This window comes from Haemaphysalis longicornis, unplaced genomic scaffold, assembly GCF_048455015.1.
Source record: "Haemaphysalis longicornis isolate Haplotype H1 unplaced genomic scaffold, Haemaphysalis longicornis Haplotype H1 scaffold_5, whole genome shotgun sequence".
Classification (NCBI taxonomy): Eukaryota; Metazoa; Arthropoda; class Arachnida; order Ixodida; family Ixodidae; genus Haemaphysalis; species Haemaphysalis longicornis.
This window is the reverse complement of record NW_027526385.1, coordinates 205669827-205741915: the sequence shown is the minus strand read 5'-3', so window position 1 is coordinate 205741915 and position 72089 is coordinate 205669827.

Genomic DNA, 72089 nt, shown 5'->3' with positions numbered 1-72089 from the left:
GAAGTAATTATTGCTCTGCAATTGTGTAGTCTGGCATGTTTATTCTAGCTTATACAGGACACTAGCATATACAATTCCTTGTTTTAAATTCTTTCAGACCGAATATTTAAGCAGAAGCGTGTCTGTAATTCTACTAGATTTAGACTTTAAAGAAAAGAGCTCACATAAGCAGGGCCTTACTTTGTGTTCATCAGTTTCACGCAGAGCAACGTTCAATGTCCCACCACCACAACGCACTCGAGTTTCGCCGGGTTGGGAGAAATCCATGAGAGCATGATCCGGCGGAGTAGACGATGCATCACTTTGAAACTGCCTGGGCTATACGAAATCGACGCGGCTCGAAATGGCGTTGGTGGTTTTGTCAGAACGCCAGCACCTTGGACGCTCAAGTCCCAAGATTTCAGGGAAAGAAACCGAAGCCAAGGGCCTATATTGAGTCGAATTGGCATTTTCCGTCGGCCAAATTTAACCTGGTGGCTAAGTGAGATTTGTGGAAAACGGTTTGTGCAGCTCAATTTATTGAACGTGTCAGAAAACACCTAAATACTAAGCAGGGCCACTCTACTTTCCCACCAAGTCTCTACTACATGCAATTTTTGTGCGCTTTTTTCTGCGCGCACCTACCCTAACCCGGCACAGTAGCACAGAATGTAACCCGGAAAATACGTGATGAACAAGCGTAAAGATTGCCGAAATGAGATAGCCACCTTAAACCGCATGCTAAAGGGATTGTACCAAAGTTCCGCTAGGTGCTAATGTCGGAACCGTCCGGCGGTGGCTGTCAGCTGTGCTGTTCAGCCCCAGCCTTGTTGGTCAATACTCGTTCATCCAGGAGGCCTTTGGGGCAGTCAAGATGGAGGACGCCGACATCCCCATGCGGGTGACTGGGGCTCTGTCAGAGCCAATTATTATTTGCCGGAGGTGTTTTGGGTGCTGTGACAAGGAGCAATGAATACTCCAAAACAGGTTCCGTTAACTAAGCAACTATGCCGGTAACTCAAACAAATAATTGAAACGTAAGAAAACTTTGTGGCATGAAGGTTCAAGACATCGGGCACCGCCTAACCAGTGTATACACCCCGCAGCCCATGTCTGCAGCCGCGTTTCCGCTAGCCCTCCGGCGGCTGTGGACAGTAGGCGCGTCCGCAAAAATGTGGCATTGAAAGCGCTAGAAAACGTGACGATTTTGGTTCTAGCCTTGTCTCTAACCATCGTGAAGTGAAGCAATGAGGTGTTAGCGCGAAAAATTGAGCCCGAAACCTTGTGCGCCTGCTTCCGCCCAACGGTATGTAATAAATGTATGATCCCTCTTCCACTTGTGTACCTTTTTTTTCGTGAGTGTACCGTGTGAGTATTTATTGCCGTTTTGACGGGATGCCCTACTGTGGATGCTTTTGATTAACTGTGATGCGAGTTCTAGACATTCCAGCAGCAAAATTATTTTTAGAGTAATCACCACTTAGGTTGAAATAAACATACATATACCAATTCATCTAAATTTTCAAGAACTGAAGAAAGCTCGAGGCCCATAAAAGGAGGCAGCAATTTACAGTTAGCAATTTGAATCATAGGCAAGAGTTTTTATTCCGAACTTATCTCTTCCGTTCACCCCCAAAAGCAAATACAGCCGGAAAAAAAATGATAGGAAAGTATTTTTGCCCAAAGAAATATTTCGGTTTACCCAAAGTATGTCTAGTCCGGACTAAAATGGGGCATTTGGATGCTTTGTGTCTGTAAATGTCGTCACTTGTATTTTATCAAACAAGTATAATAACATTTCACTAAGGAATAATACGATAAACTATGATATTCCTAAAATTGTGTATTGTTGAAATATTTTACTTTGTTCGCGGTATGAAAATGCGACTTTGGTATGCGGATTGAAAACCCTAAAGTTTTGAACAAGTTGCTGCTACTGCAAAACAATACTTTGTTATTATATTCGGATCAGTAATGTGCCAACTAAGGGCTAAAGCTTCTTTCTGAAAAAGTATTTTTTGCAAAGAATTTTATAAAACATTGTAATGCCCTCTTCAATATTCTCACGAAGTCACCGTTGACTGACGTTTCTTCAAGGACGATAGATTTTTTGACAGAACTTGTGCTACGCTAGTAACTAAGAAAATGCACAAGCAGCGAGGCAGGAGCCAACAAATTGGCGTGCACAGGGGAGGGCCACCGAACTGAATACAGTGGAGTGTTCCGTGCGGGAATTGGTATTTCCTAGCGGTAATTTTTGTAGCCGTAGAATTGGGTGCAAACAAGTGCGATCAAAGATAAACATTCTAGATTATGGACAACCAGCAAAAGAATATTTGTATCAAATAGGATTTGGCGCGCGGCGTACGAAACTTAAAAATGACCAATGAGAAATGAAATTTAAAGTCGACCAAAAATTAGAGGTTATCATGTAAGCGCGTGGCCTTCAGTTCAGTGCGCAAAAGAAAATGATGCATGCTTCGAAGCATGCTTACGTTTTCGAATCTTTATGTTTCTGGTGGGTGCACGTCCTACTAATATGAATTTGAGCATGCCTCAAAACATGCATCGTTCGCCTTTGCGCACTGAACTGAAGGCAATTCGCTCGCATACTCCCCTTTCGTTTTTGGGCCAGGATACTTCGCATCGAGAGCAGAGAAGGCATCTGGGTGAGGCAATCGATTTGGAGGCTTAGACGACAAAAAGAAAATCGAATTCGTCGTTAGAAAAATGGCGACGCGCTGCGCGTCGTACGGTTCTTATGATCCATTGGGAAGTTTAAGGCGCCACACCTAAAGTTATATGGAGGTTACGCAACCACTAAAAAAACTCGTCACTGAACGCCATGCATCATGTACAGATTCTCGCCGTACATCCCTAATCAAAACATTATACATGGTGCCGCCCCCCCCGGAGTTGCTGTGGGTATTCTTGAAAAGTGGTGCGTACCTCTCGCACACACTCGCAGTGTGGGATTGGCCATCCGAAGAGACCTTCCCCAGAAAGCTTCACATTCAACCACGTGTCCTTACGTGGAGTGTGCATGATTTATTCTAAGGCTGATTTGTTGCAGTAAAGGCTGTTGAGCAGCGAACCAAAGATGGTCCCACGGGCCTCCTTGACCAATGTAACAACCGTGCGAGGTGACGAATAAATGCAGTGCAAGCTCTACCTTCTGACTCCTGGAGTGTGTCCAGCGGAGTAGGCGTTCTCATGGGTTGTAGCACTTCTCTGGTCACGTCGGTTAGAGAAGCGACTTTGCCCTGTGGTGTTTTTGGAGAGGGCCTAAACAGTTCTTTAAGGACGACGGCATCGACTGTTTCCCGTAGGCCTTCCGTTGTCACTCTAGGGGTATGGAATATCTTCGCTGTAAATCTGTTTACTTGCGGTGTAATTGTCTTGATCACTTGTTTAGAACTTATTCACTCATGATGGCCTCAGACGCGAAATCTGCAATAATGTTTCGCCATCGCCGATTAGACCAGCGACCGTTCTTCTGTGATGCCATGTTCTGAAAACAACCGCTTTTTCTCCTCCGTACTTTTTCTGTCCAGTCATGGCTAGAGGGTGTTGATTACTCAAATATTTATCCCAACCCTTTCATTGAGGTTTAGCGTGCGAGGATGCAGCACAAACTGAGCCGTCCAAGGGGAACCACTAGAGTAATCGTTTTGGTTTGTTTGGAAACCTTTACAAAAGATGTAACGAAACGCCTGTGTTTTAAACTGAGGCTCAACTCCTCATGGTTGTTTTTGTCGTTACACTGCGTGAATATCCGCCCCAGCTCAAGGGCAAAGAGGGCCAAACACAGATGGTTACCTACCAGAGATTAAAAGTGAATACTAAAATTAACTGATAAAGATAAAAGCAAAGACAATGGAGATGGCTAGTGAAGAGAGCGAGGTTGTGATCATGCATGATACGATGTGAGATTGAGAAATTTAACTTCTGACAAATTCTAAAAACTTGTTTGACAGAAAACATTGGTTCATCACCTAAGAAGTTCGATGGGTGGAGTGGGATTTATCGTCTGTATATTCCTAAAAATTATTTTCGTCATGTGGTGTGGAGTGCCTTGCCTGTGATTAGTATGCGAACGACGTATAGGCTCTCTCCGTACCTGCCGCACAGGGGTCTCGAAGACTCAGTGAGCAATTGTGAATGTGTTACATAGGAGTGGCCTATCCGTAGCATGGCTAAGGCTACTTCCGTGTGTCTGTCTTGTTTTCTGTTATCTATCGACTATGTGTGACTTTATAGTGTAGAGTTTGCTCACTGTGTGTCCCATGTTTCCTGCCAAGATGTGCGCAAAGCTGTCCTTATCAACGGCTTAAGGGCGAGGTAGGGAACACACGGTACATCTTTGCTACTGTGGAGAGCAGCAAAAGCAGCACTCTGGTCCGCAGTTTTGTTCCTCAGAATGCCACTGTGAACCGCAGTCCAGCAAACAATTACTTTTTGTTTTGAGTGAGCAGCAGAGTTTAGAGCTTTGATTATATGCGTGTGGAGAATGTTTTCTTTAGGTTTGAGGCAATGTAAGGCAGTCACGACACTTAGTGAGTCTGTCAAGATATTGAGTGTTCTGTTCTCGTTTGTGTATTGTGTTGTACTTCTAATAGGATAGCATTTTCTTCAGTCGTAAACATGGTACCCTTTCTGTGTAATGTCTTCGTACTAGAGCAGTTCGTGCCATGTCCAGCACATGCGACGGCTGAAGAAGTCTTGGAAGTATCGGTATAGTCGGCGGTGTGCGGGTATTTGTGTTTTAACAGTAGGAAGTGCTGTAGTATAATTTCTCTGGGCGCATTTTGTTAGTCGATATGTTTAAAAGAAATATCACACAAAATTTCTGACCTCTCCCAAGGCGAAATCACGTGAGCACTAGAAGACTTCATGCTCTCCTCAAATAAAATCCCTAGTTCCTCAGCGAGGGTTCTCAATCAGAGAGAGAAAGGAGCGGCTATCGATACCTGGGCTGCGAACAGCGGATAGGGCGAGATGTTTATGATCAAATTACATGGGTGAGTTTTTTTTATAAAAGTAACTTAATACAAAACAGCAATGCAGTCTAAGAACGCTGGCGTTCAAGGCTCCACCTATCACATTCTGCATATAGGCTTTCAATGGGACTCGTCCCGAACGCTCCAGACGCAATATTGAGCCCTAAATGCAGCACTGGTTCTAATATTTCCAGAGCAGATTCAGAGGCGGACCCATAGACGACAATTCCACAGTCCAACCGTTAGCCAAGAAGCCTGGTAAAAACGCGGAGGAGTATTTGTTTTCCTGCTGTGTAGGAGCACTGCGAGGCGACCTTCAGGATATTTATGGTTTTCAGGCATTCTTATTCAGGTGTTTTATATGGGGAATAAAAGTCAGTTTTTCTTCAAGTACAACGCCTAAAAATATGTGTACCGTTTTGGGAGGGATTGAGATACAATTAATCTTGATATGAAGATGCGCATGGATTCCGCGCCTCCTTGGAAATACAACACAAGTACACTTTTCTGGATTTGGCTTACCAACAATCCTGTCTCCCAGTCAGCGAGTTTGTTGACACCATGCCCGACTTGAGTCTCGCAAACGGACAGATTACAGGATTTGAAGGAGATTTTAACATCGTATACGTATAGAGAGTAAGAAATGGTTGTGGCAATCCTTTCCCAAGATACTTCATTTTTAATATAAACATCGTGCAGCTCAAAACACACCCTAGAGGCACACGGTTTTTCTGTAGGTGAACACGGGAATGTGTATTGCCCACTCTCCCACGAAGAGGTCTTTCTGACATGTACCTTGCAAGCGTATTAAACACAATGACCGACAAAGCAAAAGACTTAAGGTCGCTAATGATTCTATAGCACCATGCCGTATCATACGCCTTTTTATTATCAAGAAATACTGTCATAAAATACTGTTTTTGATTAAATGCATCTTTGATGTAGGATTCTAAGGCAACCATTTCATAATATGATTTCATAAGTGCGTTTTACTCTGGAAAGTACACAAGTCCTGTGTAATGACCTTCTCGAGGAGATTGTCAGGGCGATAGGGTGACAACTGATGGTACAAAATGGGTCTTTCCCCTCCTTCAGAAAAGTAATGACTATACCCTCCCTCCAAAACTTCAGAATTGCCCCCCAAAGCCATATCTTGTTTTAAATGTTAGAAAGTGTTACAAGAGTGTGTGTGTAGGTGTTGTATCATTGTATATTCTATTTTTTCTGGGCCCGGAGCTGAAGGTTTACAGCACCTCAGAGCAGCGCTAAACTTATGAAGCATGAACTCACAGTTATAAGAAGTGGCTGGCCTGTTGTTATCACATAATATTTTTTACGCGGCGGTTTCATGTTTCAGGAAAGGGTTTGTGTAATGTGCGGAACTGGACACGTGTTGGAAGTGTTGTCCGAGTGTGTTAGCCTGGTCTTCGAGTGTGTCCCCTGTTGTGCTACCCAGAGGCAGACTGTGTGTGAGCTACTCTTTGTGTTTTCGTATTCGTGTGCACACTTTGTGTGTGTGAGTGCACGAGTTGATGGGTGTGAGGAAGGCCCGCCAACTCTCACTCTTTGCCTAACGGCGCACGCGCTTCCCCCGGGCTTTCGCTCGTTTGAAAGCTATCAGGTTATCTGAAGTACGGTATCGATGAAGGATACCCCACGCCTTTTTCTGTGCCTCTCCTGCTTGAGTACATTCCTGGTTCCACTAGTACTGTAGGCCTTTGGTTGTGCGGGGACAGAAGACCTGGCGATTGGACTTTTCGCAGGTGTCAAGGATGTGCGCCGTGACCAGTTGGTTGGCCGTCTCTACGTGTAGATGTGTAGTAAATGTGTGGTGTAGTTTATAATGTTTCTGTGAACGTGCTCAAGTTAGCTCTCGCTTCATTCAACTTTTTGTAGGAAAGGGACCTGGTTCGGCTTATATATAGTAGGGAGGTAGGGAATTTGTCACTACTGTACGGGTTGGCGGAAACCTCAATTTGCAAAAATAGGAAGACAACTGCTGAGTCAACAGCAAAGTCTAGGTGTGAGTAAGTGTTGTGTGCTATGTTATGGTATGTAGGTTGTTTCTTGTTAAATAAGCATGGTCCTAATGATCTTAAGAACCTTTTGATGGGGCGACCCTTCGCTTCTGTGCAAGAAGAGCTTCAGAGTGAGTTGTGTGCATTCAAGTCACCTAACAATATATATGGTTCAGGTAACTGATGTATCAGTGTTTCAAAATCAGTTCTTGTCAGCCGATACTCAGGAGGGATATATATAAGGAAGCGTGTTGTTACCAGCCTGTTAAAGATTATCGTTCGGATAGCAACAACCTAATGGGCAGTGCTCAGTGTGACTGGATGACGTGCTAATTATTTTTTAGAGATTATGGCAACACCACCACACGAAGTTAGCGCCACCCGTGTCCTTTCTTTAGACCAGGTAATTGTTGACGAAAATGGTATGTTTTCTGTTTATATGCGTTTCTTGTAAGCAGATGACACTTGTTTGGCTGGCATGCAGTATTTCGTACACATCATCACGATTTTTAAGGAGGCATCTGCATTTACATTGGATGATATTTGTTCTTTTTATTATAGCCATTTAGAGCTACTGGAATTTGTGTGCGAGTGTGTATTTATGTTTTGTCTCTCGGGGCTTCTACTCTTGAAAGGGGCTTTTTGGGCCTGTGTGCTGGCTCGGACGTCCGAGGTTATTCCTTGCGCTGCGATGCAGGCAGGAACGGCGTGACGTCCATCTCATCTCCAGATGGCCTGGGTGTGCCCGACATACTGGGCCCTTGATGTAGCACCCTTTACAGCGCTCTTCTCTTCAGCCACCATTTCCGCGGGCGCCATGGGTGCAACGGGCAGGACATATGGTGGGGCGAGGTTTAAATAGGGCGCGGTTCCCTCCGTGTCCATTAGTAGGTTCGCGGGTGTGCTCGAGACCCGTAAGGTACGAACAGTAGTGACTCCGCTCCCATAAGCGTGGGTGGTCACCTCAACCACTGCGGGTAAGAAAGTGGCGTGGTAACCGGTGAGGGGGCGGTAGCCGAACAGCTTTGCTGTATTGCGTCGCCGCTGACACCAGGGGCCACTCCGCCCACCGGCGAGCAGTTTCGGCGTACCTTCCGGAGCTGAAGAGTGCAAACCTCTTCTGATATGATGTTTTCTTTGACCTTCACAGTGATGTGTTAAGTTTTTGTTGCTTGAATGTTTCCCGAGATCGTAATTATGCTGCGTGAGGTCCGTGGCATACAGGTCAGGTGAAGTTGTTCGCATCGCAGTTGTCTGTGATAAGGTCAGAATAACCACACTCTTCACATTACGGTCTCCCCAGGCAAGAGTTCGTGCCGTGCTCATACCAGTGGCATTTGCAACAGCGGCGTGGGTTTGGCACGTAAGGGGCGTGGAATATCGCCGTAAACATGCCTTCATGAACTCTGGTAGTGGGGATCTTTCACAGGTCAAGAATAAGTGCTTTGATTTGATATCTTTGCCGTCTCGTCCTATTGTGATGCACGAAACTGCGGTGACGCCTTGTGCACGAAGTCTTTCGAAAATGTCGGCTTAGGAGTAGTTGATTAGATCAACTTCAAAGATGACGCCTTGAGAAGAGTTTAGGGTTGTGTGAGCAGTGATTGCATTTTCTAGACCTAGGTTCTTAGTTTGCTGGAGGAGATTATTTGCCTGCTCTTTGCGGTTGCCTTTAATTAGCACATCTGCAGAGGTAAGTGTTTTGCTTTGTAGTTTTTTCTCAGCAATATTTTCAATGACCTTTACAACAAGTAAAACTGATTTTCCACTTACAGGGGTTTCATTGTTAAGAGATTACAAAATGTGGAAGTGAGGGAAGTTGTCATTGCTTTGGAGGTCACTGTTCAGAAGAGGTTTGGAAGTTACTTGGGTGCGAGCCCTTTAGGAATCCCATAAATTGGATGGGGGGGTTAAAGAATACCACAACCTATTGTATATTTCCGAGGAACGGGGATACTTTCTTTGTCAGCCTTACCCTGATAGCTAAACAGGTCCCGGAGCTTCCTGTCTAGTAAACAGACAAGGAGCCCATCCGCCGGAGCTTGACCTGTGCTCCGACAGCCACGGTTTGTGGTTTCGACCCTTAAGCTGAAATCTCATTAGCACGGTTGGTTACAGCGTGAGTATGGGGGCTCGGGGTCCGCGGTGTCGCCAATACACTAAACATGATTAATCAATGTGCCCCAGGAGTGGTGAGAGAACATTTTCACGGCTCTGCAGCTAACCCTTTACCAAGGGGCTTTCGTGGCTCCGGCTGGACGACTAGTGATGTACTGACAGCGTTAGGTATACAGTCGAATCCACTTATAACGATACCGCTTATAACAATATATCGGATATAACGATGGACAATGATTGCAACGTCCAATTTTGTATGCTTTCTATGGTAAAATAACCCGCTTATTACGATGCTCCCGAGCCGCGATATCGGATATAGCGATTGAATCCGCTTACCGCGTGCGCCAAAAATGCGAGCTGCCGCCGGCGCTGGCGCCGGCACTCGGCGCCGACAGCACGCGAACGTGGACAACGCCGCACGGGGAAGCCAGGAACCTGACCTGAAGGTAACACTGCTCATGGCCACGCAGTTTATCTTCGGAGCGTGGTGTGGAGTTCGCGCCTCCACGGTGCGAAACTGCTTTCGGCAGGCTGGCTTCGTTCGGCGACGTCACGAGGAGGAAGCATGCGAGGAGGAAGCGATCCCAGGGGAGGCCACGGAAGCACCCGACGATGAAGGGGTGCCACAGTTATGGTCGGCGCTTCACGAAGACGTGTTGGGTCTCGACGATTTTCTCCATGCCGACGATGGTGTGGAAACGTCCGAGTGCCTCAGTGACGAGGTGATCGTTGCGAGTGTGCGTGGTGCAGCGGACAGCGGTGAGAGCGACGACGACGACGACGCGGCTGAGCAGCCTACCCAGGTACCGTCATTGCACGAGGCCCAACGAATGATACAGTCCCTACGGGACTTCATTTTCGCGAAGGACCTCCCGCTCAGCTATGTGGAGCAATTAGATGCTCTTGAAAAAGATGTGCGTCAGCTTCGCGTGAAGCAGTCAAAGATGACTTACTATGGCTTTTCTGCAAACGAGTAGTTGCACTACCTAACTTGCATGCTAATAAAATGTTTTGATCTCTCTTGTGGCTTTTTTTTCTCGACCCGCTTATAACGATTATCGGTTATAACGATGGGATTTTCTTGGCACTTGGATATGGTTATAAGTGGACTAGACTGTAATTACCACCTCTACGTTCATTTGGTGATTTATGCCAATACTGAACCCAGTCAGAAGGACATCCAGTCGGGTTCAAGCAAGGGTTGGGCTTGGATGGTGACCAAAAAGTTCATTTATGGAATGTTCTAGCGGGAGCATCTATACAAATTGATGAACTCAGCCCGCAGGTGCGACCGTGTACTGTGGCGAGCAATGTGCGATTTCAACTTGGCGTTACGATATTGCCTCCTGCTGAAATACGCGCGGACCATCCCCTCTATTATTAACTTTCTTTAGGTTAGATGCGAATTATCTACTTCATATTGGGTAGTCGGCTTACGTGTCTGAGCTCGACTACACAGAAGCCGTCGATAGAAAACTGAGTTCAAACGCCATCTTCCTCGAGTTACGGGTGTTTCGGGATGTCGTATCATGGCTTCTGCGTGTTCGCGGCCGGGGCTCTGTCTCGTCGCGCTGTCGTCTTCTCACCTGCTGGCCCGGTGGTGTCGGGTAAGCTGGAGCGGCTGCTCGGCGATCGGTATGGGTAGGGCAAAAGCGAACTGTTGAACTTCCCGACCCCATGAGTTGGATGTGCGGACCCGCTGGAGATAGTAAGGCCATTTTTTACCACCAAGGTGAGCCGTGAAAATTTGCAGCTTTCCGGTGTTGCTGCACGGCGATTGGCGAGTTTGGTTCTGCCTACGACGTGGTGGTCGCAACGGTCATTCTCGTGCGTCATTCTTACAGGAGAATGAATCTGGCTTTAAGTATAGAAGTCGCAGGCTCGCTTCAGTTGTACGTGCTTGGCGGAATCAAGAGGGCGTATATAGCCTGACAGGTGCGCAGCCAGAACCTCACAAGAGAGCACGTATCCAAAGGCAACGCGTGTTTTCTTCGAGGAACAAACATTTGTCGGAGTGAGCTAGTGCTCCTCAAAACCTCAAAGAAAACACGTCTTGTACAAGCAGTTAACGAAGTTACGTGTGCAGTTCGGCGTAGGCGATTTCAATGCCGGGGTGTTTCCCTTGCGGCTACGTATCCTTCGGTGTTACCTTCGAGAACGATGGAATAAGATCTTAATCTCTGGCGACAAGAAAAAAACATTCCGTTTTTGTAACGGCAGGCAATACTCTCTTCCCAAGAACTAAAATAGTCAGCGAAGCAAGCAAAAAAAGGGGGCATTCCACGCGAAACGTCCCTGCTTGGGATGATGATGATGTTTGAATTTTATTGGCGCAACGAAAACAAAGGACTAAGAGCGCCAACAAAAGTGATTACATGAGAGCGACTTGAAAGAAAAAGTAGAACATTTCCGTAAAAATAAACAAAGTAAAGCACAACGTAATGAAGACGTCTTGTGTAAAGGGCCAGGTTGTCAAAATGAATGGCAAGCAATGGGTTGTAAAAATTTTGCTTCCCTAAGAAACTCAAAAACACGTGAAGACATGATTGAAGACATAGGGTCGTCTCCTAACAGGTATGGCGGGTGTGGTGGAGTATGTCATGTGTATAGTGGTGGGAAGGTTTTGCATCGTGTTGTGTCAAGTGCTTTGCATTCTATGAGGATGGGATTCTCGGATAGGGCTTCTCCGCACCTGCTGCACAGAGGTTTTGAAGATCCACTGAGAAGGTTCGTGTGTGTTGTATGTGTGGGCCCTATCCGTAATATAGCCAATGCGACTTCCGTGTATCTATTGCATATGTCGGTGGTGTAAGTGTACTTTTATTACGTGTATATTTTCTGTTTGTTCACTATAGTGTGTATGCCATGTTTTAGGAAGTTGTTGTCACATGTGTTTTGCTTCACGTCGGTGTAGGGTAATGAGGTTATGTCTCCTGTATTCAAGAGTAGCAGCAGCAGCCATTCGAACCGCAGCTTCGTTCCCGGCTATACCACAGCGGCCAGGGACCCACAAAGGACAGTTCAAGTTTCTGGATATGCACAGATATGATGCCCTTGAGTATCCCTTTGACAAAGTGGGTTTTAGAATGCTTTGTTGGCGACAATGCATGTACAACACTGAGGTAATCTGTATAGATAATGGATTTTGAGATGTGGCTTTAAAATAAATGATTAACAAGAAGGAGTACACCATGAGCCTCTGCAATAAAAATGCTAGTATTACTATTAGGACTTTTAGTGACATTAAGGTCGGGTCCATTCGCAGCGCAGGATACAGCTGTGGCTGTCTTAGAGGCGTCCGTCTAAAGAAGTGCTGGAGAATTTAAAAACTTGGAGCTTGGTTTTTATGTTAAAGATGTGTCGCATAATACAGGGCGAATATGTCACGGTGCTATAAAATCGGTTACAGGAGTTTAGAGGGTATCAAAAAATGAGACAACAAGCTCTGACGCTTCCTCTCTAACTCAGTAAGAGAAGGTCGCAGAGCACGATGGTCAATGTAGCAGGAGTTCAGTCATGGATGCATCAAAAACCTATTTAAAAAGACAGTGAGGCAAGGATGAAATTTTAAAAGCATAAAGAAGATGTGCTACCTTGCTAACGTTCTAGGCTCCATTTGTTGCACAGGCTTTCGATGGAACTAGTCCGGAAGGCACCACACGCCTGGCGAAGCACACGATGTAGCACAGGGTCCAGCATTCTAATGAATGTCTTACTAGCTGATTCATAGACAACTCTATCATATCCCAATCGGGAACCTTTCAGGTTCCTAAAAAAACACGTAAAAGAAGTTGTTTGTCAGCACCACATGAAAAAGTGGGAGAGATCCTTGAGTATATTCATAGCCTTTATGCATTTATGTTAAAGTTGTTTTACATGTGAAATGAATGTGAGCTTTTCGTGAAGGACTGCACCTAAAACTTGTGTTCCTTTCTGACGGGAATTGAGACACCATTCAGTTCGATATCTGGATCTGGCCGAATGCCACGCCTTTTCGAAAACAAAACAAAAGTACGCTTTCCCGAAATAAATTAAAAACCGTTGCAATCTGCCCAAACATCAAGCTTGTTAACAGCAAGCTGGCCTTGTTGCTCGCAGATTCACAGGTTACATAAATTCAGCAGCAAATTGATGGTGGCAGTGCGTTTCTGAGTAAATTCATTGTTACAATAAACAATGGAACTGAAACGTCCGCCTTGCGGCACGCCATTTTCTTGTACATGAACCCTTGAGAGCGCATTTCCAACTCTAACGCAAAAGGTTCTTTCAGAGAAGTAGCTCGCAAGTGTGTTTAGCATACTACCAGACATGCCGAAGGTTCTCAGGTAACTTAGGATGCCGAACCGAATCTTACACTTTTTCTAGATCAAAGAATACCGTCATACAATATTGTTTGTGGAGGAAAGCATCTTTTATATGCGACTCTAATGCAACGAGCTGATAGTTGGTAGATCGTCCCGCCCTAAAGCCTGCCTGGAGTATCTCAAGAAGACCGTTTTACTTTAAGAATTACACGAGTCTTCTGTTTATTATCTTCTCGAGAAGGTTGCACAGGCAGCTTGTCAAAGCAATGGGCCGGTAACTGGCAGGAGAGGAAGGTCCTTCCCTTCTTTTAGGAAAGCTACTACTATGGACTTCCTCCAAGAGTGTGGAATGCACCCCAAAAGACATTTTATTGTATAGATGTAGAAGTGTTTCGAGGGTGTCTAAGTGTAGCGGTTCTATTCTGATGTATGTGATTTCATCTCCACCTGGGACCGAAGCCTTACATGTGGTCAGGGCTGGCTTCAGCTCATGAACATAAAAAAGGAGATTTTTAGGAAATCTCCGGCTTCTTGCTATCACGGAGGGATTTCATTTCTGCATATGTTTTGTGTTTCACGAAAGTGTTTGTGGAGTGTGCTGAACTGGTCACTTTTTCCAAGTGTTATGCAAGTGTGTAAGCCTGATCTTCCAGTGTGTTTCCTGTTCTGTTAACAAGGGCACGGTGTGTCTGTTGTCCTTTGAGCTTACGTATATGTGCCCAGACTTTGCGTGTGTCCGTGTTGAAACTAATAGATGTCAAAAAGGTGTGCCAACTCTCTCGTTTTGCCTAACGGCGGACACGTTTTCCAAACGCCTTGACCAGTTTGAACAAAATAAGGTTACTCGATATGGAATACCGACGAAGAATACCCAACCTCTTGCTGTGGCCCTGTAACACCCGCCTACACTCCTCATTCCAGCACGCCCTCCTGTTGTTACGCGGGGCATCAGAGGCGTGGGGAATGGACTTCCTGGCGGCATCGAGGATGTGCGCCGTGAGGAGTTCGGTAGCTTCTTCAATGTGTAGGTGTCTCATGGTTGTGTAGTGTGATTTGGATGTCTATGTAAATGTATTTCTGTTAGCACTTGCTTCTTTGAACATGCTGTCGCAAGATGGACTGCATGAACATTTACCTATATATGTAAGTGAGATGGAGAATTGGTCACTACCATATCAGTCAGTGCCCACACCCCCTCCAGCAGAGGAAAGAGATTTGCGGACCCAATAGCCAGGTCAACACATCAGTGTGTGTTGTGTCCCATTTTAACATATGTTTGCCTATTTTTGTTGAAAAAGCATGCTCTTAGAAATGTAAGGAATTTCTTGATCAGACGACCTCAGGCATCCGTGCGAGAAGAGCACCAAAGAGAATTGTGTGCATTAGAGTCGCTTGTTAGGATGTACGGTTCGGACAGCTGGTCGACCATCGCCTCGATGTGAAAGCTCGAAAGTGCAAGCTTGGGAGGAATGTATTTTGGGCATAGCGTTATCAACCTATTCAATAATTTTGTGCGAATTCCTGCAGCCTCAAGCACAGTGTTCACAATGACAGCGTGGCAAGCTAAGAATTTCCTTGCGAATATGGTCACACCCCACGAAGAGCGTGTGCAGCCATCCCTGTCCTTTCTGTATACCAGGTAACTATTAAAAAAAATTGTGTGTTTGGAATTCAAATGGGTTTCCTGAACACACATTACACTTGGGTGATTAGCATGCAGTATTTTGTATACATCGTCAAGATTTTTAGGAAGGCCTCTGCAGTTCTATTGTAATATGTTTTCTCTTCCCATTAGGATGTGTTCGAAGCTACTGAAGTGTGAGTATTTACGGAAAGTCTTTCGGTGCTTGCACTCTCGGGCGGGCTTTTTTAACCTTCTCTGGAGGTTTCCATGGAGGGACTAGAACCTTCCACTGCGAAGCAGACAGGAAAAGTCCCGGACAGGGAACACTATCAGGTGCCCTTCTTTAAGCACCGATGCCCTTCGACGGGCATCGGCTCCCCTACGATGCCCCTCGCCGATGGCGTCAGGAGCGCCCCGGGTGGCGCAAGCAATAAAGCAGAGGTGAGAACTACTGCAGATTCGTCCATCTCCTCCGTGCGATCGCATGTGTTTCGGGCCGGTGGAGAGGAGCATCCTAAACACACGTGGATGCTACCACAGCTGCTGGCTCAGAGAATGGTGCAAAAGCGAGTCGGGCTGCCCGAGGCAACCCAGGTGGGGGGGTGGAAGTGGATGGCAGGACCAAGTCAGACTGTCAGTATTGGGTCCTCATCGAAACCAGAAGCCACTCCGCCCTCCGGTGAGCTTCGTCGTCGTACCTCCCAAGGAGGAAGAAGGCGAACCTCTTTCGCAATGATTTTTTCTCTTGTTGAAGCTTTTCGCAGCTCCTGGAATACGCATCGTGCGATCAGTGGCAGATTTGACAGGTGAAGTTTTCCGACTCGAAATTGTCGGTTGGATAATCTTGTGCTGCATATTTTGCGCACGTCCCTTTACTGCGACAAGAGGCTCTGCCGTGCACAAACCGGTGACATTTAAAGCATCGACGTGGGTTTGGCGCGTACGGTCGGAACTGTCATCTCATGAAGGCTGCGTTGACAGACTCAGGAAGTTTTGAGCTGCCAAACGTCGTGAATATGCGTTTGGTTGGTAGTATCTGATCATTCCGGCGTATGGTTATTCGCCTCACGGCCCTTACACCCTGATCACGAAGGCCCTCCATCAGATCTGCTTGAGTTTCACTTACAAGATCCCAATCAGAGATCACGCCCTGGCAGCTATATGGCAGATTGGGCGTGATCTTGATGTCAACATCAACCATGTGCGTTTGTGCGAGGAGGTTAGCAGACTGATATTTGTTGTCTATCTCACTCAGGAGCTCTCCCGTTTTCTGCTTCTTAGCCTTGTACGACTTAACGACAAGGCTTTCAAGATTCCTGGAGATCAGGAACGCGGACTGGAAGTGATTGGCTTTGTCTAATCAAGAGATTCTATTATTAAAAGGCGCGAGAAATTATCAGGCTTTGGAAGAGGGATGGAAGGCGAAGAAAGAAAAGTAACTGCAATGAGGCCCCTTTTCAGAAAACGATAACGTTTGGTGGGATTCCAAATACCATATGGTACAGTATCAATGCAGGGGACGGGGGCTACTTCCTTCGCTCGGGTTACCCTGATACCGAGAGAGGTCCTCGAGCTCCCTGCCTGGTACACAGACAGGGAGCCCATCCACCGGAGCTTGAACTGGGATCCGACGCCACCGTTTGTGGGTTCTCACCCTCCACCTATAAACATCTCTACAGTTGGATTCTGCTTGTTTGGGGGCTCGGGGTCCGCTGTATCACCAATACTGTCACCCAGATTACTCAAGGTACCCGTGCGAGGAACGTCCCTGCCGTAAAAACCACCAGCGCCAATTTCATTGAAAAATTTTGCTCTAGTAGCTGCCTAAGTGTAGGAGGTCTCCACGGAGTATTTTCGTTGAAAAAGGTTTTTCAGATGGCTAAGCGGTTCTTCTCAGCCTGACCGCTCCTAACACGCAAATTGTGGTTGGAGATAATATATTTAAAATATAGAGGGCAGCTATCTGGAATGACAAAAATTATTTTTGAACTTTCTGCATGCATTGTTCTTTGATGTGGTACCATGATTGAATCCCTGTGAAGAATGTCGGTGTTGTATGCTCCATGTCAAAATGCTACAAATGACACGTTCTCAAATATTTTTCAAAGACACCACGAAAGCGTCTGCATAATATTTTCATTGTGTGTTGATGTGGTCCTTGAATGTCCACTCAAAATTATTTAAGTCGTTTAAAGAGCGTACGTTTAAGCAAATTACCTACTAATATGCAAAAAAAACGTTTTCACCAAAATACAGTCCCCCCAAACAAGCACCAAGCCCCTTGATTAAAAAACACGAACCGGCTCACTATACGCATCAGTACTTAAGCTTCAAATATAGAAAAACCTTTCAAGTCAATTTTGTTTCAGACGAGAAACAAATTTTTAAATTTCACAATCAGCTGGACATGTGCCCACTATATATGGAACTGTGTCCCCAAGTGGGATAGCCTTCGTACAGCCGGATTTTTTTAAGCCGGCATGGGCACACCTGGCTGTCTGCTCAACGGATATTATTTATGTCGCTTGACATCAGAAAAACTTAACCGTTAACGGCCTCCTCTTGTCCGCCGCGTTTTATTTTTGGGTCTTCGCCCACTCACTTTGCAAAGTTGCTGTTCAAATATTTCTAAGACCAGTGCTCGGGATACACAAAGAAGTCCTGATCCAAATAAAAGAAATTTATTATTATTCTTACGGAACTGCATCGAAAAAACCAAATGGACGCCATCCCGCCCTGCCAAAGTGGATGTCCACTGCAGCTGTTGTAAACCACTGCGGATGCTGATGGAAAGAGTATGAAATGTTCGGCGTTTTCTCTGCGCGCTTGCCGCTTGCACTCGGCTTGTCTGGGGGCAAACGCTGTGTCCGTTCACATGCGATCGGCGTCTTGGGCGAGAACAGCTGAATACCGTCTAGCCTGTCGCATGCCCTAGCTTTCCATTGATATCTACCCCTCCCTTTCGTGAACACTTGAAACATAACCTTTATTACAACACATGGGGGAAGGCGGTGGCACCATTGTTCACCGGCGCCTTAACATCCGCCAAGCTGTTTCGATGGTTGATTTGGGGTGGTTTTTTTGCACGAATACTAAGCTCCACAATGCGCGCCTGATAACCTGACGCATGTGCTCGGCAATCTGTGCGAGAACTTCTGTGCCCTGCTTGGGTTGTTTGTTTACGACGCGGAATTTTCCGACTAACCAGAGGCTAACAGCTTTAACGTAAAAACAACTTCGTGAATCTCCCCTACAACAGAGAGGACTGTAAGCTGTCGGCAGGCTTGATTTTCTTTGCCACTTGACACGGCAAAAGCATATGTCACGGGGCCGAGAGAACACCTAACGTTTGGTGGAAGCACAAGTTCAGAAACCTTTTCAAGATAAAATTCAGAACCAAAGGAACCTGTATGCCTCGGTTGAAGAGAACATAAACGTAACAACACTCAACTTGGTTCCATTTTCCAAAATACAAGAAACAGAGGCACAACGTGGTTGAACATTTCCCGTCGGAATCGCTGTCAAAAGAGTACGACAATTCCATCACTTCAGACCAGCTACAGTTTCAACACTTCGTACGATAATTGTATCCTACTCGAGCTCCCCAGAAATTCAGGAAACAAAACAAAAATAAACAATTAGGTGTCATTCTCTGCTTATAATTATTCAACTGGTCAAGCATTGAACATCTGTGGGTAGAAAACACAGGGCAAACGAAACCGTTTCAAGAGATTTTATGTTTGAAGTAAAATGTATCATGCAGTGAAGTTCTCGGGCAAGGTAAATTACGGTGCCCAGGGAATAATGACTCTGTGATTTTGCTTTCTCCACATCAGACAGAATAAGCTTAAGGACACGGATAACGGCTGCTATAAAACACCCACTTGCTGTGTTGCCCTGAGTCACTTTGCTAAGACCCAGAAATAAAAACGTGGTTGACTGGAGTATGCCGTTTTCTGTGTGTTATTTCTGATGTTAAGATACACAAACAATGTTCGTTTAGCAGAGAGCATGGTGTGCACATGGCGGCTGGAAAAAGAAGCCGGTGGAATGTATGGATTTTTATTTGGGAACACAACTCTATCATTGACACAAGGGCGGCTGATTGTGAAATTTAATTTTTTTTCTGTTGTCGAACTAAAATTACTCGAAAAAAATTTCCTAAAGTAAACGCTGAAATGCCGATGCCTATAACAAGCCGTCTCATGTGAATTTATCTAGTGGTCTTATAACACCAATGACGCTCAAAAATACAACAAAATGTGATAAAAATTATTCGGGTAAATATGTTGGTCTCCTGTTGCCTGTAATATCAACCGTGGGCCACTAGGTGGTCATGTCACTAGGTGGCCATTTTATGACAAATAGGTGGTCATGTCAAGCCCCGTATCCCAGCATATTAGCCGCTAAGGCCCAACGTGGAAGCCACTGCATGGCCAAATGTTAGGTGAATATTCACTCACGCCACTTCGTCCGCCAACTGCTCCCCGATTCTACAATAGCCTAGAGGTGCTCTTTGTGGCATCAGCGATCACGGGTTTTCCGAAGCCTATAGTTAATGAACTTCTCACCGTCATCGACGCAGCCATAGGTTTTTTTTTTATTGAGAAAGATCCGCAATGTCTCCACCAACCTGCATTTGCGGTGGATGACACCTAAATGTTTGGCTATCAAAGGGCAAGAAGGCAAGAGAACCAGGCAAACCGGGCAATCGTGTGAGCCGCTTTGTTTCAACAAGGCAGAAAAAGACCCCATCTAAGGATGCGTAGGAGCGGTCATCAACTAATTTTGTGTACTCAGCCTCCTCTTCAAGCATGGGTCGCTCTCTTACGTTGGTAATTCTTCGTCATTGTGCGTCAAGATGGAGTAGTGTTTTGACATGATCTGCAAAAAAACGCGTCAAGGGGCACTTGAAAGGCCATACACCAACATCAACGTGCTCGCTTTAGCCGAGGGCATTAGGCGTCACTCCAGCGAAAAGCTGTTGTTTTTCCACATGACGAGAGCGCTAACGGGTGAACCACTGCGCAAGCGCTGATACATGAACTACACTAAGAAGACAAACGAAGCGCTTACTTATAGCTGAACTTCATTTTCTCCAGAAAAGAACAATAAAAAAGAAAGCGAGGAAAACAAAGCATAAAAAACCGGCCTGAAAAACAATCCACACCCCATAAACATTTGTTTTTGGCAGGTGCAACCTTGCTGCAAATAAACCACGTTATGACTGTTTAAAAGATCTTTAGGCTATATACCGTATGTTCAGAATGAACTATTATGATTTATGAAACCATTCATTATACATTTACGTTGAACACACTGCTCACCATTCCAGGTAAACACAAGCCGGCGAAAGTGGTCAACGAGCTGTACCAGTCCAGATTATTTCGACTGGCGCTGACGGCATGACTGCTCCCGCTCCAGTAACTCACGCTCCTCTGACAGCCCACACCACCCTCCTACACCTGATGCTCAGTGCACCACTGCATACACACTGTACTCAACAGCAAGCTACAGTAGGCGGAGACTGCTGCGGCCTTTTTATTGCATCTATAGCGATGGTTAAGCAACACGTGGAAGCACAGAGTGAAGCGATCTTGTTTACTGATGCATGGCACTGTTTCTCTAGTCTGCCACCACCACGGCAACACTTATGCAATTCACTCTTAAAGCAGCCCCGTTTTACCTCCTAATGGCCACTTTAACCACTGTGCCACCTGCTTTCAAAGTCGCGTTAATGAACCACAATGACAATTGCCGTCACAAAGCTGAAATATTTGCCCTGTAAGCAGCCATCAAAATCTCTCGCCCTGTGAGACATCGCCGAAGCGGTGATACACAAGATGTTTGAAGATGACAGCGCCCATCATATAGCGAGAATCTCGTGTAGGAAAAAAATTAGCGCGATTCTACAAGCGAGAATGATGGGCTGGACCCACTTAGTCATTATTGTTTTTGGAGGCAAGAAAATACCGGAGTACTTGTGTTTCCCCGCTGCAATTATACCGGGTTCTGTCACAAGAAGAGGCTTGAGATAGGCGATGCGACACACGAGGCAGATGACATCATCCTGCCATATCCCCCACAACAGATAGCAAGATGTACAAAAACTGTTGCCTTAAAATTTTTGGACGAAGCCATCAGTGGACGCCAAATTGTGCTATATGAAGACATCACCGCACAGGAGAAAAAAAACATGCCGGCAATGGTGCCGCATCCTGTACCTAAATAAAACAAGAGTGAAAAAAGCAACAAACACATAGGAATAACGGCAGACACACGGTGGCTGACACACGGCCACAATGTACACACACGAGCATGGCGCGAAGGGCAACTATAAAAGCAAGTGGCTGGATCCAGCACCTTCACTCTTTTCCCACTTTGTTAATGACAGAGTGGAGAAGACCTAAGCAGAACAGCTGGAGTTCAAGACCGATCCGCCGGGTGACAAAACCTGCTTACGTTGAGGGTCGCCAACACTTCCTATCATAATCAATCGCACAGCGGTAAGAATCCACCACGAGGAAGCCTAAATACGAAAGAAATTTTAGCAAACTAGGCGTTCGAAAGCATAATTTGGAAGAACAATCCGGAAGAATAAAAAAAATAGCAAAGAAAGGTAGAGCAATAAAAAATAATAAAACGAGGATAATACGAAGATGGCGGTAAAAAAATATGGTGTACAGTCAGAAACTGCGAAGCTAATGGGAGAAAACGGTAATATAGTGTCAGCGGCACGAAATATAAGCGCAATCCAAAGCAAGATTGAAGGAGCTGCAAATACACGAAAGCTATCTCAAGCATGGCCTAGATACTCATTATATATCTGAGGAACATCCGACCATCAATGACCTAACAAAAAATGATCCATAATTCTTGGAAACAGTGCTGCAGAGGCACTAAGAGAAAACTTTACGTCTCACTTGCAGAATCACTCAGAGCATCCGCGACATAATGGCACCCCATAGTGCCAAAGTGACCATACCAGAGCTCGCCAGACCGCCCATTAGCTTGGGAGGATCAGGGGGAGCCGACATAATAAAAACTACAAAACCGTGCTGCAGACCCACTTTTGTGGACAGAGAAAGGACCATCCTAAAAAACACTAATCTAAAGAACTGTTGCGCAAAAACAGCAAGCGTTTATTTTGCACAGGAGCTTTGTGTGCTTTCCGCGCAAAAATGTGATATTGCCGCGAACCATACATTGGGTTTGTTTATTTGTGTTTTGCTTTTACCGCCGGCTGCGCCGGTCTGTGTTATCTCTGCGCCAAGGGAAGCGCGTGTTCCATTCTTTCTTTCTGTGCCGCATGTGTTATCTGTTGTGATAGGGAGAGCATTCCGATCTAACGGGAACAGCCCAGAATAATCTTCTTGGATCTACTATGTTCTCGATGCGAATCGACGTTTCGAGAACCACGCGCGCCAAAAGATAAAAAGCCTGCAGTGCGGACGCCGGGGCATTCGATTCTGCGACGCTCTCCGACGCACGTAACGTCACTTTGTTGACCACTGCTTCGCCGCCTCTGTATTCTTTTCAGTTGTTAGGGGAGCACAAGTTCGCTCCAATAAACTTGTTTCTTTTCCAAACAACTGCTTCGTCCTTGGCTACGTGACATCTGGTGGAGGTGCTGGGTACGCACCCTTCATGCCCACTACAACCTCTGGAAGCCGCCAAGCCAGTCCAACAAGAGCAAGCCTCCGCGTGCAAGATTTACCACCCGAGTTCGGTCTACTGCCGGAGAAGACGAAGAAGAAAAACGTCGCAACCAGCACCATGCTCAACCAAGCCAATCCTCCTGTCGTTCTGCAGCAGCCACGGGAACCGCCATCATTCCGAGGAGCCCCCGCAGAAGACCCAGAAGAATGGTTGGAGAAACTGGAGCGCGTCCGGAAATTCAACAGGTGGGACGACGCAGAAACGTTCCGGCACGTTTTCTTTTACTTGGAAGATTCGGCTCGCACTTGGTTCGAGAACCACGAGAGCTCCTTGACAAACTGGACTCAGTTCAAAAGCGAGTTCACTAAGACCTTCACTACCGTCGTGCGGAAAGAAAGAGCCGCCCTTTTGTTGGAAACGCGCACGCAACACCCCAATGAAGGCGTCTTGATCTTCGTTGAGGAGATGAAGCAGCTATTTCGCCGCGCGGATCCCGAAATGACGGAAGAAAAGAAGTTGCGCTTCTTAATGCGCGGAGTGAAGGAGGAACTGTTTGCTGGACTTGTCCGAAATCCGCCCAAAACCGTCGCCGAATTCGTGACCGAAGCCAGCACCATTGAGAAAGCCCTCGAAATGCGTGCTAAGCAGTATGACCGCAACTTTGTTGGCGCGGCCAATGCGAACGACTTTGGCAGCACGCGGATCCCGGCCGACAGCCTACGCGAGACTATCCGCGCAATAGTGAGAGAGGAGCTGCGGAAACTTCTCCCAACGCCGCCGCAGGCCCAAGTCGCTTCTCTCACCGACGTCATTAGAGAAGAAGTGCAACAAGCGTTGGGAACCTCTACGCCATCCGAGGTACCCCAAGAGCAACAAGCTATGACATACTCCGCGGCTGTTCGTCGACCCCGCCCTGCTCCAACACGCTGTCAAGAGGCACCGCCGTACCGCCGCCCACTGTCACCCGCCCGACCCCCGGTAGCCCGAAACCAGACGCCGAGGAAGACGGACGTATGGCGAACTCCCGATAACCGTCCTCTGTGCTACCACTGCGGAGAGGCCGACCACATTTACCGTCGCTGCCCATACAAGAGGCTCGGTTTGCGAGGGTTCTCCGTCGACGCCCCACGCCCCCGATACGGCCAGCGCCCTGCTGAGATCGAAGAATACCTCTCCAACACCAACCGAGGACCAGCCCGCTTCAACCGTTCACCGTCGCCCTACCCGTATCAGTCACCGAACCGCCGCAGCACTGCTGACTTCTCACGTGGAAGGTCCCCCAGCCCACGCGGGGCAAACTAAAAGCAGCAACTTCGGGAGGTAAAGTTGCACAACGGCGGAAAAATGAAAACCCTCCAACGACGCAAGGACTCGCCGAAGACAGTGATTCACGACATGCCTTCATCCCGACGACCCGACCTAACCCTGACGAGACTCCCGAACACGACGACAGCTATACGCCGCGACGCTTACCCGACCTGACCGAGACGTCCGCTGAGAAGACGTGGACAACGACGACGCACAGTGCCCGACCGTCAACACGCACAAGCCGAGATGCGACGCCCCGACGCACCCGGAACTCGAGGAAGGCGGCCTCCGACGTCAAGGTGTCCATCGACGGTTTTGATGTAGTCGCCCTCGTAGACACGGGAGCCGACTACTCCGTAATGAGCGGACCATTTGCGTCTAATCTGAAGAAAGTTATGACCAGATGGGACGGTCCGCACATACGCACAGCAGGAGGCCACCTCGTGACGCCAAGTGGAACGTGCACATCGCGCGTCACCATAGACGGCACAACGTACCCTGCGGCGTTCGTCGTTCTGCCTAACTGCTCCCGCGACGTGATTCTCGAAATGGACTTTTTGACGGACAACGGCGCAATAATTGACCTGCAGACCAAGTCGATAACATTTTCCTCCGATCACTCCACGACGCCGCAGCCGAACCCCGATCACCGTGCTGCTGTCAGGATCGCCGACGATCACATCACCCTGCCACCCCGCGCAAGCTTGATGATCGCCGTCTACTGTGAGGATGCTGCTTCTGACATCGACGCTATCGTAGAGAGTGATCGAAAGTTGCTTCTCGACCGCGGTGTCTCCGTCGCAAGAGGCATTGCGCACTTTAAGCAACGCCAATCTCACGTTTTGGTCACTAATTTCACCGAATAGTACCAGCATTTAAACAAGGGAGCTGCAGTTGCGTTCCTCGAAGAAACGCAAGAAGCAAGTGATGTGATCGCGGTCGCCGACTTTGAACGCACACCCGTAGAAACCTTCAAGCTCCCGCCGCTATTCGACGTGAATCCGGCGCTACCGCAAGAACAACGGAAAAAATTATTGACTTTGCTGCGTCGCTATAGCGAATGTTTTTCGTCGAGCGCAAAACTACGTCAGACCCCTCTAGCGAAGCACCGAATAATAATCGAAGACGGAGCCCGACCTACCCGACAGTCACCGTACCGCGTCTCTTCACACGAACGGGAAGCCATCCGGACTCAAGTCGACGACATGCTCAGCGACGACATTATACAGCCATCGAAAAGCCCCTGGGCTGCGCCCGTCGTACTCGTAAAAGAAAAAAGACGGCACATTAAGGTTTTGCGTTGACTACCGGCGACTGAACAAAATCACGAAAAAGGACGTGTACCCCCTCCCCCGAATCGACGACGCCCTCGACCACCTCTGCCACGCGAAGTACTTCTCATCGATGGACCTGAAGACCGGATACTGGCAAATTGAAGTGGACGAGAGAGACCGAGAGAAGACTGCATTTATAACCCCAGACGGCCTATACGAGTTCAAGGTGATGCCGTTTGGGCTGTGCACAGCACCAGCGACGTTTCAAAGAGTCATGGACACTGTGCTAGCTGGCCTTAAATGGCACACCTGCCTCGTATACCTCGACGACGTAGTGGTATTCGCCCGGACTTTCGACGAACACCTTGCAAGGTTGGAGTCTGTACTCGAGGCCATTCGTACGTCGGGGTTGACGCTGAAGCCTGAAAAGTGCCGTTTCGCATACGGGGAACTCAAGTTCTTGGGCCACGTCGTCAACGCCGCGGGAGTCCTACATGACCCGGCAAAAACATCAGCCATTGCGAACTTCCCAAGACCGAAAGACAAGAAGGGCGTGCGAAGATTTCTCGGGCTGTGCGCATACTACCGGCGCTTCGTCGCAAACTTCGCACGAATTGCAGAGCCACTCACGCGCTTGACGAAAGATAGCACCCCTTTCAGCTGGGAAAACGACCAAGAAAAAGCATTCGGCGAGCTGCAAAAACTCCTGCAAAGCCCACCCGTGCTCGCTCATTTCGACGAAAATGCCGAAACGGAAATGCACACGGACGCCAGTGATATAGGCTTGGGTGCCGTCCTTGTCCAAAAGCAAAGCGGCTGCGAAAGGGTAATCGCCTATGCCAGCCGTGGTCTGTCGAAGGAGGAGAAAAACTATTCTGCCTCTGAGAAAGAGTGCCTGGCTATTATATGGGCGATTTCAAAATTTCGCCCATACGTGTATGGAAGGCCATTCAAGGTTGTAACAGACCACCATGCGCTGTGTTGGCTCGCCAATTTGGAGGACCCCTCTGGCCGTCTTGGGCGGTGGAGCTTGCGCCTGCAGGAGTTCGACGTTACAGTCGTTTATAAATCCGGCAGGAAACACTCCGACGCCGACTGCCTGTCCCGCGCCCCCGTCGACCCACCACCACAAGACTCTGATGAAGACAGCGCGTTCTTCGGGATTGTGACGGAGAGCGACCTAGCCGCCCAGCAGCGTGCTGACCCCGACTTACGCGTCATAATCGAGTACCTCGAGGGATGCAACGTTGCCGTTCCTAGGACCTTCAAACGCAGCTTACCAGCATTCAGCCTGAGAAACTCCGTCCTTGTGAAGAAGAATTTCAGCCCCGGAACAAGAGCGAATTACCTTCTCGTCATCCCCGCGGACCTTCGTGACGAAATTTTGGAAGCGTGCCACGACGACCCGTCTTCCGGACATCTGGGCACAGCCCGCACTATTGGAAAAATCAAGGCGAGGTACTACTGGCCCGGCCTTACCTCTGACGTCACCCACTACGTCCGGAGCTGCCGTGACTGCCAGCGACGAAAAACGCCGCCGACAAGACCCGCCGGACTTCTGCAACCGATCGCCGTCCCATCGAGACCATTTCAACAGATTGGAATGGACCTTTTAGGCCCGTTCCCTACGTCACGATCACAGAACAAGTGGATTGTCGTAGCGACAGACTACATGACGCGCTACGCAGAGACCGCCGCTCTTCCGAGGGGGACTGCACAAGAAGTGGCGAAGTTCTTTGTAAGCCAAGTTGTGCTGCGGCATGGAGCCCCGGAAGTCCTAATCACAGACCGTGGAACGGCATTTACTGCGGAGCTGATGCAAGGAGTATTACGCTACAGCAACACGGATCACCGAAGAACGACGGCGTACCACCCCCAAACGAACGGACTAACAGAACGTCTGAACAAGACAATCGCAGATATGCCGTCAATGTACGTGGACGTTGAACATAAGACTTGGGACGAAGTGCTCCCGTATGTCACGTTTGCGTACAACACGGCTATCCAGGAGACGACGCAGCTGACGCCGTTCGAGCTTGTCTACGGTAGAAGGCCGACTACGATGCTCGACGCCATGCTTCCGCATGTAGAAGACGACGACCTCAACGCCGACGTCCACGGATATCTTCAACGTGCGGAGGAGGCCCGCCAGCTCGCTCGAGTTCGTATAACGAACCAGCAGCTGGTGGATGCCGGCCGCTACAACCTCCGACGCCGAGACGCCGAGTACCAACCAGGGGATCGTGTGTGGGTTTGGACTCCCATCCGACGACGCGGACTCAGTGAGAAGCTCCTGCGACGGTATTTCGGACCCTACCAGATTCTACGACGTGTTGGCCAACTTTCCTACGAAGTGATCCCCGATGGTGACTCCGGCACATCACGACAACGCACGCGGCCTGAAGTCGTCCACGTGGTTCGCTTAAAACCTTTCTACGGACGATGACGAACTTTTATTTTCATTTGTTCGGACTGTCGCTTATGTTAGCATCGGGTCGATGCACTCTTAGAGGGGGGGTAATGCCGCGAACCATACATTGGGTTTGTTTATTTGTGTTTTGCTTTTACCGCCGGCTGCGCCGGTCTGTGTTATCTCTGCGCCAAGGGAAGCGCGTGTTCCATTCTTTCTTTCTGTGCCGCATGTGTTATCTGTTGTGATAGGGAGAGCATTCCGATCTAACGGGAACAGCCCAGAATAATCTTCTTGGATCTACTATGTTCTCGATGCGAATCGACGTTTCGAGAACCACGCGCGCCAAAAGATAAAAAGCCTGCAGTGCGGACGCCGGGGCATTCGATTCTGCGACGCTCTCCGACGCACGTAACGTCACTTTGTTGACCACTGCTTCGCCGCCTCTGTATTCTTTTCAGTTGTTAGGGGAGCACAAGTTCGCTCCAATAAACTTGTTTCTTTTCCAAACAACTGCTTCGTCCTTGGCTACGTGACAATACACAGCAATTTGATCAGATCAAAAACCCAGCTTATACATTGCGCTTCAGTTCTCTCCAGGATACTATTGGCACCGCGAAACTATCTCGCTATAAGTCATTCTGTCAGGAAAAGAATGGCTACTCGGCTGATAAAGTAAAGATGAAATGGCTAGGGAGACCCTCGTTAAGCGCTATAGCTGGCCTTACGTCGCGGCATTGACGACAGCGAAATTTCCGCAAATCGCTTTCTCGTAGGACTATTACCAGAGAGGATATACAAGGTGGGCGGTATACGTATGACAATAGTACACAGCTGCCTCGGTAAAAGCCAAAAATTTGCATAGCTGTTCTGCAAACAAGGCGTAAAAGCCAAAGGAAACGCTTACACAGGAGTAACCGGTTCTAAAGCCCATACCACTTAGGGGTATACAATTGCAAAAACTTAAGGCAAATGAAGCCTTGATTGATAGTAGCAGGAGGAGATTACACGACAAATCGATTCCGCGCAACCTACATGCAAATAAAATAGGGTTGGTGGAAACACATCCCTAGACCACGCTTTTAGAAAAAAAGCTGGCAAACAGAGTACACGTTATTTATTGCACACAGAAAACTTCGGCAGCGACAACATTTTAATTGCGAACACATCCCAAGCAGATGCCGCAAATACAAACGGAGAAGACCACTACTCAAAAAGCAGACTTCAATAGTTTTCCTAAATCAGAATAGTGACCTAGGCAAGAGTGACCACGCAGCAACGAACCGAAGAATATTCAAGATATTAAAAACGGCCAGTACAGACCGGGCAAAGACATACTGGATGAAGCCAACATCAGACAAGTTGATACTAGGAAATATCCCACACGGAAGTTCAAGCAAAGATTACAAAGGAGACTGAAAAGAGAGCAGTTGCACAGTAATCTATGCATACAAGTGGCATCTATCAACCAGGAGACGGAAAACCATAAAAATGTGCATCATTGGCACATTTGGCATGACTTATGAGAAAGCATGAAGTCCCAGACTGACTCAGAAAAAGCTTGAAGCCTTCTCTGTTGCCTCGTCACATCAGAAACTAGCAGAATTCTTCAAAAACACAACCCGATCCTTCTACTGAAGCAATTCCAAAAGTCGATTGAATAATTTTTGGAATAAATGTGCTACAGATTTAGAGGAAGGAACAAGAAAAAAAGTTTAAATTAAACACGGACAAAGAGAATGAAATGACGTTCTGTCCTATCAAACTAGGGAAGTTTAAAGCAGCATTTATTTCCTGCAGACGTGATCATTGCCGGGCCAAGAAGGCGTAACAAAAAAAGGTACTTCGCAACCTGAACTAGAGCTCTGTCGGAATACCTACCGGTACATTACTTTGTCCTGGAAACGGGGCCCAATATTGCGTTAGTGTGAAGCAGGAAATCCAAAAAAGCCTTCGCATTACATGTCCCGCCAAGTTTATTTGTTGTTCCTAATTTTTACTAATATGTACTTAAAACGCGTTTGTTTCCTGACCCACTCCGCTCTCTCCTTGTCCCCATTGTTACGCCTATCAATTTTTGCTGCATTGCCGGCTGAGTCGTTCTCGTTTGAAGTTTAAAGGACTCTTAGTGAGCCTACAAGTTTCTGCCCCGTAGGTGAATACCGGTAAGATGCAGCTGTCATGCACAATCTTCTTCAGTTACAATAGTAGGCTGATATTCCTTATCTGAGAATGTCTGCCGTATGACCTCCACCCCATTATCCCATGAATATGCACGCAAACAAAATTACTCAAATTTGACACAAAATCTGACTATTTAAACGCCATGCTCCCGTTATCGCGTTGCTGTTCCAATAGTTTCGGAAGCTAAATCAGCTCGCTAGGCGCATTATTAGTATAGTTACAGCTAACGTCGAAATGTAAACTAAGCGGCAGTGTAACTTCAACAACCGTCCGTTCTAGGTGTATAGACAGAGCTGCGCGATCGGAGCTTCAAATTAGCCAGCTGATCGGAAGCTAAGAAGCTCAGCTTCTTTGGGCCAGTTTCTCCTTAAACAACTTGGCTTCGAAATAGCCACATTTCAGCTATACGTATGAGCATTTCAGTAGCTTACCTTTTCAATGGCCAGAGAACTGTGAATCTTATCAGTAAGCCGGTGTGTCAGCTTATACCTTGAGAACCTAAATTATGAGCTTGCGGCTACACGTAAAAGTTGTACTTGGCACAGACGACGTTGACCAACAAACAATTGCGCTAGTTCGTTCACTGAGCTCAAAAACCTCTCAAGGCTTCAATAAATTACGTAATCTAGGGTTTCATAGGTTCATTTTTTGTAGCGGTATTGAATCATTACACGTATAAAAATTTAAAATATACTAGGAGCTGATGTGAAGAAGTCGCCCATTACTGTAACACTATCAAGTTTTGCTATTCACTGTGTTATCTGCGAAAAACATATCGCACACCTCAAAATTTATTGCCTATTCGAAAATCAATTTAAGGGATGCGATCACAGTTTCTACGCGAACGATTAGTGATAAGGCTGTGTCGCTGAATTTGTTGACTCTTTCTGCTGTCCGGGACCCCACCTTTACAGAGCACCGGATGTTTCAAAAATTGTTTCTGACAGTTTTCTATTTCGGTGTGCCTATATCCTGCTTCCCCCGATTAAAAATTAACATTATGAGGAATATAAAACAATATTGTGTAGATTTATATTCAGCGCAATGCGGAATAACCATGTGTCCGGTTTTACTGCCTACCTACTATGCAATGTAACATATTTAGTTTCTTCCTTAGTAGAACATCTTTTTGGCCACGTTGTTATACGCTTATGATTAGAACAGCGATATTAAAAAAGAAAGATCAATAAGAAAGAATGGAACACAACATGATTGTAAATGCTCCGTGTAGTGTTTATAGCTTATTGTTCCTTTTGAATAGCCCTTTTTTGATCTTGACTTCCGTCCGCATCTCTCTTTTAAGATAAGCTATAGACTGTCAATGCATGTACTTTGTGTAAAGCAGGCTGTAATGAATGTTACAGCAATCACCATCCGATATGAATTCTCCGACTGTTTTCAAAAATTTTAAAAATAAAAATTTCAAAAAGGCAAATAAAGGCAAAAATAATAGAGGTGCAATTTTATACAACCACCTTCCCACTTTGCAAATCGTCTTGATTTCAGGAATACGTGTTGTTATCTTAAGTACTAGGTAGGTTTAGCAAAATTACCCACTTTTGGCATTCTAGGTATCTCGAACGAGGAGCTGTAAAAGTACTCAGCGGACTGCATTTTTTGTTTTGTTGCTATTGAAAATTTTAAAATACATTTTCTTCGGTGTAACAAAAAGAATTATTGTACGTCCAATTGTATTTATCATTTATGTTATTTATATAACCGCTACTGTGGGTAAACAAGACACTGTTCTATACGCCGATGACCCTACTGTAGTATTTTGAGTACACCGCATACAATCTACAGTGTGACAGATAGCACATTTTTTAAAAACGTGTCAAATTAGCTTCATGTGAAGCAGCTTAAGCTGAAAAAAACACTACAAAATATACATACCTATTTCATTATTAAACCAAAAGTTGAAATTAACGACAACGTGACTTTTCAAACACACCTACTCGAATGCGTTTCCGAGCACAAATTGTGTGTGTGCAATTCTATGAAAATCTGAAGTAGAAATCTTAGGTATATAATCTAAAGCTGTGCACCGGCCAAAACTACGGGCCCAAGCCCAGCCAGGGCCCAGTGCTTACCGTAGTAGCCCCGGCCCGACCCGACGAAGAAGGCCGAGCAGCCGGCTCGGCCAGGCTGGAGACATTAACCTTATGACCTGGGCCCTGCCGGGCCCGGCTGCGTGTTTCCAACCCAAATATCGTTGGGGCCTTCGCCTGATTGCGGCACGTTTGGAAGCGAAAACTACCAAAGTAGGTACAAAGTATCGTAAGGGAAATAATCACCGGCAAAACCAACATTACAAGAGCAACACAACTCAAAATAAACAAAACAATCATGCACATCTCCCTACCGCAGCTGTCCTTCGCTCAGCTACATACGAAAGAATTGAAACCGACATAAAGGTGACCGCTCAACCTAAAAAAATGAACCGAGAACCACCAACCATAGACAAATTCAAGCTAATATTGAAAAATATTCAAGAAGTGTAGCCGAAACCAAAATGGCCCAAACAACTCAAAAGTAAAAAAAAACTGATGCTCACCTAAAATAAAAACCACCCGGAATTTTGTGTAGGATTTCTTCATGTGCCTTACATGAATTAAAACAAGCCATTGAAATAGTTGCACCTTGGGCATTTAAACCTAATTCTAGCGATTGCTATCCAGAAGTGGAACCTGTATACCAGAAAACGAGCTGGCCCGTGTTTGTTTAAACTGGGTGTGTACTTGCTTTGTTATTTTGTCCGTATACGTTTCCTATTCACAAGAGTATATAGTGCAGTCCGACTCGGTCCCTTCATTTTATCCTAACGCGAAGTACACGCGTGCATTTATGCAGATTTTATTGTTGCCGCTTCACTACGTTTTATACCAATTCTTATCCCTTACCTATAACGTTTCATCCATAATAACTGTTACTGTTTAGGCGGCTGTTGGCGCAATTACACTACCGTACTGCTCTGTTGCGCTTTTCCTTTCGTCTTCTTCTGCCCGCCACGACTCCCGAGGGCACAGGCCACCTCCTACCACCTCCTACGTCCCCCACAGTGTTTTCCCGCCGAAACAAAGAGCAAAACTAAAGTTGAGTTGTCACCTCAGTCTTTGACAGCTTCACTGTTGTTGGCTGTGAGAAGGAAACACAACTCTGAAGAGGGCACGGCTGCAGAAAACAGATGGAGACGCAGGTTTCTCTAGCAGTGTTTGCAGTTCAAAGTGTTCCATCTTGAAAATTTGTTTTTGCCCGTACTTAGAGGTGGAAACCTGTCACGCTGAACTGTCATTCGTTGTACTTCCGTATACGGTGTGTCGCTGAGCCACATGTTTGGCTCAGTTCATCCAAAGGCATGCAGTTGCAGATCTTTCACACTTACCGGCTTGCAATACGCGCCCACAAGTGCCTCAGGGCCTAAAGATAAGTCCCTGTAATGTGAAAAGAAATCTGACACTTGCTTTTACGGCGTCAGCATTGAGTAATTTCGGTGATATCATAGAAAACCTAAGTATTGCTTCAGCCTGCTGGGCCAGCCCGCTGCGCCAGGACGGCCCGGCTCGTCCGAAGCATGGGAGTAAAATAAGTCGGGTGGCCCGAGCCTGGACCGCGGGCCGGGCGGGCTCCGGCGTTTGGGTAAGCCCGAGCCCTTGCAAACCTGTAATATAATCAATGACACAAGAGCACATATTTTATAGGTCCGGTGAAAAAAATTCGTACTCTGTTACCAACATATCTTAAACGCAAAAATTTATTGTACTACGGTGTGGTTGCTAGTCGACCTCTGTGCACCAAAATGGGGCAACTGATTAAATACATTAACAGTTTTTACATCATGACCGAAACTTCCGCTTCACCTTCAACATAAAAAAATACGAACACACGTCTCTTTTTTATACATTTTTGTTTAACAAGCCAAGAATCTTTCTTTAGCAACTCGTTCATTAGGCATTGGCGCTCAATCAACAAAATTATGCACAGGTATAGCAGGAACTTGATAGCAGGAATACATCACGATGGCCACATCTTCACCCTTCCAGATAAAAAAGTCAATGTTTTAAGCATCCTTTTTCTGCCCCATCATGCTCATCTGACTCTCCTAATCCAGATAATCTATCACAACTGGCATAGTGCTATTCCTATTACTTACTACTCCCAGATAAGTTAAGTTTACTATTCGTATCCTTAAAAATGCGAGTTATGCCCACGATAATAGGAATGCAAGCTACCTGAAAGACGTTCTTAATATAACCTTCGATATGTTTGAGCACATTGTTAAATTATAAAGGAAACAGGCGGTTTTCCGAAAGAAGGAAGAAAATACAAACTATTTTCCAATTTAAAAGTCCTCATGTGACTAAGTTGCTCAAACATTTTCGCAACAGCGACTTTTTTACCTTCAACAATAGAACAAAACACTAAAAAGCAAATCGGCTTGTCTCGTGAGATTACAACCAACGTTTCTTTAAAAGCCTTAACAGATAAACGTAAAAGTGAGACTATGGGAAAATTGTTGGTTCTGCCTTCATCGACATTACCAAAGCATGGCAGTATTTCCCGAAACAGTTTTTTTCATAAGCTGTGTTCTGAATATATAAATTCGATTTATGAAGTGGATTTATAGTATAAAGTTACTTTGCAATATGTTGCTTTTATATATGTTTTAGGTACTTTATTGAAGCCATAAAAAACCAGTCAATCTTCTCTTGCCGCGACTAACCTCTTTGTCTTCTATATTATTAAATTGGTTATCTACAGTCGGGATTAATTTGAAGGTGATCACGGCAGCATCGATTAGCGGGCCTTCTAACCTACACAGCGGCTACTTTTAGAACTTTGCAGATAGAGGAAGCAGTGCCTTTTTTATTTCGATGTCTTTTGCCTGATACAACCCTAATACAACCCGCAACAACGCGCTGCTGCCTGTTAATTTGACACCCCAGCGAGCGATCACATTCAAATTGATCCTGACTGTACAGTGACGGTTCTTGTTTTGCTAGAAACCACAAGGAATGTTTGACTGAATCTGATCAACGATTATCCTCCCAGTGTGTTCAGTATTCCCATGAGCAAATGATTTTTGAGTGTCTCTATTGCATTTCCGCCTATATTTTCTGACTCATCATTTTTTACATGTTCATATTTAGTTTATAATAAGAGGTTCCTACACAGTTGTAAACTATGTGAGCTATTTCTGTGCTACTTATAACCTTTTTCGATGTAGTATTTGGAATTTTTCTAATCAACTTGAGACTGCAAACTTCAGATACCTCCTAGTTTTGTATTGTGTAAACTGCCAGTGTTGAAAGTTGTTTTCTTATGAAATAACCGACCGTGATGCATTCTTAATGAATGCCGATCATCAATGTCAGCAGAATTTAATACACAATATTTCTAAAACGTCGAAAACTGAATATAAATGTGGCGAACTTTCTTATAAAATTTTGTGTCCTATTAACGAACGTCTGACTGTAATAGACCGTATAGATAAGTACAGATTCATGCGTGTGCCTTGCAAACAATTAGATTTTTTGTTTTTGGGTGGTACGTATTACTTCCCCTCTTTTTTCAACTGTTTTTTTGTCTGACTCTCTACACAATGTTGGAATATACGAGTATGGTAACACTTTTTGTAGGCTACTTCGGTTGGCTATTACGGGTTGGTTATTGTGCTTTATCTTCATTGTTTTGGCAAATCCTTTACTGCCAATAAGACAGGTCCTGTTTTTTTGTTGTTTGCTAGCAAGGCTTCTTTCATTGCATTGGATGGTAGCAGTTTATTGTGGTGTCTGTGCTGGCTAATTTGTAATGTGGGTACAGTGTTTCTGTTTGCGATGTTGAACGTATCTTGCCAAACGGCCCTACGGTTCCTTTCAGTGGATTGTGTGTCTCTTTCCCTTCTTTGCCGGTACATTCTGCTGTGCTATTGTAGTTTCTGAATAAATAAACAAAACATCACTAAAATATCAATTCTATCAGAGCGCCCTAAACTGCTTTACAAGCCGAGGTTTAGTCCTCACAACCAGCCCATGCTTAGGGCGTTCAGTACACTCCAGCGGAACCAAATTGTCAATAAATTGTGCTCCATCTCCGTCTCTTACTAACAGAACATCAGTTCGCCAGTTTCATTATAAACCCAGGTGTACGAAATAGAAACGCGCTTAAACTCTAATCACCATCCTTCCTAGTATTCACCAGAAAATGTCTCTGTTCTCTTAGAAACGGAGGGGCTACGGACAGTGGTTTTGTTGACCATGGTGTGTTGGTTGCCTTGTCGTTTTCTCGTTTTTCCCAGTAAACGCAGTGTTTATGTGAAACCTTCTGCAGTCAGCGAGTATACCGTGAGCTTTTTAGGGGATTCTGGAAAGATTAGAGCGCAAAAAGATTGCAACCCTTAAGCTTCAAATATTTTCCCCAATTAAAAGAAAGCCAAATCTATTTATAATACCATTTGTGAAGCACGATTCTGCTCCGCAATAAGCATCTCAAGAACACAACAGTCTAATAAGGAGTCAACTAACTGCTGCGCTCTGTTCAGCGCACGCAATAAAAAGGTATTAGCAGAGTGCATATTTGTGTCTAAATGCTTGTTTACCTCCACTATCACACTTGTCCTAAAAGACTCTTGTTACCACACAATGAGTCCTGCTTTGTGATAAGGTAGCTTTATTTCATAGAATATTACCCTTCGCAAAAAAAAATTCAGAGCCCTTCCACCCCGTGAAGAGGGATGGCAAGCAAAGCTGCGGTGCCGTCGTAGTCTAAGGGGTGCATGAAGCAAAATACGTTTGCTTGTAATTTGCGATGGAGCATTGTTCTTGGTTATTAACTGTAAGTCCAGTCCTGTCCAGTCACTGGTCCTTGCGCATGCTCAGCACGGCTCTTCACGAGCCACGTGAAATGGCTATCAAGCGGCTCCGACGCAGCGTCAGACTTAGCTACTGCGCAATTGAGGCGCACCTGGGCACGCGCCGGTGTCAGTGCTTCTGCCGCGGAAGTGACGCAACACAATCCAACCTAATTTTAATCCTATTCAATCTAAATCCAATCCAATCCAATCCAATTCAATCCAAGCCAATCCAAGCCAAGCCAAGCCAATCGAATCGAATTCAATCCAATAACCCTCGCGCTTGCGCAGAACGGCCTCTCACGGCACACGCGAAACTGCTAAACCTCGGCCAGTGTACCCTACGCTACAAAAATACAGAAATTGTGGGTAGGAATACATTATAGAGCGGGTATGCTAATCGCGGCGCCTCTCTATGAAGGCCCTCGGACCTGTTTATTTTGTATGATTTTTCCTATGCCCCGGGGGTGTGGGGCACAGTTTTACGATTCTGGGGATTTGATTCCTGTCTACATCGCTCTTGGACCGGAGACGATATGCTGGATCCTAGCCATTTACAGCTTTGCTTTAATATCATAAAATTTGTTGGGTGCGTTTGAAGCATAGACAAAGATACCCTGTCACATCCACACATTGCGAACTAAGCGAACAATGCTATATAAAAAGCGCCGTGAGCAGTAGCTTACTGAAAATACCACAAAATGGCCTCCTTCGCCTTCAGAAATAATACAACAGGCAAAGATCATAAGTTAAAAAATTTGAGCGAGTTATTTTTTGTTTTTTAACTATCTTTTAATGTCGCGTATGTCGTGTAATAGTTTCTATGCATAAACACTTACTACCGATTGGTTATCAAAAACGATAAAGGGGGTTCTGATTTGGATTTATTGCTAAGGAAAAGAAGTCTGTTTTTATAATATGAATGGCATAGTGATAATTCACACAAACACGAAAGCGGCTTGTGATCACTCTAGAGAAGTGATGTTTAGTTGTGCTTTATTATTCTAGTTATACTCTGATCATCCTGTTGCTGTGCACCACGCGACGCTTCATTCGAGGCACGTGTGAAACGAGTGTTATTCTACGCTACGATAAACATAACACCGGTTGTCGCTATAACTTTCGTCGGTAATTTTACCGCTCAATCAAAGTAGCTTTGCACACCTTGGATCTACCACTCTGCATCCTTTATTCCAGATGCATGCTTCGCCTATCCCTTCCATTCTGAGAACTTCTGCCGTGGCATCTGCAGTTTGAGTTTATTTGTAATTTATAGTCCTTATCTTTTTCGAACTCATATTACCAGTGTTTTTGTAAAAAAATACATCGCTAAAAAGTTATAGTGTAGTTTGAAATAAGGCATCGAAAGAATTTTGTTCTATCCTTGTACAGCCAAGAAATTGCACACGAAATAAACTTCTGTTTATTCAACGTAATGCTCTGTTGGAAGAAATGAGTGCCACTACCCTTATAAAGAAAGGTGACAAGCGAAGCTTGGTTCCTTTGAAGAACGACAAAACTAAAGAAGAAATTCTAAAGCTTCTTATTGAACATTATTGCTAGACAACTATCTCAATGATACCTGGGAAGTGGTATATATAAAACTTATCAAAGCGTGAACGCACCATAGTCGCCGAAGAGGCAAAGGCCTCTCCCATTATTCTCCAATTACCTCGGTCCTGTGCCAACTGTGACCAATTTATTCCCTCAAACTTCTTGATCTCATCTGCCCATCTAACTTTCTGCCGCCCCCTGCAACGCTTTCCTTCTCTAGGTATCCACTCTGTTACCCCTAAGGACGAGCGGTTATCTTGCCTTCGCATTACATGCCCTGCCCACGTCCATTTCTTCTTAATCTCTACTAATATGTCCTTAACACGTGTTTGTTCCCTGACCCACTTCGCTCTCTTCTTGTCCCTTAATGTTACACCTATCATTTTCTGCTCCATTACCCGCTGAGTCGTTCTCAATTTAAGTTGAACCCTCTTAGTGAGCCTCCAAGTTTCTACCCCGTAGGTGAGTACCGGTAAGATGCAGCTGTCATACACTTTCTTCTTCAGCGACAATGGTAGTCTGCTATTCATTATCTGAGAATGTCTGCCATATGCACCCCACCCCATTCTGATCCTTCTAATTATCTCTGCCTCATGGTTGGGATCTGGGGTCACAACTTGGCCTAAGTAGATATATTCGCTTACCACTTCCACTGCCTCGCCACCTATCTCAAACCGCTGTACTGTCCCGAGGTTATTGATCATTACTTTAGTTTTCTGCATAATAATTTTCAGGCCCACGGTTCTACTCTGTTCGCCCAGTGCGGAAAGCATGCTTTGCAATTCGTCCCCCGAGTTGCTTAGCAAGGCAACGTCGTCAGCAAATCTGAGGTTACTGAGGTATTCTCCATTAACCCTTGCTCCCACCTGTTCCCAATCCAATGTTCTGAGCACCTCTTCTAAACATGCTGTGAATAACATTGGAGAAATTGTGTATCCTTATCTGACACCCTTCCTTATAGGTATTTTACTGCTCTCCCTACGGAGGATGATGGTAGCTGTAGACCCATTGTAGATATCCTCTAGTATTCTTACATAATGCTCATCTACCCTCTCGATCCGTAATGCGTGAATGACTGCTAGGGTTTTGACCGAGTCAAATGCTTTCTCATAATCTATGAAGGCTATATATAGGGGTTCAGTATACTCAGCGCACTTCTCTATCACCTGATTGATCGTGTGAATATGGTCCATTGTTGAATAACCTTTACGGAACCCTGCTTGTTCTTTAGGTTGACTGAAATCTAAGGTTGCAGAGATTCGGTTAGCGATTACCTTGGTAAATACCTTGTAGACGACTGAGAGTAAGCTGATCGGCCTGTAATTTTTCAAGTCCTTCATGTCGCCTTTCTTATGGATTAGGATGATGTTAGCGTTCTTCCAAGATTCCGGTACCATTGCGGTCATTAGGCATTGCGTATACAGGTTTGCCAGTTTTTCAAGTACAATTTCTCCGCCATCGTTCAAGAGATCTGCTGTTCTCTCATCCTCACGAAGTGCTTCGCCCCCTTTCATTTCTTTCAAAGCCTTCCTTACTTCTTCGGTCGTTACTGGTGGGATGTCTATCCATCTTCTGAACTACTGTCTCGTTCGGCATTATCCTGGATATCCCGGCTACTGTGCAGATCCCTATAGAACTCCTCGGCCACTGTGACTATTTATCCCTATTTGTGATGACATTGCCTTGCTTATCCTTAAGTGCATACATCTGATTTTTACCCACGCCAAGATGTCTCTTCACTGCTTTCAGGCTACCCCCGTTCTTTACAGCGTATTCGATCCTCTCCATATAACACTTCCGTATGTCAGCTGTCTTACGCTTATTGATTAACTTCGAGAGCTCCTCTAGTTCTATTCTGTCAGCTGCCGTAAAAATTGTCATGGTTTTCTATTTCCGGATTAGATCTTTCGTCTTCTGTGAAAGCTTACAATAGCCTGTCTAGCCGTAGTGCCCCCGACTTCTACTGCACACTCCGTGATAATGCGTGTAAAGCTGTCGCTGGCTTCCTGTGTCGTAAGTTCGGGTTCCTCGTTAAGAGCGGAATATCGGTTCTGCAGCGCGATCCTGAATTCTTCTACTTTACGTCTTACTGTTGGCTCATTTATCGGCTTCTTTCGTACTAGCTTGTTGCGGTCCTTCCTCAAATCTAACCTAATTCGAGATCTTACCATACGATGGTCACTACACCTTACCCTTCCGACAACTTCCACATCCTGCATGACGCCAGGGTTATCGCCTAATATGAAGTCTATTTCATATTTGTGACCACCATTCGGGCTCCTCCTGGTCCACTTCGACTCTCCCGTTTACAGAGGAAGGTATTCATTATGCGTAGGTATTCCGTTCTGCAAACTCAACTAGTAGGTCCCCCCTGCTATTTCTACAGCCCAGACCATAGTTCCCAACTGCCTTGTCTCCAAACTGATTCTTGTCTACTTTAGCATTTAAGTCCCCCATAACTACGGTATCCTGTGTTTTTACTTTAGCCATTGCCGATTCCACATCTTCATAGAAGCGTTCCACTAATTGGTCGTCGTGGCTGGGTGTGGGCGCGTAGCCCGGGACCACCTTGAGCTTGTACCTCTTATTTAGCCTAATTACAAGACCTGCTGCCCTTTTGTTACTGCTATAGTATTCTTCTATGTTGCCAGCTATGCTTTTGTTGACTAGAAATCCCATTCCCAGTTCTCTTCTTTCCTCTAGACCCCGGTAACATAGGACGTGTCAATTTATCAGCACCGTAAATGCCTCGCTCGCCCTCCTAACCTCGCTAAGCCCTATTACATGCCATTTAAGGCCCTCTAACTCCTCGAACAACACCTATAGACTCGCTTTGCTAGATAAGGTTCGCGCGTTAAACGTTGCCAGGTTCAGATTCCATTGGCGGCCTGTCCGGATCCAGGGATTCTTAGCACCCTCTTCGGCGTCACAGGTCTGACCGCCGCCGTGGTCAGTTGCTTCGGAGCTGCTGGTGACTGAGGGCCGAGGGTTAATTGGAGTATTCATGGGAGGTTGTGGCCGTTACTAAACCAGGGTGGCCAGTCCTGCTATGGTGAGGGAGTGCGTCACCGGCAATGGTCGCCGCGGTCAGGCCGCACCCCAAGCCCCGTTGTGCAATTCCATCAGTACGCGGATTTTTTTATTAATCCGGTGGGAATTTCCAGCACCGGGATTCGAACCACGGTCCTTCTGCACGCGAGGCGGTTGTTCCACCTCTACGCCATCGCTGCATCTGAAACAGTGTATATCACACAGCAATAAGGATACGCAATGAACCATTATCTTCGCTCTGCTCAATTTGTTCACAGTTGTCAAAGAACGCGGTTTTGAAACTCGCAATTGTTTGCCGAACGAACAGAACTTCATTGCATATACTTCACAATAGACTTGTTGGATATATCAATGGCAGAACGCACGCATTCACCTTCTTTTTGCAAATCGGCGAAGCGCGTCCAAACTGTCACGACGCGCCAACATGCACAGATCTGCGCGAAAGGCAAAAATTCGACTGAGGTAATGGAAGAAATTTTTTTTTGCTAGTATTGTTTTCTAGTGGCTTGTAACAATACCTCATTTTACTCCCTTTCATAAGGCGTCGTAGGGACTTAGGCTGTATATAATATTTGTGCAATTTTTTTTATTTAGGTTGTGTTGTTTTTTTATGCAATATTTCTTTGTTTATTGTCTTTTTGCTAGCAGATTTTTATTTTACTGTTCTTAATTTATAATAAAGATTTTATAGCTTCTGTTTTTTTAAGGACAGGTATGACAACTTTACACTTTGTTATGTAAGATATACAGGTGTTTATACACTTTATCAATAGTTCAGACTTTTTAATTGTTTGGTCGTTGCTGTATGTTGGCTCACACTTCTCTGTACATTGTCGGTTAAATGTCTTGTGTAATGCTTACAAGAACTAAGTGAAAGAATAAAATATGAAAACATTATTGACAAAACAACCTGCTGATATTTGCACAAGCAACATTTCTTCCCAATGAAAACGTTTTTTATTAGTAAACGGTTCCTCTTTTCCCGTCTCAACAAACTCCAAATGTTATACTGATTGCTTTCTTTGCGTGAGTAGTGTGCTAAAACAATTTTCCATTGCTCACAGTAACCTGATAACCGACAAAAAAACCTTAACTACGGACAACCAATTGCTACAGGATATGCTCGCGAACAGCTACTGTTTCTTGCTACAGAACTGAGGGAAGCCCATACGACTTTAGTTCTTCAAGCATAACGCTGATTTACTTTGGTGAATCATTTTTATACGAAAATGATTGTGTTTTACCAGGATTTTAGTGTAACTGAATCTGAACGTTGGAACGCCTGACACGAAAGGTAATTGTGATTCTATAAAATTATGCGTGATCACAGTTTTCTATCACAGTTTTCTATAAAATAATGCGCGATCACAGTCACAGTGTGACTCTATTCACGCGGCTGCGGGTTACCATTAATTAACTAATATGTAGTGAATGGTTTATCATGCTACAATATGCGAAAGATATTGTACAAGCTAGCAGAATTGATTACCACTTCATTACGTTGCATGAAAAAATGATGGTATGCTGGTTCTGCAAATATTTTCATAGCGGTGCTGCGTTGCACTTTTAGCATTTAGTGCGTAGGCCTGTGTTGCTAAATTGCGTTGGCCCTTCGCTGCTACGGGCAACAGGCAGTGTAGGGTACAACTTAAACCATTGCATGGCCATAGAGCTCTGCTCCCAAACCACGGCAAATTTGGTGCGGCTCGCTCAAACTCACTCACAACTTTTTTTTTAGATGCGACTGCATCTCATTCACTCGCCTTGTCCCTCCACACGGCGTTGTTGTTGTCCGTCCACACCCCTCCTCACATTCTCCTCCCCGCGCGAGCTGTGCTCTCCGCCGCACACCCCCTCTCCTCTCCCATAGCGAACACTCTCTTGTGAGGGTCATTGGATTGGATTCGATTGAATTGGATTGGCTTGGCTTGGCTTGGCTTGGCTTTGATTGAATTTGATTGGATTGTAATGTATTTGAATTCGATTGGAATAAAGTGGATTGTGTTGGATTGTTTTGCGTCATAGCACCACCACGTCGCGTCATAGCCGCGGCAGGGGGCTCACGGCACGTTTCACGCGACGGGAGATTCAACCTAGCGGAAACAACAACGGAACCCCCTATGCCTTACATCTACACAGGGGTTCCCGCGAGGGGAGGTGGGAGTAATTTTTGAGTCACGACTCACTCAAACTCAGAATAAATGCTGAGCAGCACATCAGCGTTCACTGAAACTCTAACTCACATGAGTAAAACTCTAACTCCGTCCGGGTGAGTGAGCAAAAACTCACTCACTCGGACGGAAAACTCAAAATGTACTGAGTAGTAAAATGTTCTCAAACCAAAATGTGTACAGAACTCAGAATGTACTCACACTCAAAATGTACTCTGTACTCGAAATGTACTCTAACTCAAAATGTACTGAAACCTCAAAATGTACTCAAACTCAAAGTTGGCTGCAAACTCAAAATGTACTCAAAATGAACAGAGAACTCAAAGTGGACTGCAAAAAAAGGAATTCAGAACTCAAATGGTCTCACAACTCTCTCGTGCTAGGAATGTTTTCGGGCTCGGATGGACTCTTATTTTATTAGTAATCACATGTTTAAAATGCACGCGCGGTAAAGATATTACGGGAGTGAATTTGTGAGCTGAAACTCTTGCATACGGTGCGACACAACATCGAAACTCCTGTCAGATCGTAAACAGTTTTCATTGCAGATTTGTTACAGCTATACCAGCTGGTCATTAGGGTTAGCACTGCTTGCAAGCCATTGTACGTTCATACTTGATTCAAAACTCTTGATGTAGGGGCTGTGTTCGTGTTCATTGCCGAGGCGGTCCAGACATGATGGTGTGCTGGGGCTCTGGGGCGAAACAAAGAAGATTGGGCGAATGGACGTGCTCTAACTCTCAGTTCATTTATGTCGAAGCTGTTTAGGGTTGCGGTTCTGTAAATTCTTGCTCTGCATCCTGAAAAAACGCCTTGCGTGAAACTGATACTGTCCCCGCGAATCTGTGAAGTGCGAGGCGTTCATAGATATGAATTTTCTTTTTTATGCGTAGCATTTTTTGGAGAATACACCTCACCGGTTCCGCTGACCAGGATCGTAACGCCCTCTATTTCCAGAAAAAATGTAAAGATCACAGAAGGTCAACCTGTAATCATTAAAAAGCGTAAATCTAGATAATTCAGCAAAAGAAATTTTAAAATCTCAAGAAAAAAATAATAGGCAACAATATCGAAAATGATGAACCGTGTAACACGAGAGTCATGAATAGCCACATATTGGCCTAAAATTCAAAGTGATGTGCCGCAAGGGCATGTGGGGTATGAAATTGAAGGTCTCGAGGAAGGAAATCGCCGTGGACAAACAAAAAGTGCTTCGTGGTGAAAATTATGACATAGTTATGGTGACTCATCAATTGGGTTAAAAATCAAAGTGATGCCGCGGCGAGGTATGGAGTATCGAATTCAAAGTCTTTAGGGGAACACTTGGGAAAAATAAGATATGGTTTCTCGTTTCTTCATGTTATAGTTATGGTAAGTCATACCTTAGGGTAAAATTCAAAGGAGTTCCGACAGAGTGCGTGGGGTATTAAATAAAGGTTTCGATTAATAAACTCATTTGAGACAGATAAAGAGGCCATCCCGATGATTATTAGTAGTAAGGGGCAATCTGCGCGAAAAATCATCGCAGATGCTAGAAGGGTAGCACAAATGTAATTGTGGTTTTAGAGGGGAGGGTTTGAGGGAGAAAATATAAACCCGGCAATAACCGCATCGTGAGACCGTTATGTACACTAACTTCTTAAGTAAAAATTCGGAGTTGTGTCGTAAGCTGATCGGAGCTGTACAATTATTGCTTTCCGTGGTGGGAGTCGCATGTAGCTAAAGCTAACACATACTACCTAGTAATGGCAAGTAGAGTTTTAAAGGACGGCAATACTGTAAGCACGATTCCCCAAAGCGTGAAAATTCCTTTATTTCACTTCCACACTTTCCCCGCCATGAAACACCTCGAGGAACCCTTCGTCTTCTTCTGGACTGACCATCATCATCGTTGGTTCCTGGACCGGTGTTCGGATAAGGCTGTCGCAAAAAATAAACGTCCTACTTCACCAAGTGCCTAATGTACTTATAATTCTAAAACCGATTTATTGCCGCGAACCATGTGCGGGTTTGTTTATTTATTGTTTGTTTTTAATGCTCGGCCGCGCCCGTCTCTGTTATCTGTGTCCCATGCGAAGCGCGTGTTCCATTCTTTATTTTTATGCCGCACGGGCTATCTCATTCAGATAAGCAGAGTGTTTCGCCCTAACGCCGCTAGCCAGAATTATCTTCTGTGATCTACAATGTTCTGGATGCAAATCGACGGTTCCAGAAACTCTCGCGCCGAAAGATAAAAGCCTGCACAGCAGACGCCGGGGCATTCCATTCTGCGAAGCTCGCCGACGCACGTACGTCACTTTGTTGACCGCTGCTTCGCCGCCTCTGTATCCTTTTCAGTTGTTAGGGGAGGACAAGTTCGCCCCAATGAACTTGTTTCTTTTCCAAACAACTGCGTCATCCTTGGCTTCATGACATCTGGTAGAGGTGCTGGGTACGCACCCTTCATGCCCACTACAACCTCTGTAAGCCGCCAAGCAAGTCTAACAAGATCCAGCCTCCGCCAGCAAGATTTACCACCCGAGGTCGGTCTACTACCGGAGAAAGCGAAGAAGAAAGACGTCGCAACCAGCACCATGCCCAACCAAGCCAATCCTCCCGTCGTTCTGCAGCAGCCACGGGAACCGCCATCATAGGAGCCCCCGCAAAAGACTCAGAAGAATGGTTGGAGAAAGTAGAGCGCGTCTAGAAATTCAACAGGTTGGACGACGCAGAAACGTTCCGGCATGTTTTCTTTTACTTGGAAGATTCGGCTCGCACTTGGTTCGAGAACCACGAGAGCTCCTTGACAAACTGGGCTCAGTTCAAAAGCGAGTTCACTAAGACCTTCACCACCGTCACGGCGAAAGAAAGAGCCGCCCTTCTGTTGGAAACGCGCACGCAACACCCCAACGAAGCAGTCGTGATCTTCGTTGAGGAGATGAAGCAGCTATTTCGCCGCGCGGACCCCGAAATGACGGAAGAAAAGAAGTTGCGCTTCTTAATGCGCGGAGTGAAGGAGGAACTGTTTGCTGGACTTGTCCCGAAATCCGCCCAGAAGCGTCGCCGATTTTGTGACCGAAGCCAGCACCATTGAGAAAGCCCTCGAAATGCGTGCTAAGCAGTATGACCGAAACATTGTTGGCGCGCCCACTACGAACGACTTTGGCAGCACGCAGATCCTGGCCGACAGCCTACGCGAGATTATCCGCGCAATAGTGACAGAGGAGCTACAGAAGCTTCTCCCAACGCCGCCGCAGCCCCAAGCCACTTCCCTCACCGACGTGATTAGAGAAGAAGTGCAACAAGCGACGGGAACTTCTACGCCATCCGAGGTACCCCGAGAGCCACAAGCTATGACATACTCGGCGGCTGTTAGTCGACCCCGCCCTGCTCCAACAGGCCGTCAAGAGGCCCCGCCGTACCGCCGCCCACTGCCACCCGCCCGACCCCCGTAAGCCCGAAACCAGAGGCCAAGAAAGACGGACGTATGGCGAACTCCCGATAACCGTCCTCTGTGCTACCACTGCGGAGAGGCCGACCACATCTACCGTCGCTGCCCATACAAGAGACCCGGACTGCGTGGTTTCTCAGCGGACGCACCACGCCCCCGACCCGGCCAGCGCCCTACTGAGATCGACGAATACCTGTCAAACACGAACCGAGCACCTGCCCGCTTCAACCGCTCGCCGTCCTCCTACCGGTACCAGTCGCCCAACCACCATAACACCGCTGACTTATCACGTGGAAGGTCCCCCAGCCCACGCGGGGGAAACTAAAAGCAGCAACCTCTGGATGTGAAGTTGCACAACGGCGGAAAACCAATAATCCTCCAACGACATAACGATTCGCCGAAGAGTGTGACTTACGACATGCCCTCATCCCGACGACCCGACCTAACCTTGACGTGACTCCTGAACAGGACCACAGCCACACGGCGCGACGCGTACTTGACATAACCAAATCTGCCGCTGAGACGACGACAACGACGACACACAGTACCCGACCGTCAACACGCACAAGCCGAGATACGACACCCCGACGCACCCGGAACTCGAGGAAGGCAGCTTCCGACGTCCAGTTGTCCATCGATGGCTTTGACGTAGTCGCCCTCATCGACACGGGAGCCGACTACTCGGTGATGAGGGGGTAATTCGCGACTAAGCTGAAGAACGTTACGACAACATGAGACGGTCCGCATATACGCACAGCAGGAGGCCATCTCGTAACGCCAAGAGGAACGTGCACATCCCGACTCACCATAGACGGCATCACGTACCCTGCTGCGTTCGTAATTTTACCTAACTGCTCCCGCTACGTAATACTCGGAATTGACTTTTTGACGGACAACTGCGCAATAATTGATCTCCAGACCGAGTCGATAACTTTTTCCTCTGATCACTCTACGACACCGCCCCTGAACCCCGATCACCGTGCTGCTGTAAGGATCGCCGACGGTCACGTCACCCTGCCACCCCGCGCAAGCTTGATGATCGCCGTCTACTGTAAGGATGCTGCTCCTTACATCGACGCTACCGTAGAGGGTGACCAAATATTGCTTCTCGACCGCGGTGTCTCCGTCGTAAGAGGGATTGCGCACTTTAAGCAACGCCAATCTCACGTTTTGGTCACTAATTTTCTCGAACAGTACCAGCATTTAAAAAAGGGAGTGGCAATTGCGTTCCTCGAAGAAACGCAAGAAGCAAGTGACGTGATCGCGGTCGCCGACTTTGAACGCACAACCGATGACACCTTCAAGCTTCTGCAGCCCTTCGACGTGAATCCGGCGCTACCGCAAGAACAACAGAACAAACTATTGGCTCTGCTGCGTCGCTACAGGTAGTGTTTTTTGTCAAGTTCAAAATTACGTCAGACACCCCTGGCCAAGCACCGTATTATAACTGAAGATGGAGCCCGACCTACACGACAGTCACCATACGACGTCTCTTCCCATGAACGGGAAGCCATTCGGACTCAAGTCGACGACATGCTCAACGACGACATTATACAGCCATCGAAAAGCCGCTGGGCTGCACCGGTCGTACTCGTAAAGAAAAAAGACGGCACACTGAGGTTCTGCGTTCACTACCGGCGATTGAACAAGATCACCAAAAAGGACGTGAACCCCCTGCCACGAATCGACGACGCCCTCGACCACCTCTGCCATGCGAGGTACTTCTCATCGATAGATCTGAAAACAGGCTACTGGCAAATTGAAGTGGACGAGAGAGATCGAGAGAAGACTGCATTCATAACCCGGACGTCCTATACGAGTTGAAGGTGAAGCCGTTCGGGCTATGCACGGCACCAGCAACGTTCCAAAGAGTCATGGACACTGTGCTAGCTCGCCTCAAGTGGCACACCTGCCTCGTATACCTCGACGACGTTGTGGAATTCTCCCAGACTTTCGACGAACACCTCGCAAGGTCGAAGTCTGTACTCGAGGCCATCCGTACGTCGGGGTTAAGGCTGAAGCCTGAAAAGTGCCGCTTCGCATACCAGGAACTGAGTTTTTGGGCTATGTCGTCAACGCTGCGGGAGTCCTGACAGGCCCGGCGAAAACTTGACGAAAGATAGCACCCCTTTCAGCTGGGAAGACGACCAAGAAAAGGCATTCTGCGAGCTGCAAAAACACCTGCAAATCCCGCCCGTGCTCGCTCATTTCGACGAAAACGCCGAAACGGAAATACACACGGACGCCATTGATATAGGCTTGGGTGCCGTCTTTGTCCAAAAACAAAGCGGGTGCGAAAACGTAATCGCCTCTGCTAGCCGCGGTCTGTTGAAGGAGGAGAAAAACTACTCGGCCTCCGAAAAAGAGTGCCTGGCTATTATATGGGCCATTTCAAAATTTCGCCCATATGTGTATGGCAGACCGTTCAAGGTTCTAACAGACCACCATGCGCTGTGTTGGCTCGCCAATATGAAAGACCCCTCTGGCCGTCTTGGGCGGTGGAGTTTGCGCCTGCAAGAGTTCGACGTTACAATCGTCTAAAAATCCGGAAGGAAACACTCCGACGCCGACTGCCGGTCCCGCGCCCCTGTCGACCCAGCACCACAAGACTCCGATGAAGACAGCGCGTTCGTCGGAGTTGTTACAAAGAGCGACCTCGCCGCCCAGCAGCGTGCCGACCCGGACTTGCGCGTAATGATCGACTATCTTGAAGGACGAAACGTCGCCGTGCCTAGAACGTTCAAGCGGAACTTACCAGCATTCAGCCTCAAAAACTCCGTCCTCGTGAAGAATTTCAGCCCCGGAACAAGAACGAATTATATTCTTGTCATCCCCGCAGACCTTCGTGACAAAATTTTGGAAGTGTCCCACGACGACCCGTCTTTCGGACATCTCGGCACAGCTCCCACTATTGCGAAAATAAAGGCGAAGTACTTCTGGCCCCGCCTTACATCCGACGTCACCCACTACGTTCGGAGTTGCCGTGACTGCCAGCGACGAAAAACGCCGCCGACAAGACCCGCCGGACTTCTGCAAGCGATCACCGCTTGCAAAATCTTGCTGAATCACATGAGATGCCAATGTTGCGAGCGGAAAATAGTGTCATGAGGCGGCAAAAATTTTACTTTTATGAGCATGTACGTCTACGACCTGCAAAGTTAAAGGAATATTTCATGGCCTTATTTATTAACAACTCATTATGTGGAATAGGAGCGCGTATTGAGTGTCAACACGTTCGCGCACTGTCAGCAGCAAGCCATGCTTGGACATTTGCACTCTCGCGCGCACGATCGTATGCATTTTCTGGTTGCGCCAACCCACTTACCTCTTAGAATTTACGTAGGAGGCACATCAGCCCAATAGTTCCTAAGCTGTTGCATAAGAACGTAGGCTTGTTGACATGTGTTCAGGACTGGAATTTGTCGAACCAACTACGCTTTCAAGATGGCCTGCAAAAATAACGAATAAAATATGTCTATCGGGCACTGAATGAGACTTTTTTACGGAACTGGTCATTGTTCAGTGCCATGATTTCTGATGGTTGCACCGGATCCACCTTCCTCCACCGAAATATTACAATAATATTCTACACGCCTATCGGCACCACTTTGACTTTTAACCCTAACATTCACTAGCCATGAAAATATTATGATTATAAAGAGCAGCCATTTCTTTATTTAGTGCACGCAATTCCTTTCACCGAAGCTTTACTTGATTCCCAACAAGCTCCATTGGCGTCACTGTAAATTTTCATTCAATCTATGTCTAAACACGACTATGTCATACCCATAGCCACAAGCATTTTTGTATTTGACCTACGTGATTCCTCTCAACAAGACATTTATTGTGATTTCCCACACACCCTAGTAGGGTGATGGGGGTTTTAATTAGGTCTCACTAACCATTATCAAAATGACTGTAAGCAGAACGCATTAGTTATATGCCCGACGTATTTCGCTAATTGAAACCTGAAATTTGATAAATCATTTGCTTTAACGGTCTCTTCTTGTATTTGCGCCTAATTTATGCCTCACCATGACTATACCATGATTATAACACAACGCCTTATTATTTATCACAAGGAATTTTCCTCATCAAGATCGCAAATTCGGTACCCTACACGCCCGATCGGGATCAATTCGCATTTTAATGCCGTATAATACTCGCCATGACTATCTAATGACTATCACCAGGAAGAAATTTTTATTTGCGCTACATCATTCCCATCCTAGAGACCATTACATTGATACCCAACACATCCAAGTGGCATCCATTTGAATGTGCCATAGCGCATTTGAAAAAGCCATACCGTATTTTTGTCCCATGTGATTTACCTAATCGCAACATTAAATTTGTTGTCCCGCACAACCTAGTGGCATGATTTTTAATTTTAACCTAATTTATAACGTACTGTGACAATGGCGTATGATAATACTCACGAAGCATTACTTATTTTTGTGAGACGTAATTCCCCTTATCGAGACCTTTAATTTTATATGATGCATGCCCTAGTGCCAGGAATTTGAATTTTAACCCAATCTGTGACTAGACATGACGAGGTTGTTCTATAACCATAACCCATTTTTGTCCCACGCGATTCCCTCGTCTAGACAGTTATTATGACTGCACACACGCACTCGTAGCATCATTTTGTATTTTAACTAAATGTATGACTAATTATGACTGTCTGATGACTCTACACAGGAAGCATTTTTCTCACACACCAAGGTGATTCCGTTAATCGGCACATTCAACCTAATACCTTAAACGCCTTAGTGACAGCTGTTTGAATTTTTACAAAATATATCTCCTAATGCGGTCAATATTCTATCTAAACGGTGTCGGCCAGTCAGTTTAGTCGAGAACTTAATTGAAACAACGGGGGGACCGCCACCCCTCTACGGGCCGGTGCTCACCTGTTCCTTTTGACCCCAGCAAATCGATTCGTTAAAAGATTCAGGCGAACAATCAGCAAGTAAGCGCCGCCGTGTGCTTTCTCACCACCCTTTCCCAACTTCTTAGAGGATCTATCGAGAGGAAAAGGTGGGATAACCCTTTTTATGACCTCGCCAGTCGATCATTATTCACACGCTCAGCAGCTAAATCAGACAACCCCACCCTCTAATGCTAACTCCTTACTAAATGATCATGCGTATCGCGAATGCTGCCGTACCCGCAGCTAACCCGAATAGCTAGCCCAAAGTGGCACATGAAAGTTTAACACCAATTACATGTGCCTCCCAGGCTAGTCATATCCACTCAGAACTGAAAATGTACTCAGAAGTCAAAATGTACTCAAAATGTACTCAAATGTACTCAGTACTCAAAATGTACTCTAACTCAAAATGCACTCAAAACTCAAAATGTACTCAAAATAAAATTGTACTCAAAACGCAAAATGTAGTCTCACTCAAAATGCACTCAGTACTCAAAATGTACTCAAACTGTACTCAAAATCAAAATGCACTCAAAACTCAAGATTGACTCAGACCTCACTCGGTCTCAGGCATACTCACTCATTCGCGCTCAAAATCACTCAAAGTCACCATTCTACACTAGCCTCGTGCTCATTCAAACTGAAACTCACGCGTGAGTTTGATTCCAAATGACTCTGAGTGGACTCATTAGTGAGTCTGCCGACCTCTGAGTGCTCCAGCGAAACAAATAGATCGACCATATTAGTCCTCATTTTGCAACCTCTAAATCTTACAGCACCCAACTAAGTGTCAACAGCAGCCCTACTGGTATAAGGAGCACATTCTTCGCAGCCGATACATCCACGATTCCCAGTTTTCCCTACATGCGAGTCCTCCGAACCATTACCTAAAAACCAAACTCAACACTTCCGTCCTTTTGTTTGCCACTCAGCAAACTGCGAAACCATGGAGATCATATCAGGATGCAGCGAAGTTCATGCCTTTCTGATTTCATTCAATGAGCATTTAAGGAAACACTGCAAAAGTCACACGAACGGTTGCAAATATCCAACTTCATCGCAGCTGCCACCGCCGCTGCCTGGTATAAGCTACAGCTACGAAGACATTCTCAGCGCACAAACTAAAATCAAGTGTTTTTTTAAGGAGGATCTGTGGATTTTGTTCATGGTGTCCTCACTTCTTGCGACTACTTGCGCGCCTTCAAGCAGTGTCAAACTCTTCACTGATTTATCAAACCTAGAACGAATACGACCCCTAACAGCTGCAACATAACCGAGGAACGTTTCACCCAAAACAAAACTGTGTCCTCGTCATTGATTTAAACGATCACTGTGCCTTAGAAACGTTCTACAGAAATACCGTATTCAACGTATGCACACCGACATGTCATAAAAGGGCGTCGCAGAAGCCGCATTTTTCACTTGGCAGCTTTAATACAACGCGTATTCTCTTCATGATCTAGGATTTTTTTGCGTTTTGTTGCATCTGAATTCCAAGTAAAGCCCTAAGATTCTATGTGTAAAAGCCAGAAAAACAGTGTTTAATGCCTATCCATAACAAACGAAGAGTTCCTGGAAACGGCGAAAAATTGCGCCCAAGCGTAACACTACTTCTAGATGATTTGAAGGCAGCACCAACTTTAGCGACATTATCAGCCCGACTTGGATTATAAAGTGCTCCAAAACCTGAACTTTTTGAGCTTAACAGATGTGAAAGGCACTGAATAGGATGTCTGGACTTGTTGGTTGAACATAAATAGGGGACGACAGCGCCTCTGGGAGACGGACAGAGGCAAGAAAACTAGGCACACACTAGCGCTGGGACTCACAATATATTTGAAGAAATACACACTCTTATATACAAATTGTATTCGTAGGGAGTTAAATTCTTTCTTTTTAAGTGGTATGGTCTGCGAGGTGACGCATTCCAATCTAAACCTGTTGATCTTTCGGTCTGTATTCTCTCGTGCGATAAGGTCATCGTCCTTTCTAAGCAGGCGCTGCTGATAAAAAAGCAACGTGGGTATATATGTGTATTTATTTTTTTCAACAAACTCTCATTCACAGCGCTCGTGCATGTCTGTTCCCTTCCTTTCCGACCGTGTTCAAGCTGTGCAATTTTCCCTAAATAACTTCACATATGTGCCGGTAGGCGCAATCAATTAACATCGGGGGGATTTCTTCATAGATTCTTGTTTCCCGTATGTTGGTACAACCGTTCGACACTACTTCATACAGCCACTTCCCACAGTGCTCCTGCTGCTACATAAAGAAAAAAATCCATCTTGTACCCAAACATGACCCCTATCTAATCCGCCACCGTATTTGTAACAATGTTCACAACCCACACACAGTGACACCAGGTGGTCGACCGGCCAATAAAGTGCTCATAACCGCAACATCATGTGCTTCACCGCTACTTCTTACGCGTCATCATCATCATCATCACTAGCCTATCTACGCCCACTGCAGGGCAAAGGCCTCTCCCATTATTCTCCAATTATCTCGGTCCTGAGCCAACTGTGACCAATTTATCCCCGCAAACTTCTTGATCTCAGCTGCCCAGCTAACTTTCTGCCGCCCCCTGCAACGCTTGCCTTCTCTAGGGATCCACTCTGTTACCCTTAATGACCAGCGGTTATCTTGCCTTCGCATTACATGCCCTGCCCACGTCCATTTCTTTTTCTTAATTTCTACTAATATATCTTTAACACCAGTTTGCTCCCTGACCGACTCCGCTCTCTTCCTGTCCCTTAATGTTACGCGTATTTATTTTTAATTATACCGGTGTAGTGGTACATTCCTGTTGTGGCACATCCAGTCTAGCACATGATGCCCGCCAAAGCTGCATCAACGCCGAAACATGGCCCTACCAATCAGCTCAGCGGTCTTCTTGAAACGTTTACAGCACTATGTTCAGCAACTTCAGCAGCACTGCTAGCAATCAGAGGAAATGCTTCGAAACGACTTTGTGTGGTTCACACATTTGCCAGTATGGGGACTGGTATTGTTGGCTTAGCATTTATCCCAACAAAACCTCACACCCAAGGCCAGTCGATCGCTTTTAACCTAACATAGAACTGCCAGCGAAAAGCGTGCCTCAGACTTTTAGATGGTGCCCAGAAAGAGCTCCTCGCCAAAACGACGATGTTCCTAGCACGAAACCTCTCAGCGTGGTATTACAAAACTCGAGAGAACCATCCGCTCTGTCATCAGCCAGCGCACTGGTAGTTCAAGTGTTTTGTAACCGCTTCAATGCAGCAGCAGTGCTTTATGGGTATACGAGTTTCACTGAGCCTTGAATAAATGGCGGGGGAATTCTAACTGGCGTGGGGAGAGGAGCCCTCCAATATTAACTGGCAACAGCCAGAAGGAGCCGCACCCTTACGAGATACAGAACGCACGAGGCAGTGTTCGAGCCAAACCAAAAGATCCCCGGAGCAAATACAACTCGAAGAACACGCAAGATGATGACACAAACAAGCGCTGACTCCCAACTGATGTTAAAAAAACCATGCACATGCCCTTCCCGCACCGAGTTTGTGCTAAAAGGAAGGAAAAGGACATCTCTGCCAACAAAACTGGTAAATTACGCTACAATGCGCTGTTTCTATTTGCAATAATAAAATGTTAACACAAAAAATGTGCGGTTTTTTCCAGAAGAGTTTTTCCCGCTTCCGGAATACGCGGCGTATTTTTTCTCGACTTTAATTTTCGCCTATTTATCACTGTATGAAAAATACATGACAAACGCGTGATTCGGCAGTAATGAACATCTCGGAAAAAGCAGAATAGCACTGGCAGTGACGACTGCAACCTTCATATATATATATATATATATATATATATCAAGGTTGCAGTCGTCAGTGCCAGTGCTATTCGGCTTTTTTCGAAATATTTAATAGGGCCGAATGACGTGTGCTTGTCACGTTTCTTTGATTCATTGATAAATAAGCGAAAATAAAGTCGAGAAAAAATCCGCCGTTTTTCCGGGAGCGGGACTCGAACCCACATCTCCACATAACCGGTGCGGTTATATATATATATATATATATATATATATATATATATATATATATATATATATATATTTATATATATTTATATATATACAGAAATATAGGTCGGCAGTCTACAATGCCAAAGGAGGCATAGGGGTGTGGTTAGGCTCTTTTCTTTTTCACTACGACTAATTAGGTAAACTTTTTTTTTAAATATACAGAAGAAAGAAAAAAAAACACGCGCCCAGAGTGGGGACCGAACCCACGCTTTCGATTACATGTCGAATGCCTTACCAATTCGGCTATCTGGGCGACTGTGCTCTCCTTCACTTTCTGGGCTATTTATATTTACTAGAGGTGTATCTGACGCTTGAGGGTGGTAGCCAGCGCCACTCTGACTATACGGGGAGAAGGGGACCTTCATTTTAACCCCCGGGGCGTAACTCGAACGTCTACAGCCTGTCATGGGCGGGTTACTGGCGGGAAGCCCTCTTATGCTACCTAGGCATCAAGGCTGCCATAAACCGAGACCCTCGCTAGGCTATCACAGAATAATATAGTAAGGAAATGAGGGGCTCGTTGAGGATATACAGGAATATAGGTCGGCAGTCTACAATGCCAAAAGAGGCATAGGGGTGTGGTTAGGCTCTTTTCTTTTTCACTACGGTTAATTAGGTAAACTTTTTTATATATATTTCTCGAGTCTGTCGACAGCTGCCGCCTCTCATGGGCTGCGCCGCCAGGCTTCGCATTGCGCCCTTCGGGACTACCTTCTTTCCCGCCGCAAATATTCATCTGAGGGCCCGAAGTGGTTACTCGTCATCCCTGGGCTTCTGCGCTCTAATTTCTGCTCCCACTGCCACGCTGACGCCACATGCAGGCATGCTGGGGTGCTCCAAACGTACCAGCGCTTGCGCTTCTGCAATTCCTGGCGTGGAATGTACACGTTTGTAACCAAGTAGATCCGCTCATTTACAGATTGTCAGCGTCGCAAGTCTTCCCCTCAACACCCAACCGGCCCGCTGCCGATGCTACCATGTCCGGCTCGCCCTTTCGACCATGTCGGCATCAACATATATTGTCCGCTCCCCACCACGACTACAGGACCCGAAGGAATATCGTCGCGGTTGACCACATCACGAGGTATGCAGAAACAACCGCGCTACCCACTGACCGCCAGCGACGTCGCACTGTTCCTGCTTCAAAGTTTTATTCTTCGCCATGGAGCGCCGCGAATGAACGAATGGATAAAGCTTTATTGCAAAACTACCAGCCGGGTTAGGTACCCTCAGTTTAGGGCACCTCTAACAAATTTCTTTACGAAATCTGCAAGGCGGCGTTGGTCGTTTAGGGCTGGTGATTAGAGTGCTGCTCTCCCTCCGGTGAACGGGCTGCATCCTTCGAAGATGTAGTCCTGGTTGAGGGCCTTGAATCACTTCGGGCAAGTGGGGGTTGGCGTTCCGTTGTAGAGGGCCACTCTCGAAGGGGTTAAGAGGGTACCAATTTGCGCTTGCCTAAAAAGTACTTGTTCGTGTTTCGATAGTTGTGGATGAGGGTGAACGTACGGGTTAGGGTGATGGCGGAGGTCTTGAAGAGTAATGGGTGTCGGGGGCATAGGTTCCTGGGTTTTGGCTGCGGCTGCACGGAGCCCGGAGAGCGGAATCACGGGCGAGCTGGTTGACTGCTTCATTGCCCTGCAGCCCGGCATGACCAGGTACCCAGTAAATCCTTACTTCTCCTTTGATGTTTTGAAAGAGGCTGTGTGCGCTAAGTGGAATGTAATTGTGCAGTATGCGGGTGCATGCTTCTTGCGAGTCAGTATAGTTGTTAAGGGGACTGTGTGGGGATGCATGGTGGACAATGGCTTTTCCGATAGCGTAGGTTTTTGCTTCTGTGCTATTAATGCAGGGGCATACGTCGGAGGATGAGAAGCGAGCCTCGCACGTACTTACTGCCCAGGCCCAGATGTTCTTAGTAAGGTGGCATGCAGCGTCCGTGAAAACATGTTTTTCATCAAGGGCTCTAGAGATCGTTTTCGAAAAATATTTGGCTAGAATTTGTCGTCTTTCGTCGTTTTTGCGAGCCGCCATGTGCCTAGGTATTGGTGCTACAGTGATGCGGGCATGGTCTTCGCGGGGAATCGCTAGGTTTGCCGTGATTGCCTGATGAGCGGAAAATCCCAAAGAACGTAATAATTCCCTGCCTGGTTGGGTGTTCCGAAATCGTAATAGTTGATTGTGCCGATGGGCCGCGATGATTTCCTTGCTCGTAACATAGAGCCCCGTGTTCTGTATGTGGGTGTTCGCCATGCAGATAGGAACACTTAAAGCAAATTTAGTCGTCTTTCGAATGAGAGCGTTAATCCTCTCGTGATGTTGATTTGTCAGAGTGCAGTACGGTAGCGCGTATCTATTTCGGGAGATAACAAGAGCATCCTGCAGTTTTAGTAGATCAGCTTCCTTCAGGCCGGGGTTTTTTTTGCAATTCTTCAGCAGACACTGAGTAATTGTGCTCCTTGTCTTAATATATGCGCTACCCCCGAGTCTGCGTTGCCATTGCTTTGGACGTGTAGTCACAGTATTTTAATCTCCTTGCTGGTTTGGATGCGTTGGTCGTCTAAGTGCAGTTGAATACTTGGAGGATTCCAGCGTGGGTGGTGAACTGGGAGGAGTTGGGACTTTTCAGGGCTGCATTGAAGACTGATTTCTTTGGCGGGTGAGATGATGGCGAGAAGGGCTCTTTGTAGAGTGTCTTGAATTTGTCCTGGGGATCCTTTCGAGGTCCAAATCGTGATGTCGTCCGCGTATATGAGGTGTTGGAGGTCGGGTATATTCTTCAAGGCCCTGTGTAATCTTAGCGTGGCCAACGTGAACAGTGTCGGGGAGATCACTGCTCCTTGGGGAATGCCTCGTTGTGGGTGTGGGATAGTAGGCGATTGGTGGTCTCGTACCCGTAGGGTCAGTTTGCATTCCCTGAGGAAGTCCCGGATGTAGTTTTACAATTTTGGCCCACATTTTGTAGCCTCCTCCAATTCGCGTAGAATTGCATCGTGGGCTATGTTATCGAAGGCTTTCTGTAGGTCCACTGCCACGATGGCTTTGAGTTGCGCCGAGCTGGGATCCTTTGTGACGTCTTCATATAGGTCTAGCAGGGCGTCTTGGGTCGACAATTTGGGCCGAAAGCCGAGTAAATTGTGTGGGAGTCAGTGAGCGTCTTCCAGGTGGTCCTGAAGTCATCTAAGAGCCATCCTCTCTAATAGTTTTCCTGCATTGGAGTTTAGAGTGATGGGTCTGAGGTTTGTGGTGGTGATGGGTTTACCGGGCTTTGGTATGAAGATCAGCTGGCCCGTTTTCCACTCCTCGGGGAGCGAAATTTTGCCGGCCCAAATGTCATTATTTTGTCCAGGAGAAATTTCTGATTGGCATCGCTAAGGTTACAGAGGGCTGGAGTGGAGATCTGATCAGGCCCCGGGGTTTCGAAGCCTTATCAGGTGTTAATGGCCGCTTCGAGTTCATTCATTATGAAGGGTGCGTCCATGTATTTGTTGTCAGGTCCTTGATAGTCTACATACTTGGGGGAGGCCATTGGTGGAATGTTTTTTGCCGGATTTCTGTAAAGAGTTTTTGCGGCTCTTCGTGTTCATTGACCAGTTGGGCTATTTTCTGAGTGCTAACTCTCTTGGAAATCGCTGGATTGAGCAGGTCTTCTTCATACTAAGCCATGTCTCCTTCACACTACGCCTTCCTTGAAGGCTGTCGCATAGATGCGACCATTTCTGCGCTAATAATTTGGAAGTATATTGATGAATGTAATTGTTCCGTTTGTTGATACGAGTACGGAGTGAGCGATTCGTTTTGTTCCTTTTCCAGCGTTTCGTTGAGCTATGCCGAGCTTGCCAGCAGTGAAGTAAATGTTTGTCTGCAGCGGGTTCCCCTTCTTGTTTTACTGCACATTGCGTAAATTTTTTCCACGCCCGTTTGAGCTGATCGGTCCACTCTCTGATGTCTTTTGCTGAGACTTGCGAGCGGGTGGCTCTGACGTTGTCTCAGTCGGTGAGTTGTCGTCTCCACTTGATACGAGGTGGTGCAAAGTCGATGTCTATTAGGATCATGTTATGACGACTACCGAGATGTTCTTGTGTGTTGTACCATCGGATTTGTAGTCCTGCAGTGGAGAACGTCATGTCGGGGGCCGTATCGCGCTCTACCAAGTTCCCGTGACGTGTGGGCTTATGGAGGTCGTTGTGCAGCACGTATTGATTGGCAGTGGTGTTTCACCAGTAGCGCTCCTTTCTTCATATCTGTGATGTAACCCCATTAGGTGTGGGGCGCGTTGAAGTCGCCGAGCAATACATGTGCATTGGGGCTTCCTAATGGGAGGAGATGGGTGGAGATGTCTTGCAGTTGGTATTTAGGGGGGCTGTAGATATTCGTAATTATTAGCATCTGCTTGGGAGGGCCGATTTGTAATGGGAGCACATGCTCGTCATCATGAGTGATGTGAGCTAAGAGCTGCTTGCTCGTCAAAATTGCAAGATTGGGGTCGTATTGATGCGTTACGTATCCTCTGATGTTCGGTGTTTTGCCTGGTTCTTGAAGGGCGATGATGTCCGGTGTTCTACCTTGTGTGTGAAGCCATGCGGTGAGCTCTTGTTTTTTCTTCGGTAGGCCTCGGCAATTCCATTGTAGCACTCGAAGCGGTTGTGTCCCCATGTTGTTGCTGAAGAGTGCGTAGAATAGAATCCAGCTTTGATTCTAGGTTATTGATACGTTGTGAGAATTGGGCGTTTATTTCTTCTTGTTTTTGGAAGGACGACAGGATGGATTCGAGTTTCAGTTTGCTTTTTTTGAAGGATGCAATTTTCTCTCTTTATCTCTTGTACGGATGCAGTGAGTGTCTTTATAGCAGACTGGATGGAAACAATGGCTTTATGAATGGAATCGAGCATTGGGGAAGTCATGTCTTGCGTAGGCTCTTCTCGTGCTCGCTTCTGCGTTATGTGCTCTGCGTCCATCGGAGTGATGTGCTGGAGGTACGCAGAGCTTTCATATATCGGTGGCGCTTGAGACATTGGTACATGTTTGGTTTGTGGATGCACCGGCTAGGTACTTGCGGTGGGTTGGGCGCACTTGGTGGTAGTGATGGCGTGCGGGGCTTCTTAGCAGGTGGAGCAAGTTGCGGAAAATATTCTGCTCTATCGGGCGGTGGGGTTTGTTCCTGTGTTTTTGTTAGGGGTTCGAAGTGGTTGAGTAGTTTTGTGAATGCTGCCGGTTGAATAACTTGTGCGTAGTTAAGTCCGTTGTGGCGCTTCGATGATTTAGGTGTACAGTTTTGTCTACTGTCGGGATTGCTGTGCCGTTCGGCCTGCGCTTGCTGGAATTTTTGGGTGGCTAATAGTTTTGCATACTCTTGCTTTCGAGTAATTTTGCTTGACCCGATACGAGCCGGGCATAACTCATCCAGTGCTGAGTGTGGGCCAGAGCAGTTAATGCACTTTGTAATGCAATTGTGGGCTCCCCATTTGTTCTGGAAGCCGCATTCAGCGCATCTCTCTGTTGGCTGAGTACAAACATCCTGTCGGTGGCCCAACGCTAGACATTTGTAGCACTGTTGTACCTTTGGGCGATGAGTGTAGCATCGTATTTGTGTGTACTCGTACAGGACGCTGGTAGGGACGTAAGTGGCTTGAAATGTAATCAACGCTGAAGTATTTTGTCCCATCATACGTGCGGCCAAGATTTGATATCCCGGGGCTGATAAATTGCGAAGTAGTGTGTCCGAGAGGGTGTTGGCTGGAATTTGGTGAATCACTCCTCGACACCTGTCGCGGTCTGCTGCGTGGTATACGCTCTCTGGGTACAGCTGGCCAGAAAACTCTGTTTTACCCGCAGTAGTTTCTCTTTTGCGGTAACGGAGTGAGTGATTATAACAATTATGTTCTTCATGGCTTCTACTTGCATGGTGGTATTAGCCGATTCATTCGGCGCTAGCTGAGCAGTCAGGCCTAGCTTCTTTGTCACACTGATGGGGCTATGTGAGGCAACCGCAAGGCTACTCCTGCCCGTAAAATCAATTCGGTGGCCCTCACCTGTTGGTCCTTGGCGAGGGGATGGTGCCACCCGTTTTCGCACTGTCGGTAGTACCTTTTTGGGGCCATGGCAGTCCTCACTCGAGTCGCCGTAGTCGGCACTGCCGTGGTCGGGTCGGCGTCACGGAGGTTGACCGAGTGGCCTTCCAACGTGCAGGGTCGAAAATTGGCTTTAAAAATTCATCTTTACAACGAAACCGGAAACTTTTTGTGTCATCTTGTTCAGGAAGGTGTCTTGAGTCTTCTGGTGCCGATGGTTTTGGGTGATAGTCAAAATGTCTGGGCGATTTTGGCGGATAAAGACGGAGCGAAGTGAAGACGCGTCCAGCGCTCCCAGATCTCGCACGTGCTCTTTTTGGTGAGAGGGGACGCGTCTTCTTTTCAGACGTTTCGGAGGCACTGCTGACCGAAATGCCGAGTAGTTCATAGAACGAGCTCCACCCATCACCCGCAAACTCAAGGACTGACTGAGCGCGTGAACCGTACATTAGGTGACATTATTTTAAGGTACGTTTCTAAGGACCATTGAAACTGGGATTTAGTTCGGCCTTTCGCTACTTACGCCTACATTACTGCCAAGCAGACAACCACGAGCTTCTCGCCTTTCTTTTTATTATCCGGACGTGAGCCATCTTCTACTTTGGACACTATACTTCAGTTACCACCCCGATGCGTAATATTTTTCCCCAGTCTCGGAAACAGCCAACCATGCAGACTACCGGTCGCAGTTTCTCACATCGGCGCAGCCGACAAACTTCCAAAGTCCAGGCTACCCCGCCTCTGGAACCCATCTCCCTCGCCGCGATCCGGCCTCAGGGACTGTACTTCGCAGAGGCAGAGTCGTTCCATCTCTTCAAGCGCCTTCATCCTAGGGCAGCGCGCACCGGCGCGAATTGCGTACCGACACGCCGCCTAACGCCCCTACCACCGCTGATCTTCTTCACGCCGTGGTGTAGTTGACCCGACAATTTGCAGACTTCACCGGTTCCGTCTCCGCTTCGTTCCTGAGTGGGGCGGCTACATCTTCGTTGGATGTCGCTGTCCCGGAGTTCCATGTGTTCCGCAACGACCCGGTGAGCTGGCTGCAGAAAATAGACTCCTTTGCCCCTCTGCATGCGTGGCTTGAGAACGTCAAGTGGTCATTCGCTGAAACTGGACTGCGCGATGCCGCTCAAGCGTGGCATCTTTATGACAGCCACTCGCACTCTACCTGGGCAAGCTGGAGTGGGGCACGTAAAACGGCGTTTGGTGACATGCAGGCGCGCTCATGATGACCGCCTGATGCAAATGCGTGCCTCCCGCTAAGGATCTGGCGAGGACGTCGCAACCTATGTCGACGACAAACTGCGGCTCCTCTCTGCATGCAACCTTACTTGGGAGACTCCTGCTACTAGGCAGTATGGCTTAGATGGCATAACGAACCCTGTTCAGCTGCAGTTTTCACCATGCAGAGGACAGATTTGAGCCCACCGGTATTCATCCCTCTGGTTCCAGAATTGCACGACGGTACCACTCGCAGGCATCCCGCCGCTACCACAGCCACCGTGGCACCGAACGGCCCGTCAAAGTGAAGATAAGGCGTTCTTCAGCCCCATGGATGCTTTTCGCCCGGGCGCCCTGACCCTAGGAACAAGGCTTGTCCGGCACCACGGCCACAGATACGCTACCAAGAACCTCCCGTGCCCATGGTTCAGGTGCATATCGATGGGATCGGTTATGTAATGGCCCTGGTTGACACTGATGCTGGGCGCACTACGATCCACCGAAGACACGCCCAGGACGACGTTATGAAGCCATAGACACAGACACTGCTACCTGGCCTCGTGGGCTGGGCCTTGCCCGTAGGAGCCCCTGACGTGACCATAAGGAGGGGTGTTGGCCGCAGTCTTTTGCGGCAGTCCCGGTCTTTGAGGACCTGTCAGCAGACGTTATCCTGAGGGCAGACTACCTTCTTTCAAACAACGTGGAGGCACACATCGAGCGTGAGCAAGTCTACCTGTGTCCCACTATCATCGGACAGTCCTCTCCGGCCATTGATGAAGGCGAACCAGCTTTTGCGGATGCTCTGTCCCATTTCCTTGAGTGCCACAAAGCTCTTTTTGTTGACGACGCAGCGCAGCGCTCCCGGCACTAACCTACTCGTACACACAATACCATCAGGCGGTCACCCGCCAGTCTGTGTACGCTACGTCCCTATGCTGAAAAAGAGCGAGCCGTGATCGACGAGAAGGTTTTTGAGATGCTCAACACAAGAATCATCAGGAACTCGTTCTGCCCTTGGGCTACTCCCGTCGTCTTCATGCGCAAAAAGGACGGAGCGCTTATATTCTGTGTTGACTACCAGGAGCTGAAGAAACTCACCGTAACAGACTCGTACCCATTGCCTCACATCGACGACCCTCTCGACACGGTGCGCAAATCTACGCACTTTCATCACTGGACCTACACACCGGGTACTAGAAAATTGCCGTATCGGAAGAGGAGAAATTTAGGACAGCCTTTGATACCCCTTCAGGACTATTTGAATTTAACCGCATCCCAAGGGATTGCATATGGCACCCAGTACTTTCGAAATGGCCATGAATGCAGTCCTGGGTTCCGTGAAAGGCTAAGCTTGGGTCGTATATTTGGACGATTTTGTGGTTCTTGGGTCAAACCCTGAAGACTACCTCCGAAATGTGGATCATTTATTAACATGGCTGTACGAGGCTGGGTTTCGACTGAACCGCAACAAATGCCAGTTAGGGGCCACCCCCATCCCGTACCTTGGTTACAGGATTGCCACAGAGGGGATAGAGCCACTTTCTGAATAAATCGCGGCCCTGGTGAACTACTCCACGCAATCCTGCCTAAGAGACGTGCAACCATTTCTTGGCGTTGCCTCGTACTTACGCAAATTCGTCCCTCACTTCGCTTCTACCGCTGCCCCCTTAAAGACCTCGCAAAGAAAGACGCAAGATTTGTTTTGTGGTGCTGCTCAACAAGAGGCTTTTGAAACGCTGAAAGAGAAGCTCACCCATGGCCTGGTGCTAAGCCATTTTAACGAAGACTGGGAGAAAGAAGTGCACACTGATGCCAGCCAGGTTGGCCTCTGGGCTGTGCTTATGCAGCGCGATACAAACGGCAGAGAACACATCGTGGCGTACGCTTGCCGGAAGCTGTCCGACACCAAGCGGCCTTACCACTCGAATGAGCTGGAGTGCCTCGCCGTTGTCAGGAGCGTCGACAAGTTCCGGCATTACTTGTTCGGCTGCGAGTTCACGGTGGTGAAGAACAACGCCGCAATGGCGTGGATGTTCACCAAGCGCCACCTCAAGCAAAAGTTCGCCAGGTGGATCATTACTCTTCAAGAGTACACCTACCACGTAAGCCATCGCTAAGAGCGCTAAACAAGCTCTCTGATGCGCTCTCACGTCTGCCCACTGGTGAATTCTCGCAGTCTCGCCGTGAGGACAGTTGTATCCTATTTCCGCAGGAAGACGTTAGTAAAGCACAGCGTTACAAACCCGACCTGGCTGCAGTGATTGGTGTTCTTAGCACCTCATCAGCAAACCCCAACTTCGTTCTTCGCAACGAAAGGCTATATCACCGCGTGTGGTCCAAAACTCACAACGAGGAACACCACCTCATTGCAATCCCTGCAGCGTTGAGGGCTGAGATTGTGCGCGCCGTTCATGATTACCCCAAAGGTGGACACATCGGCCAGCGTGCAAGTCTCCAGAATGAACAGGATCACTTTTGGTGGCCGAAGATGCACAGCCAAATTCGCTCTTATGTAGCCCGTTGCGAAGTTTGCCAGTGGTACAAGAGAATTCCGGGAAGTCAGCCAGGCTACCCAGCCCCATCACGCCTCCAGGGGCAGTATTTAACACCATTGGCATAGATGACGTGGGGCCTTTGCCCACCATGGCTGACGGAAACCGCTATGTCATTGTCGCCGTGGGCTACCTCTCAAAATACGTCGACGTAGCCGCTGTGCCCTCCCTAGCTGCAAGTCACGTGATCGAGTTCCTGAAAACGAATTTAAATCGGAGACATGAACTGCCCAAAAATATAATATCAGACCGCTTACCGGCTTTCCGCAGACGCCAGCTACGCTCTTTTCTTCGCCAAGCAGAAATCGGAAACTATTTTGCGTCCTCCTACCACCTCCTAACTGGCACCGTGCGTGGAGACCCACAAGGCAGGGGAAGCCGACTAAGACAGCACCTGCAGTCCGCTGCTTATTCGGCCAACACGTCCTTGCAATCTTCCACGGGAAAAACCACGAATGAAGTCGTTTACAGGCAAGTTCGGAAGTTGGTCGTCGCGCCCAGTTTCGACACTCCCGTAAATGTCGGCCGACCTGGCGATCGGCAGGTGGTGTGCCGCAATATCAGAACAAAAGCACGGAGGAACGCTATCAATGCGCAGAGGACCAAGAAGAAATACTACTATCGCCGACATCGACGCGCACCGCAGTATGGTGTCGGTGACCAGGTATGAGTGCCACGAGGGACTCAAGCAACAGGCTACAAGCTTCTACCTAAGTTTCATGGTCCAGTTTTATGACGGAGCACATAGGCATGAATACTTGACGAGTGGCTATTCCCTCGGGCACTGCAAACATTGACAAGCGGAAAAGAGACAACGTCGCTGTCCATGCGTCGCGCATGAAAAAGACGATTGGACATGCAGACTGACACTTCGCTATGCTTCGGTCAGAATAGCAGTCGTGGCCGAGTGTGAAGGCGAAAACCGAAAGCCAAAACTGGAAGCGCGGTCAGCGGGCAATCGCCCACGAAGGTGGTGCAACCGAAGCCTTACGGGGAAGGAGAGAAAAGGAAGCGGGTGCTCCAGGAGAATAAAGTCTACGATAGTGGTCGCACTTTCTAACAATTTATATATATATATATATATATATATATACATAGAAAATAAAAATGAGTGTACTGACGTTTCAGGATGAGGACTTTCATTCTTCAAAGTCCAGAATAGGTTGGTTTCAGGGTTGTATATATACAGAAAATGTAGCCAGGGCGAGGGTAGGGCAATAGGAAGGGAAAGTTTCTACAATGTGGTCATGCTTGGTGGGCAGCAAAAGAAAGAGGGAAGTGGAAGGCGGAGGGAAGAAACAAATAAATAAAAATAAAAGAAAATAAAAAAAAGAATAAGAACCCACAGTCCGGCGGTACGAACATGAAAGAAAAACAATCCAAACAAAAAAAGAAACAACGAGAGAAAAAAATTTAACAGGGTAATTCCCCCATCCCCAGTGGCAACCGGGGTGAAAGAGGGGTCAAAAGATATGCCCATGCACGTGTTGGACATGGGCGAAAAAATGAGTCACGCGGAATGAAGAAGGTCCAGTGAAAATAGGCCTATGCACACAAAGGGCGAACATCGTGCCTTACACACCTGTTCTACGAACCAGTGTCAGGCGATTGAAACATGAGTCAATTAGCTTCTGTTCGTGGGAAGGAAGGGCGCGCCAAACAGCAGAAAAGCAAGGAGTTTCTACAGGAAATGCGTGTACATTGGTGTATAAAACGTAGAAAAAAAAGAAAGGAGACACCATCAAACAAGTCATGAAAAGAAAGAAAACAGCAGGCAGGTGCACGCGTGTGACGCGGCACCGGGCGGTATGCATCTGGCCGCCGCATGGTACCAGTTCAGGGAACGCCGAGGCGGCCGCCAACGAATGTTAGAAAACAGCAATATAAATAAAGGGAGAGGAAATCAATCATGCACGCTCGCGTGCGCAAATTGATTACAAGGTAGGAGTGTCAAAGCTAACAATGGTACCGCAGCCTCGTACACAACATATTGTCCAGACTTGCTTGTCAACTTTGGTTTATTGAAGCCACTGTGCTAAAAAACGCGCGATGCTAGTAGGAAACGATAACTATCTACTAGGGATCGCCAAGAGATGGGAGAATATTATGGAGTGAAAGAAATGAACAGGCACAACACTAGCCTGAGAAATGCAGCCGAAATTTTAATGGAGGAAAGACACGTCAATTTCCCATAACTCCCATTGATGCCAAACGACGCTGACTTAAACTTATAGATGATGTAGGACTGACGAACCTTGCGATCGTGATTCGTTTTAAAACTACATTCAAGAATAGTGGCTTTCAGTTGTTGAAAAGAATGACCAGTGGTGTTAACATGCTTTCATAGAGGCAAAAAATGGTAGTTTTTGCATGAGAGCGGTGGTTTCAGTCTCGCGAAAGGGTGTTTCAGTCTGGCCGATGTACTGTGTGCCTCAGAGGGTACATTCCAGCAGGTATACGATGTTGGCGGAATAACAGTTAAGGTTCCCTTTTACATTATTATAATAGTTTGAAGCTGTGCTGGTGGCGTGCTGTGTGGTGGTCATTTGTGGGCATACCTTACACCGTGGTTTGTTACAGGGCATGCAACGAGTAGTGTGTGGTCGGCGGATGCTGGATTTGGTGAGAACGTCACCAAAATTTTTGCTGCGTCTATGAAAAATACGTATTAGCTCGGGAAATATTCTTTTTAGGCGTCACTTTGAGCAAAGAGATTGTGATGTTTTCTTATTTGGATGGAACGTTCGGAGAAGATGCCGAATGGGTCAAAACGAGGTTTGTTTGTGGATTTGGTTTTGCCGCTTTTTAATGAGAATGTCGGCGTGTTTCAACTGCTTAGCTCATGTAATATGTCATCGATCACCTGCTCTGGAGTATTTTAAATCAAGAGCGCGGTTTTGAGTTTTCTGCAGTTACAATCCAAATCCGCCTGGCTTGTGTAAATTCGCCTAAAGTGGTGAGATTGGCTATAAGGTATTGCAGTCTTGCAGTGCCTGACATGGCTTCTGTGGAAGTGCATATACTGGCGCGTGTCCGTAGGTTTCCTATACAGATTAGTCTGAAGCCTGCCCTGAGAAACAGGGACAGTAACATCCAGGAAATTTATGCTGTGCGTCCAGTAGGAAGGAGAGAGGGAGATAGTAGGATACGAAAGGTTAGAAGGCTCAATAAACGCAAGACGTTTCATTTCACTGTGCTGCCATATCACGAATATATCATCTATATACCTTTTGTAGTAGAGTGGCATCAAATTTAAGGGTTGCAAAGTTGGACTCTAGACATCCTATAAAGATATTCGTGTAGTTGGGCTTGAATATGGTGCCCATTGACGTTCCGCTGACTTGCACGCAATTGACACCATCAAACTCAAATTTGTTAAGCTCAAGGATAAGGTGAAGGAAAGTTTCAAGGCCGAGAGAATCGATAGGTTTGTCTCCCGCCGACCGCTCATACGCACATGATACAGCGGTGATTCCATCAGCATGCGGAATGTTAGTGTATAGTGACACGACATTCAGGGTGACAAAGTAAACAGTTTGGAATTTCTATGTTCATATTATCCGAGAGAAAATCATTTGTATCCCTAATGAAGGATGGAAAGCTGGGGGAAATATCGCGAATGGGAGAGTCGATATAGCACGAGAGGTTCTCGGTGACAGATCCAATGCCAGAAACAATTGGCGACCTCGGTTGTTATTTTGATTCATCTTAGGAAGAAGGTAGTATCTACCTGCTACTGGGCTTAAGGGGATAAGAGAACGAGCAGATTTTTCAGTTATTTCCTGTTTTTTAACAAGCTCAGTGAGTTTATCTTTGAGAAATAGCTTATAATTATTAGTGGGATCACAGTGAGTACTCTGTAGAACGTCAATTCTGATAGTTGTCTATAAGCCTCGTTGACATAGTCAGCTTTGTCGAGGACCACGATGGCGCCTCCTTTATCGGCCGGTTTCATTACTATTTCGGGGCAACCTGCGAGCTCCTCCGGGGCTTTCTTTTCCTCGCTTGTGAAGTTACGGCGGAAAAAGATTTTCTTTTGGTATGGTGCTCGTACATCGCGATGAACAGCTTTTATGTATATGTCCAGATATGTATCGCGCTGTGTCGCAGGGGTCTAGTGCTTATGGCTAGGTAATGCCGTTTCGGCTTCGTTGGTTGGAGGATGGTCGTGGAAGTACTCTCGCAGTCTCATATTTCTGGCGAAGTTATCTAAGTCTCTAAAAAGTTGACATTCGTCGAAACCGCTAGTTGCCGGGCAAAAATTCAGACCTTTTGACAGTGCATTCATCTGATATGGTGACAGGGTAATACTAGAGAGGTTCATCACGTTTCCAGTGAGATTTTTGTCAGCGTTGATAACCTGGGTAGAGCTCAGAGAAGGGAGATAAATATTTGGGTTTGCGTTGGCACAGTGATTAGTACAGGCGCTAATGTGAGGTGGTGAATGGTCAGTATTTGGCGAAACAATCGCGTTAATGGGGCAATTTTATGTGCATTCCCAGATAATGGACATCTTTTAGTAGTGGGGTAACTTTATTCCTACTGGTGTAGTCATCGCTAAGAATATTTTCTCAGAAAATTTTAGGACTCTTGTTTCGGATATGGCGGATGCCTTTTTAGATTCATAGCTGCGAAGAACGGATGCTTCTCTTTCGCTTAGCTCCTTACTAAGAATTTCTTCTTCCTGGTGGAGGGAATGGAATATAGTATCGTAGTGATTTAAAATTATCTGTATTAATGGAGGGTTGCATTGTCTAGTGCCTGTTGCCACTTGTTTATGTTGGATGGGGAGAGTGCGGCAGTTGCAGGTCTCAGCCTAACCATCAAACCCATTGGAGCTACCTCGGAAGACAAATACTGTGAAAGTGCGGAAACATGCAGTTGTAAACGTATGCGTTTTTCAGTAATCTTTCTTAATTTTAAGAACTGCTTTGAAACTGGGTAGGAGGCTGCATTACAGGGTTTTCTGAGTCCTAGTCAGTTTTTCGGTGCAGAAGACACTTTCTTGCGGAGGTTGTACGGGGCATGGGCTGTCTTTGGGGCATCCGAAGGCGGTGCGGATTCGCTGGTGGCGTTTTCCAGTGGCTTCTTGCATTTATTGGCGAATTTACCCTTGCGCATCTTAATATCTCCCTCTCTCATTCCTACTCGAAACACAGCATACATTTTCTGGATGTTACTCAAACAGTTTTTAAGGGCAGGCTTCGGAATATTTTGTATAGGTAACCTACGAACACGCGCAAGTATTTGCACTTCCACAGCAGCCATTTTAGGCACTGCAAAACTGCAATACCTTATAGTCAATCTCACCGTTTTAGGCGAATCTGCACAAGCCAGGCGGATTTCGATTTTAACTGCAGAGAACTCAAAACCTCATTCTTGAATCAAAACTTCCCATGGCAGGTGATCGATGACGCGATTACACGAGCTAACCAGTTGAACCGCGTCGACTTTCTGAGTAAAAAAGCTGCAAAACCAAACGCACAAACAAAGCTCGATTTGATCCATTGGGAATCTTTTCCTTAAGTTGCATCCTTACTAAGGAAACATCACAATATCCTTGCTCAAAGTGAACGCGTAAAAAGAATACTTTCCGAACCAATACGTGTTGTTTATAGACGCAGCAAACATTTGGACAATGTTCTCACCAAATCCAGCATCCGCCGACCACAGACTACTGGTTGCATGCCTGTAACAAACCACGGTGTCAAGTATGCCCAGAAATGTCCACCACACAGCGCGCCGCCACCACAGCTTCAAACTATTATGTTAATGTATTATGGAACTTTAACTGTGATTCCGCCAACGTCATCTACCTGCTGGAATGCACCCTCTGCGGCAAACAATACATCAGCCAGACTGAAACACTCTTTCGTTTGAGGTTTAACAATCACCGCTTTCATGCAAAAAGCTGCCCTTTTTTGCCCCTATCAAAGCATGTTAACACTTGTGGTCATTGTTTTGAACAACTGAAGGCCACAATTCTTGAATCGAGTTTGAAAACGCATCTCGATCGCGAGGTTCGTGAGTGCTACCTCATCTATCCATTTAGGTCAGTGTGGTTTGGCATCAATGAAAGTTATAAAAAATTGACGTGTCTTTCCTCCGATTAAAGTTTCGGCTGCATTTCTCAGGCTACTGTTATGCCTGTTCATTTCTTTCGCTCGATAATATTCTCCCGTCAGTTCGCCATCCCCCGTAGATGGGTATAGTTTCGTACTAGCATCGCGCGTTTTTTAACACAATGGCTTCACTAAACCAAATTTGACAAGCAAGTCTGGACATTATGCTCAGGGTAGAAGGCTGCGGTACCATTGT